Source organism: Solanum dulcamara, chromosome 3 (assembly GCF_947179165.1).
Source record: "Solanum dulcamara chromosome 3, daSolDulc1.2, whole genome shotgun sequence".
NCBI classification, from domain to species: Eukaryota; Viridiplantae; Streptophyta; class Magnoliopsida; order Solanales; family Solanaceae; genus Solanum; species Solanum dulcamara.
Window position 1 is genome coordinate 77,458,009 of NC_077239.1, and position 60,948 is coordinate 77,518,956.

Genomic DNA, 60,948 nt, shown 5'->3' on the forward strand with positions numbered 1-60,948 from the left:
TGGTCTTCCTCTCACCATCATCAAAGCTTCAGCTTGCTGCGAACTTATTTGTCTATCTTTCTTATTTTTACGTCGATTTTCTTCTTCTAAGACAACGGCTGCAACTTAATCGAAAACTAGACTGTCTGTATTAACTTTTAGAGTACTACTACAATCTAAATTATATATATATCAGTCGAACCTAGGGGTGACAGTTGAGTGAATTGGGTCAAATTTGAATTTCATAATGAGTCAAGACAACAAACGGGTCAAGTCACAATCCAATACAAATTTGTTTAGCTTAGGTCAAAACGGGTCAGGTAATGGATCATACAACGGGTCAAGATCCAACTCAATATAATTTTTACTAAATTTAATTATATTATTTGTCTTTTAAAATATTGTACTTCCTAATTGCATTTTATTTCTTTATTATGACTATATATATATATCAAAATTTAAAAATATTTTGACAAGATTTCTCATTAGTCAATTTGAATTATATATCAATTCAATTATTAATGAATTGAATTCGATTAATTTAATAAATAGACAATTTAATAACCCGTCCAAACTTTAACGAATTAGAAGGGTTAATTTTGATTTTCACCAGTCTTTTCGAAACACGCGCATGAGGTTGCCACCCCTAGTCGAACCCTTTAAATATAGTTGCAACTTAGAATCATGTTATAACTTAATTTTTTTTTTAGTCTGTTATAACTTAATTGGCTCCTAAGTAGTTAGACCTTTGGATGAGCCAATGGTTGTAATATGGTTGCAATAATTTAATTAATTCGACTAGTAATTGTGTATTGGAGCTAGTGTCTGCAGTAGTGTCAATCTTGACCGTCCAAAAAGCTAAAACGTGCAAATCTTCATAATATACGGTCAAATTTCTCTGTAAAAATATAATTTATTTTAATATTTTTTAATTATTATAATAAAATATTATTATAAAAAAATATTAAAAAATATAATATAATATAATATAACATAATATAAGAGATCGATTCAACAAGAAACACAATTATTATAATGAAATATTATTTGTTACGAGAATGCACTGGTATAAAGAGGCCAGGTCTGATTGTATAGGTCAAAACTTTTTTGTCTATTTAATTCCATATATTTATATAATAGTTGCAGTTTTATAAGTTATATGCTTTCATCAGATATTTTTAATTCCTGCCAGCTTCAAAGATTAGTGCATGAGGCGGCTACAAGATTTACTTGCTCCTTTAATGCAGATCATTCTTCGAACAAAAAATACATGTTATGTTTAAAATTTATTTTTAGTACATTTTCTAGTGGTATGGTTAGGATTAACAATATGTGCCATAAGAATTCCATGATGATTAGTGTTAAAATGATTAATTCCTGAAAATTAGGAGGAGTTAACAACAAAAGTATGTTGAAATAATTATATCATTTCTATCTAGTCCGAACTAGTAGGCTTGATGTTAAGAATGAGTGTATCTTATAGAAAATTGGCTACAGATTTCTTGATAAAGCGCTAGTCGAGTTCATAATGAGAATACTTTTAGGTTTGAATCTATTTTGATTCTAATGTATTATTCTCATTATACACATGAGACTTAAGTAGTGGTGTAGCCACATATAGTGAAGGGTGGTCAGTTGAATATCGTTCATGATAAAATTATATTATATAATATATATAATATATTTATATAGAGAGAAAATTATACAAAGAATATAGATCACAAATTATTTTTTATATATATATATATATATATATATATATATATATATATATTTATATTAATTCTTGAATATTCTTAGTGAAATTTCTGATTTCACTACTGACATAAGGAAGGATCAATTGTATGATTTGATTTATTTACGGTTCTATAATTGAGATTCTTTCAATAATTGAGTGGTGACCGTAAGTCGTAATAAATGTTGGAGAAAATTACGCAATAATTTTACAAAATTATTGTAAAGCTAAGTGACTAGAAATTGATCCACTTATGAATTAGTTAATATATATGGAAAAAAAATCCATGATAAAAATATCTAATAATATCATGCAAAGGTGTTGCTTTGCAATTGCACATATTCTTATTAGTCATCAACTTTCCATCAATGCTTTCCATGGTGTGCGACAATTGAGTAGAAAAACAACAAATCACAATAATATAATAACACGTGAAAGTGATATGTTTTTTTTTAAAAAAAAATATTCTTGAAATAATACGTACAGTTGAACTCTCCATAATTAGTTTATAGACTAAAGTTAGTTGAAGTAGAAGAATATTTATACAACTAAAAACTATAGTTCTTGTTTGTCAATTTTCGAGAAGAAAAAAGAAGTACGTTATTGCTAAGAATCATAGCAAATATGAAACAAAAAGTTGTGAAGAAATTCAATATGATTGAAAATTTAGTCATGTGTCCTTTTATTAATTACTTAAAAAATAGGTGACTGCTTTTTTCTCAAAAGATAAAATGAATTTGACATAAGAAAAGACTAGAAACATTGAAGATAATTACGTAATTCAATAAGCTTCGGATGGGTCAATTTCCTCTCCTGGGATGGAGTCGGGATTTTCATTTTATGGATTCTGAATTTTAAAATGTCTATTTCAAATATTAATAACTGAATTTTAAACTTAATAATTATATATATGTAATATATTTCTTAAAACAAATACATCTATTAGGTTCGGCCGAATTCGTATTTGAGTTTCTGGCTCGGTTCGTGTATACTTGATATAAGGTTTATTTTTCAGTTACTTAACTAATAGTTATTTTTCTCAAAAGGTTAATTTTTTGTTGAAAAGATCGAAATCAAGAAAAAAAAATGTCACCTAAGATTATAATAACTATTAATTGAATAACCACGTGAAAAATCAACCCCTTCATATACTCACATAATAGATATATTTTCAAAAAAATCCTACTAAGTAATAATGTAGCTTATATGATCATAATTTTATTATTGACGTGTTCGACAGCCAAATTGATAGAGCAAATGTGGAACTTGTTTTTTTGTTAGTAAATTATACATTTAATTCTTAAATGAATTTCTTAAGTTAGAATATATAATGTTAGACTAAAGTAAATTCGATGCGTGAAGCAAGAAAATATTTGGTGTAAGAAAAAATTGAAGTTGTGAGACACATGGTGGTGCAATTGCATGTTATTCTCATTAAATTTTGGTGCGCTTTTTTCGTCATGTGTGCATGAATATATTATTTTTTTGCAACAAATAAGAAAAAAATAATTTTTTTTAGTTACAATGTTAGGTTTAAAAAGCTAGCTCTATGCGTTATGAATTATAATCCCCCTATTATTTGACCATAACAATTTAGTGCTCATTAATGTAATCAACCCTATTGTAATGATGCATAATGCTTAAATAAATTACCTCTCTTATAGCCGGTATCATTTTTATTCTTTTTAAATAAATCTTATATTTGGTATTTGATTTAGAGTTACGATAATTCAGATTCACATTATATAATTAAAAAATTTTAAAAAGTAAAATATTTTTTATTAGACTTTTTAAATGTCAGGATGATCGATATCACTAGTTAAATAGCGTAGATCCTAAAATCTTCAACTAAGTCTCTCTCAATATCTTAATTGAAACCAATAGTTTAACGTTATGACCTAAATATTCTAATTTTCTTTCTCTTGGAACATTAATGACATGGACTATATAGGTAAACTATAACAAATAAATTAATTCATTCTTGTAAGTATACAATAAATTTATGTATCTTTAGCTACTCCATATATGTCTACAAAGTAAACTAACAAGTCCAACAACTATTAGGTTGAATCGACGTAAATCCCAATTGTCTTTTATTGATAATAGCATTAAAGCATTCGATACATTAGAGGTCATTGAGATATTGAAATGGTATTTGTCCTTTAATCCCTTGGTTCCTAGTGCCTTTCCTTTTCAATTTTCTTGAATAATTTAGTACTTGTTGGTTAACGCCAATACCATTCTGCATTATTCGGGTCAGAGTCATGATCGAACATGAGTGTTTGTTTAGTGGGTTTAGTTAAGGAATAATTTTTGGCATGATGATAAATGCTTGATCCGAACAAGTGATAACAGAGCCACCAAGACCATGAGCTTGATTCCCAAAAATTATATGTTGCATGAGGCGGATGTTTAGAGAGGGGTTGTTGGGTAACGCCAGCATCCTGCATATGACAATGTTCATGAGGGGGCTGGGGGTGGACGGGGTCAAAGTCATGATCAAACATGATGCTTGCTTAGCGAGTTTAATTAAGAAATAAAGTTTCATTCTTACTATCGTGGTATCAAAGCTAAGGTCATGAGTTCGAACTCGGTTCCCAAGAGAAACATCTTGCATGGGATCAGTTTCAGGAGGGGTATTGGGTAATGCCAACATCTTGTCCACGAAGGGTCAAAGTCATGAGCTATTAGCTACAAATCATTTCATTATAGCAATCACTTCAAACTTTGTTGTTAAGTGGAGTGTCCACATATAAGTGGAATGCCCACCACATTTTTATATTAAAGTGGGGCCCACTAAAAGTGGGCATCCCACTAAATTAACACCTATATATACATTACCATGAATTGGTAATTGATAGTCGGAAAAGAAAAAAAAACAAAATATTCTGTGCTTTGCTTCTTCTTCAGTTCTCCTATTTACTCTCTCTTTCAGTATTAAATTGTTAATTTAGTCTCATTTTACAACACGTTATCAGCACGAGGCTCCGACTAATTTTTCAAGGTAACAAAAAGTGGTAAGAAGTTTATTTAAATTTATTTTCATAAAATGGCAAATATTTCAAAAATTGAATTTGTTGCTTTGGATATCTCTGGAAAAGATTACTCTTCATGGGCACTAGATGCCGAAATTCATCTTGAATCGATGGGTCTGGCAGACACCATCAAAGATGATAACACGGCATCTAGTCAAGACCGTGCAAAAGCTATGATTTTCCTCCGCCACCATCTTGACGAGGGTCTTAAATTACAATATCTTACATTAAAAGATCCCTTGAAATTGTGGAAAAATTTAAAAGAAAGGTATGACCACCTGAAGTTGGTCATGCTTCCACAAGCACGTTATGACTGGTTAAATCTGAGACTGATGGACTTTAAAAATATAACTGAATATAATTCTGCTTTATTTAGAATTATAGCTCAGTTAACTTTATGCGGAGATGAAATCACGGAACAAGATAAACTTGAAAAAACGTACTCCACATTTCCACCTGCGAATATGCTCCTGCAGCAGCAATATCGCGAAAAAGGCTTTAAAAAATATTCTGAATTACTTTCTCACCTTCTTATTGCTGAAAGACATAATGAACTATTAATGAAAAATCATGATAGTCGGCCAGTTGGTTCTTTGCCACTCCCTGAAGTGAATCAGGCAAATTCTAACCAACGAGAAAGAGGCCATGGCCCCAGTCGTGGTCGTGGTCGTGGTCGTAATCAAAGAAGAAATTTTAATCATGATGCTCGGCTGGCACCGAGAAATAACCAGCAATATAAAAGGCAGGGTAAAAAGCCAGAAGCTTTACCGAAGAATAATTCAGAAACAATATGTCATAGATGTGGAGGTGTGGGGCACTGGTCGCGGATTTGCCGGTCATCAAAACGCTTGGTTCAGCTATATCAGGCATCGTTAAAGAGGGCAGAAAATAATCCAGAGACAAATTTTATCTCTGAGGACAATATTGAGCCCATGCATCTGGATGTAGCTGATTTCTTTAATTTTCCAGAAGTAAATATGAATGTTGATAAGCCAGATAATATTTAAACAATTATCTTTGTTGTTGTATTTATTAAATATTATGTTTGTATTTTTCTAGATCCATGTAATAAAATAAAATTTTGTATAATAAATTATGTATTAATTATAATATTTACTTTCTTTCTTTGTGAAGAAAATATGGAAATGCGTCAAATCTTGTTTGGATCAATGATAAATCACGAGGATATTTGTGTAATTAATAGTGGAACAACCCATGCTATATTTAAAGACGAAAAATATTTTTCCAATTTACTTAGAAGAAAAGCTAATGTTACTACAATTTCTGGTAATTCAAAAATGATAGAAGGCTCCGGAAGAGCTACTATAATTCTGCCTAAGGGAACAAAAATTGTTATAGAAGATGCACTATTTTCTTCTAAATCCTCACGAAACTTGTTAAGTTTTAAAGATATCCGCAGAAATGGATATCATGTTGAGACACTAAATGAAATGAATATTGAATATCTTGGTATAACCAAGAGTGTCTCAGGCCAGAAATATATTTTGGAAAAATTACCAACTCTGTCATCTGGCCTATATTATGCAAAAATTAGTGCAATTGAAGCAAATATGATCGTAAACCAGAAGTTTACTGATCCAAATATATTTGTGCTATGGCATGATCGAATAGGTCATCCTGGATCAATAATGATGAGACGAATTCTTGAAAATTCAACTGGACATCCGTTAAAGAACCAGAAGATTCTTACAAATGATGAATTTTCATGTGCTGCTTGTTATCAAGGCAAATTAATTGCCAGACCATCGACCCTGAAGGTTGGCATCGAATCTCCTGGCTTTTTAGAGCGTATACATGGAGATATATGTGGACCTATTCATCCACCTAGTGGATTGTTTAGATATTTTATGGTCCTAATAGATGCATCATCTAGATGGTCTCATGTGTGCTTATTATCATCTCGCAACCTGGCGTTTGCGAAATTGTTAGCACAAATAATAAGATTGAGAGCGCAATTCCCAGATTATTCAATTAAGGCCATTCGCCTTGATAATGCTGGAGAATTTACATCCCAAGCATTTAATGATTATTGTTTATCAATTGGGATAAAAATTGAACATCCTGTTGCTCATGTTCATACTCAAAATGGCCTTGCAGAGTCATTTATTAAGCGCCTACAATTAATAGCAAGACCTCTACTAATGAAAACAAAATTGCCAATTACTGTTTGGGGTCATGCTATCTTACATGCAGCAGCACTTGTACGTCTCAGACCGACTCATTATAATAAATACTCCCCGTCACAATTAGTATTTGGTAATGAACCAAATATAGCTCATTTAAGAATTTTTGGTTGTGCGGTATACGTGCCTGTAGCACCACCACAACGTACAAAAATGGGCCCTCAACGAAGGTTGGGCATATATGTTGGGTTTGACTCACCCTCCATAATTCGATACCTTGAACCGTTGACTGGAGATTTATTCACTGCTCGATTTGCAGATTGTCGGTTTGATGAAACAATTTTCCCGCCATTAGGGGGAGAGAAAAAGGAACCCGAAAAAGAAAAAGAAATTGCGTGGAAAGTTTCATCACTATCACATTTTGATCCACGCACCCGCACATGTGAGCAGGAGGTCCAGAAGATCATCCACTTACAGAAAATAGCAAATCAAATGCCAGATGCATTTACTGATTTGAAACGGATAACTAAGTCACATATCCCTGCAGTGAATGTACCTATCCGAATTGATGTCCCAAAAGGATCATCTACAAGTATCATAGCTTCTGAATCTCAAACACGCCAGAAGCGTGGTAGACCGTTGGGCTCAAAGGATAAAAATCCTAGAAAAAGAAGCGTAAGAAATAATAAAGATGATACTACACAGGAACTTCCTGAAGAAGGTCAAGGTTTGAGTAATCCTGATATTCCTGAAGAAATCAGTGAACCCGATACTCAAGTGAATGAAGAACTTTCAATAAGTTCTACCGGTGATGAGATAAATTTAGATCGATCAAAAATTACGGTGGATAATGTTTTTGCGTATAATGTTGCAATTAACCTCATGCAAGATAGTGAAAGTCTTGAACCTAAATCCGTCGAAGATTGTCGACGTAGATGTGATTGGCCAGAATGGCAAAAGGCAATTCAATCAGAATTAGACTCACTTGCTAAACGTGAGGTTTTTGGACCTGTAGTCCAAACCCCTGAAGGTGTAAAACCAGTTGGTTATAAATGGGTTTTTGTTAAAAAACGAAATGAGAGAAATGAAATTGTAAGATATAAGGCACGCCTTGTTGCACAAGGATTCTCTCAAAGACCCGGAGTCAACTATGAAGAAACATATTCACCGGTTATGGATGGGATAACATTTCGATATCTCATCAGTTTAGCTGTACATAAAAATCTTGAAATACACCTAATGGATGTGGTTACAGCTTACCTTTATGGTTCACTTGATAATGAAATTTACATGAAAATCCCAGAAGGATTAAAATTGCCTGAAGCATGTAAAAAGTCTCGGGAAGTATACTCAATAAAACTCGAAAGATCATTATATGGTCTGAAACAATCAGGGCGTATGTGGTATAATCGCCTAAGTGAGTACTTAATAAATGAAGGTTATATTAATGATGTTATTTGTCCATGTGTTTTTATTAAGAAAACGGAATCAGAGTTTGTTATACTCGCCGTTTATGTTGATGACATAAATCTCATTGGAACCCCTGAAGAGGTCCAAAAGGCAATTGAATATCTAAAGAAAGAATTTGAAATGAAAGACCTTGGAAAGACAAAACTTTGTCTAGGTCTACAAATTGAACATTTAGCAGACGGAGTTTTTGTCCATCAATCTGCCTACACTGAGAAAATCTTAAAAAGATTTTACATGGACAAAGCACATCCATTAAGTACTCCAATGGTTGTTCGATCACTTGAAGTAGAAAAAGATCAATTTCGACCTCCAGAAGAGGATGAAGAAATTCTTGGTCCTGAAGTACCATATCTCAGTGCTATTGGTGCACTTATGTATCTTGCTAACGCAACTAGGCCTGATATAACATTTTCTGTTAATTTGCTAGCAAGGTATAGTTCTTCCCCAACGCGAAGGCATTGGAACGGTATCAAACACATTTTGCGATACCTGAAGGGTACGATTGATATGGGTTTGTTTTATACTAACAAAGGTTACGCAGACCTTATTGGTTATGCAGATGCAGGTTATTTATCAGACCCACATAAAGCTCGATCTCAGACAGGTTATCTGTTTACACACGGAGGGACTGCTATATCATGGCGATCTACAAAACAGTCCATTGTTGCTACTTCTTCAAATCATGCTGAAATAATAGCAATTCATGAAGCAAGTAGAGAATGTGTGTGGTTGAGGTCGATGATACAGTTCATCAAAGAAAGATGTGGTCTGGAAAATAATGTTAAAGTACCCACAATTATATTCGAAGACAATGCCGCGTGTATAGCTCAATTGAAAGGTGGCTTCATAAAAGGAGACAGAACGAAACACATTTCACCAAAATTATTCTTCACACATGATCTTCAGAAGAATGGTGAAATTGATGTACAACAAGTTCGTTCAAGTGATAATCTTGCAGATTTATTCACAAAGGCATTACCAACATCAACTTTTGAGAAGCTAAGGCATAAGGTTGGAATGCGCCGTCTCCAAAATATCAAATGAAGCTTTCATCAGGGGGAGTAAATACGCGCTGCACTCTTTTTTCCTTCACCAAGGTTTTGTCCCATTGGGTTTTCCTGGTAAGGTTTTTAATGAGGCAGCAATCAAGGCGTATTATCAGATATGTAGACACAACATCAGAATAACTTAGTATATTATTTCTTGTAAAGTGTTTTTATGTAAACACATTACACGTGGACATCCAAGGGGGAGTGTTAAGTGGAGTGTCCACATATAAGTGGAATGCCCACCACATTTTTATATTAAAGTGGGGCCCACTAAAAGTGGGCATCCCACTAAATTAACACCTATATATACATTACCATGAATTGGTAATTGATAGTCGGAAAAGAAAAAAAAACAAAATATTCTGTGCTTTGCTTCTTCTTCAGTTCTCCTATTTACTCTCTCTTTCAGTATTAAATTGTTAATTTAGTCTCATTTTACAACAGTTATGTACTTATTAATTCGTTAGTTATTAATTAACTCATGACATGCAAGTTTAAAGTCCACAGTGTGGAGAGCTTTTTTAAATGATTAATATCTTAAGAATCGTTTAATAAATAAACTATGGTGTATTTAAGGAGTAATTATCATGTCATTGTCAACACTTGGTTGTTATATTCACCAATAGCACCTAACATGATTATATCTTATTTTAGGAATGAAGAACCTTGACATTAAAAATCTAATACTGTCTCTTTATTGGCCTAATTATTCACCCCTCCACTTTGATGATTTTTTTTTTCTTTTTCACGGACGATTTATAGTGTACCCCGTTTAATTTTAGTGTGACTTAAATTTTCAACTCATAGATGTTCAACTTTTGAACGAGCCTCACTTGTCCTCCATTTTCATGAATTGTTCTCTTTTTCCTTCTTTTTCTGTGTTTAAGAAAGAAATCTTCAAAGTCTTTTCTGATTATTCCTCAACTTTTCTCTCTTGTTTAAAATCGTACATGAAATTTTCATCACACGAAACTCATAAACAATAAAAGAAAGGAGAATCCCATTTCTTTCTCGCATGTGTATAAGATCAAATCCATTTGATTTTAATTAACCCTTGACTTGTCGATGAATGATATTAGTGATCGTGAATAACCATTTTTTCAATGTTTTAATTTAGTTGTCCTCCTCTAAGGCCACTACTAAAGTTGAAGGTCCATCGGTCATTATTTATTAGGAAAAATTATGCGAATAATCAAATATATACTAGTTAATTAGTTAATATAGCTATAGTTTAACTAATTTATAAGTCGCCACTAACATTTAGCGTTAACTACGATTTGAGTTTGTATAATCACACGTTTGTATAATTCGAAATTTATATAATATAATTTGTATAACTTTTGTATAATGTAATTTTGTATAATATAATTTGTATAACTGTTTAAAGTTCAGAATTTTGTGTTTGTATAAATTCGTTATTTCGAGTTTATACAAAAATAGCTCAATTATCCGCTAATTATACAAACCTACAAATTATACAAACGAAACAACTTAAACTATAGCTACAATCCGTAAATATACAAACTATAGCTAAGGAGCTTAATTAAATTTATTATAATGGTTATTTGCGAAATTTTCCTAAAATACTCCCGCATAGTCGTTTTGACTTTTTTTTACGTTCATTAAAAAAATATTTGTACTAATAAATATGAGCTATCTATTTAATAATGGTAAATTAATTATTTTTCTTTTAAATATTATGCATACTTTTTAGATATTGAAAATATAATTAAAAATAATTATCAATTTTAATTTTAATTTTTTTAAATGACTATTATTTTAAAATAATATTTTAAAGTAAAGTGATTACTAATTTGGGACGGGGGAGTATATAATGGAACCATTAATACATTACCTTTGATGCTTTTTAATTCTTTCTGCCTCCGTGAGACCAACCTATTATTTAATTATTATTATGCAGGAAACTTGTCCTCTATGAACGACTTTAGTCAAAATGAATACTCGCTCTATTTCTCCTTTATTTATCAAATTTTGATTTGACACATTTATTAAAAAAATAATTATTAGTATAGTAAATTTATTATTTTATTTTTATTAATTGATAAAATTTTAAATATATTTACTAACTATATTTTTTAAAGATATTGATTCAATATTAATAAATTAAGAATATAATTAAAAAAATTATATTTTCTTAATTTGTCAAAATTAACAAGTAAAAAAATTAAATTAAAAAATATTTAATAAATAAATAAAAACGAAAGAAGTATTATATTAGTCTTTCTGTCACGACCTAAAATGGGTCGTGAGTGGCACCCACACTTAACCTTCTGGGTGGGAGAACCAACGATACAAACCCCAACTAATAACAATAACGCGGAAACTCAAATAAATATATTTTTCCCCAAAATCTGAAAGTCATCACATTAAGGACATCTAACTTCTAAAATACTAAGTCTAGAATGTCAAACACTAAAATAAAATAAGTGACATAGTTCATGTCCGAACACTAAGGACATCATGTCGTGACTAAGAGAATTCATCGTCAGCTAGAAGGATAGCTCACCCTGATATCTTATGAACTGAAGATTGACTAGAGCTGAAGTCAAGTCGAAGCCGATGGAAGACTCGCTGCACTCCACAAATAAAACAAAGAAAGATACAAGTAGGGGTCAGTACAGGACAACATGTACTGAGTAGGTATCATCGGCTGACTCAAAATAGGAATTAATATGCAATAAGTAATAGCGGAAAATCAACCGTAGCACTTAATATGTGGCAACCAACAAGATCAAGATCAAGTGACAACACAATGAATAATTTCATAACCAATCAACAATATCAAGATCACACAGGAGGACTCATGCCTCCACATCACACTCTTTTGAAAAATGAGTTATTGGAGATTGGGTAGCATTAAGTCATTTTAAATTGTTCTCCTTTTATATTACCGTGCCGGAACGTGACACCCGATCCAATAATACCGTGTCGGAACGTGACACCCGATCCAAATATATCGTGTCGGAACGTGACACCCGATCCAAATATACCATGCCGGAACGTGACACCCGATCCAAATATACCATGCCGGAACGTGACACCCGATCCAAATATACCGTGTCGGAACGTGACACCCGATCCAAATTAATTTATCATTTTTCATGATTACATTCCCCTTCATTAACAATATTTTATCAAGCCTTCTTTATTCAAGGCACCATTTTTGATAGGGCAAGTTCAAGATTATGGATTTCATGGCCTCGGGATTTTAGACCAATCACAACAACATATCAACCATCCAAACCACGACAATTAAATGCATAGTAAACTTCACACATTACTCAATGAATATCAATCACTATTAAGAGTCTATCTATGATATAGAATAAAAACCATAACCTACCTCAACCGAAGAACCGAATCCAAGCAAGCTAATTCACGAATGTCTTTCCTTCCTTCAATTCCAATCTATCAATTATACAATATTTATAAGAAACTAGTCTGTAGACACCAATATTATTTACATGTTTAACCTAGACCCAACAACTTACCTAATATTATAAACACGTTCCTAATCTTGATGTCACTTAACATGTCAACTCCCATATTTTCTGAATTTCAAAACTAGGGTTAAATCTCAATTAAATTAAATAATCACTTTAAAACTTGAGTTTTTCGTAATTCTTCCGAACGATCAAAATCTGTTCAAATACATAATCTTCATAAAAATACGAATCCAATGACACCCATATAGCTATATTTATTTTCGGATAAAAAAATTGGGTCAAAAATTCATCCCGAGTCATTGAAGTCAAATCTGAAATTTTCTTTCCGATTATGTTCACTCATGATAAAATAAACTCACATGTCAAATTTTAGCTTAAACGGATCGTTATTCGACCCCCAAATCAAGATTTTATGTGAAGAACCCTAGGTCATATTTTCTTATTTCAACATTATTTCTCCACCAATATACCCTAAAAATATGTTCATAATCACATAAAAAATTAATGGAAAGGATGAAAATAATTACCTTGACGCTTTGGAATGAAAATCCTTATTTTTCTCTTCTCCTTTATTTTTCTTTTCCCTTTTCTTTTCTTTCTTCCTCCGTATATTTTTTTTTCCCAGTTTCTGATTCGTTTTCTTGTTCGGTTTGTCGCTGCTTCTTATACTTATATCTGATGGCTTAATGCCATCAGATTTTATATATATATATATATTTTTTTTTTCCTTTTATTATTAATAGGTATTAAAATTAATAAATCCTATCCTTTTCTTTTAATAATTGGTATAGAGTATTAATTAAATTAACACTTTAACGCATTAATTTAATTAGTTATTTAAATTCACCCCTCAACTAAATAATTATAGTTATTGAATAGTCCAAAATACCCATTAAAAATTTACGGAATGAGTCGTTTATAAAATAAAAAGCTCTAGTTCTCAAAACGACCTAATGGGTCGTTACACTTTCAGACCCATTTTATTTTACAATTGTTTTTAGCAAAATTCATATTTTAGTTTTGTCTATAATTGAACTTGTCTATCTCTCATCAATTATAAGTGTAATGTACAACTAGTCAACTACAACCGCTTATAAACTTGAGGACCAAAACAACTCTGATAAATTAAATATCTGCTTGACAAAATAATTAAAAAAAAATACTTCCTAGGATATACTTGTGAAATTCCAACCACACAATATTAATAATTTAATTTGATAGCGACGATACATATACTATTCCACTTTAATTGCATTCATCTATTCGAGGAGAGTGAGAAGAGAGAAGTTCAAGTAGGACGAATATAATGAAGTATAACATTAATAACTTTTTTTTTTCGTAAACCCTATTCCTGAGCCCCTTAATCACATACTCTCTTATTTTAAATTATTTGTCCTATTTTAATTTGATATAAAATTTAAAAAAGTAAAAAAGATTTTTAAAATAAATGTCGTTGTCTTAAATTAAAGATATGTAAAATATATCAAAATAGTATTTAATTTTGTGGTCTTAAATATATCGCATGAAAAAGTTAAAATAAAATATCAAGTAGTCAAAAAAGGAAAGAGATATTTTTTTGAGATGGACTTATTAGAAAAGTAAGACAAACAAATTGAAATAGAAAGATTACTTATTACTTAGGCACTATTTGTTTACATTACTATTAAGACATTTGAATCTAAGTGATTAAGATGTCATATGTAGATTTGAATATTAATGATTAAGATCGTTTGTTTGAACATCCGAATGAACATAATTTATTCATTTTTAAGCATAAGAAATATATAATTCAAACAAAAAGCAATTAAATATTAGTAAATATATTAATTAAATCTAATAATAAAAAAATATTATTTAATTAAAAAAAATATTTATGCTTGATAGCGATGGTAGATATGATTTGTAATGGCGATAGTTTATGCTTCTGAAGTAGTTAATGTTGTTGCGATTAGCTGTTGATAGCAATGGCTATGGTGGTGCTAATAGTGATTGTTATGATAAAGTTGGTTGATGTTAGTCAATCGATGGTGCATGGTGGATGAAAAATGTGTGATGGATGGTGATAGTGTTGGTGGAATTTGACGATGGTATTAGTTGTGACGATCGGTAGTAGGGATTGACCACAATTGATGAAGTGTTGAGTGAATATACTTATAATGATGAATGTGGTAGGTGTGGTAACGAATGACATCATACAGTGGTCAACAACTAGCGATGATGGTTTTCAATAATGATTGTGATGGCAAAACTGGTTAGTGATGGTAACTGATGCTTGGTGATGATAATGGTAATAGTTGTAATGACGGAGGTGACTAGTGATGGTGGTTGGTGATTGTAAATAAAGTGACAGTGAAAATTATCCATACGATAATATCTCTTAATGATGTTAAAAATTTATTTAAGATATATTAGAACCTATTTAGACCAAATAAATGCTAAAAATTCTAATGTAAACAAATATACTTAGTAAATTAAGATCTGAACTATTTAAATTTGAGTCTTCATTAAATGCAACCAAAGAAGACCTTAATCGAGCTCTTTACTACTTCTTTATCGTAGAGCTCTTTATCCATTGAATTTGATTAAGAAAACTTGAGATAATATTTATTATGTACTTACCAAATATCAAAAAATATAAATAAAAAAATCACTTATTTTCTTTGGTCAACTTTCTAATATTTTGCCTAATTGCAAACAACTTAACATAATATTCCAGGAGTTAATCTCGTGGGTAGTTTCGTAGAAACATCAAATGACCTACCAAAAGAAAGCCAAAACACCAATGAGTTCCTCTAGTACATAAGCAAACAATTAATATCTAGCTACAAAAAGTAGAAAACTAAACCAAGTAGCAATTTAATTAATGTTTACTATTCAACATCATTCCTACTTCCTAACAAAAATACATTATTCAATTCCAACAATTATGATCTTTCCTCCTTCTTTCTTTCCCTTTACTTTAACTATGTAGTCAAACAATACTTCTAATTAATTTTTTTTAAAATTGTGTTAAATCTTATCATAATAACTAAAAAAGGACGAAGGAAGTATTATTTGTTACCAATAAAAGGAGAAAGAAAGAAATATAAATAAATTTACTTTTACAATAAATTCCATCAAGTAATAATACAAAGTTCAGACTCTTAATTAATTATTGCAACTAAATTCCATCAGGTTTAATGACTTAAAAAAGAAACAAACAAATCTTAAGAAAGGAAAAGTAATTACTCCACTTCTATATGATTTGACTTGGCTCCCACATAATTGGACCTGTAAAGAATAGACAATTGTTTTCTTACTTTTATTTATTTTTTAAAAAAACTATCTTCTTTTTTTCTTTTTATAATTTCTTAATTTAATTTTTCATATAAAATATTGCAGATCATAAATTTAAAAGATATTTTAATATATTCTATATGTATTTTTAATTTAAAAATCATATTAAATTAAAATTAGATAAATAAATTAAAATGTTATAGTTAAATTCAACGTATTTTCAGCAATTAAGGCACATGGGTGTGCTACAAGTTGCTGGCTGCGGTAGAACCATGTGTCCATAGTCTCCAATAAAAAACCAAAAATTTGCAAAAGTGCGACAGAAATTAAATACTCCAGAAGAATAGTTATATGGCCACCTGAATAGACCTTCATCACTTGCCTCACTTTTTTTTCATTCCTTATAAAATGATCCAATAGTGTAGTTCAAAAGTGGAGTCGGGAGAAAATAAGATATATATAAATTTTATTTTTATTTAGGGTATTGATAAGATGCTTGGCTCAAAAGAGAGAAGATATTTAATGTAGGGTTATAAGAAAAATATGATAGCAAAATATTAAGATGCAAAATAAATGAAACAATAAATAGTAAAGCATTTTATTTGAAAAAGAAGAAACTACATGATTATTAAATAATACTACTATAATAAGGTTGCGAGTTGATGGGGCTAGGCCGCCCTCGTCTCTCGATCCCATCTAAGGAGCGACAACATCAACTATCTACTAATCTTAATCTGTCCTAATCTTCAACCTACACATATTTATATTTAGGGTCATGTCCTTAATAAGTTGAGGTTGTGTCATATCTTGTCTAATCATCTCCCTTAATTCTTTTTCTGCCTATCTCTACCTCTTCTAACTTCTGTTATAGTCAGCCTCTCACACCTTCTTACTAGCGCATTTATGCACTTTCTCTTTACGTGTTCAAAACATCTCAATCTCGCTTTCCTCATCTTGTCCATCACGAAGGCCACTCCCATCTTATCCCCTATAACTTCATTCCTAATTATAACGCTCTCAATATGCTGACTCATCCATCTGAATATTCTCATTAGCTAGGGCTTAAATAGGTCTGGGCGTCTAAATCCAAACTTCACAAAGAGACCTTATTTTTTTTAGTTGACATATATAAATTGAATAATCATAACATGTTCAGTGTAATCCTGCAAATGAGCTTTGAAGAGGTAGGATATACGTGTACATTATAAAGTAACAATATAAAAAATATAAATTTTCAATGAACAAAAAATATATAAAGTTAGAATAAATAAAACCTATCTCGAAAATTTGAAAAGTTTATATTACGATATTGAAATAATGTTGCGGTGAATTTGATAAGTTGATATAATAATATTAAAATAGTGTTGACTAGTTTTAGTGTTTGAAACTTGAAAAAGATACCAAAAAACAAATTTGATCTCTTTATAAATTCATAGTGATAGATTTTGCATAATGTAGAAAGTTTGACTATTTGAAAGACTTTAGAATATACAATAATGAGAGAACAAAAATAGTGAAAGAGAAATAAAAAAGTTAAATATAAGAATAGTAATGTTGGTTCCTGATAATCGTCAGAATATAAACGAGGCGACAAAATAGATAGTCACATAAGAAACGATGCTACAATTAACTAACATTATTTCATTTTGAATTATTATAAAAGTCCTTCTATTGAATGAGGTAAATGATTATTATATTTTCTACCCAAAATATTCTTTTAAAATTTATCAATCTATGAGATTTTTTTAACAATATATACACACACACAATTATTTTTGGGAGAAAGTGAAGGCTCAAAAAAATTGAGTTCCATTAGCAATTGTTTTAATGGCCTTATGATCGAGACGGTCTATCTAGTACACATGCGGTTTTAATTTTTTCCAATTGTGATGATAATTGATGAACGACTAAACAAGATATATTCCTTTTTTGAATAAGAAATCCAAGAAAGAGACCCCCACTAAACCCGTGATAATTAACTAGGTACACTTAATAGCTTACGTTAGTTTTCGTAAGACAAAACTATTCTTTTGGCTTCTTTTCCCACATTAATCTAGAGATCAATATCACAAATAGATTCACTCTATATATTTATAATTTATCTGTTTCATTTTTTTTGGCTTTATTAGAAATAAATTTATTTATCTGTTTATTTTGGTAAATTAAGAAGGATTATTTATGTAGTTTTCAAATATGTAAATTTTATTTTAAAAAAAGTTAAAATTTCTATGCTAAAATTTATGATTAAAATTTAACTTTTTGACTCTCCAAAATTCAAATAGTGCCACATAAATTGAGACAGAATGAATAGTAATCAAACTTAGATTCTTAAACATAATTAATAAGAATAATTTAATAAATACATTCCTAATAAATAGCTTCTTAGGAAGATTGATAAGTTAACAAGAGTCGAGTAAAATGAATAGAGAATGATATATATATATATATATATATATATATATATATATATATATATATATATATATATATATATATATATTACGTTAAAGTGAAAGCAATCATATGAGTAACCAAAAATATATACAGTGAAAAATATAAGGATATAAATTATTATCTATTAGAAATGATTGAAAATTTCTATCACAAACCTTTCTTAATTATTCTTTTCTATTTCAATTTCTAAATCAGTATACGATGTCTTTTAAACTTTATGTACAAATGAAATAGAAAAGGAAAGCTAGATATGATATTTGTTATGTCACAGACACCAACAATTTTATTAAATGAATCAAATTGAAAGAATGATGAAATAGAGCTACTTGAGGTCCCTCTAAATGGGGCTGTAATGTAAAGGAACTAGCTATGTAGCGGTCTTGTCCGTTAGTGATTCTATTCATTCTTAATCTAGAAACGCACGGTTTTAAAATGTATCATTAGAGTATATAAAATTGCTTACTTATATGCTTAACATCTCTTCTAGCATGACAGAATATAGAAGAGATGTTAAGCATATAAGTAAGCAATTTTAATATATACTACTAATTGCTTAACATCATGTTTTGTATATCTTGGTGGGAGTGTACTCAACTAAAATGAAAACCCTAATTGATAAGACGTTCTAGGGGAAAATATTTTTGTAATATATATGCCATGCAAAGTTGGCTCATCACTTTCGTCACTTTGCAAAACTGTTCCTTTGCAATTTGCATAATTTCTCTTATCTGTCATCAATTTTCAACTAAATTCCTTGTGGGACAATGAGAAAATAAAATAAGTATTAAAACCAAAAGATATGTTGTAAGTACTTAATTAATTACTGATTTTACATCAAATGAAAAGGGGAATTGACAGCTTTAAATAATCAGAAAAAAGGCATACCGTTGAAGTTTAATATAATTAATTTATGGTGGAGATGAGAATAATTTAGTTCGATCAGAGTTTTTTCACATATTAAAAAATAAAAAAATAGTGATAAATAAAATTTCGTATTGAAACAATAAAAAAATTCATGCTAATTCCCTTTAACTAAATGAGGTGCATGGAAGACATTTTTTAAGTGCAAGGAAGCACACGGGGAAGACAAAGTTATGTGATCATAGCCGTGAATTGGAATTGAGTGACCATTACCAACGATTATTCCACGATTAATGCTCTTATTAAAATAGGACGTGAGGTTATCTTGATTGGATGTCATGTGAGAAGTACCACCGGAGTCCATGTACCAATTTGCATCCGGAAGAGTGATCCCAAGAGTATGCATCGCGGCCTCAATGTCCGTAGACATAGGGGCTGTCGTGTATGCCTGCTGGGGTTGGGGGCCAAGAACACCCGCTCGTGGTGGCTGCTACTGTCCATAATTGGATCGGGACCAAGCGGTTGACGGATATGGACATGGTAGGACAGCCCAAGGACCCCAAGAGGCCATCCATGGCCACTGCTGCCCGCCAGACCAAGGAGAAAAAGGTGGAGGGTGCGGCCCCGCTGAATGCTGCACAGTGTTGCCGCGACTGCTGCCGCCACCCAGCTGACCACCACGGCTAGTAGGACTACCGCTGCTGGCAGCTCCTTTACCGCCTCTACGAATGCCATGGCTGCCACGAGATTTGCCGTCATTATTGTTGCAGTTGTGGTTCCTCTTTCCACCATTATTATTGCGGTTGGAAGAGTTACATAATCAGTCAATAATATCCAAAATATACATGAGGACTCAGGCCTCCACACCATGCTCTTTTGGGAAATAAGTTATTTGATATTGGGTAGTATTAAGTTATTTTAATATATTTTCCTTTAATATTATCGTGTCGACTCGTGACATTCGATCCAAATATATCGTGTCGGAATGTGACACCCAATCCAAATATATCGTGTCAGAACGTGACACCCAATCCAAATATATTGATATAGAAGTATACTCCTTTCAATCATTAGCCTATAATTTCCTATTCATTAGTCCTCAATCTCACCACTATAATATTAATAAAAATAACGGTTGTAGTACGGTAATCAATTTGCCAATTTAAGTTGAAATTCATTTACTTCTACCCACTTATAATACTAAAATATTCCTACTATATTCTGTAACTATCACTATTGCGTGTAAATTCACAATCCTATATTCACTACTCCCAAGAACACACACTACCCCACTTATCCCAATTTTCACAATAATCATACATCATATGTCAATTTTCAATAGTCCTTCACTATATAACTTATATTAAAATACTACTATTTTTATCTTATATACATGCTAATAATTTAATGGTCGAATTGGAGTGAATTCTCACACGAAGCCACACAAATTCTTAACAATTCCTCTTCTGTGTTTGTCTGCAGGTGAATTTTCTTTTTGTTGCTTTTCTTTCTCTTTTCAGTTCGTAGAAGTGGACCAAAGGGTATATTAAACCCTATTTTACTTTATTTTAATATTTAAGAAATAAGTGGTATAGGATAAATAATAAATTATTAATTTGACTCACTAACTAAATTAATTATCTAAGGTTATCCCTCAACTAAATAACATAGTTATCGAATAATCTAAAATACCCATTAATATTTTACGAGATGAGTTTTTTATGAAATGAAAAGTTCTAATACTCAAAACGACCTAATGAATTGTTACATATCATCTCCTATAATGTTTATTTAGATTATATATAAATATTTTTAAAATTATACTCCGCTTTACCTTTAGTTAATACTAATAACAAAAAGTAAGTTTAATTAATTCGAAAGTTTGAAAAGACATATATTATCCCTGTTAGTTGATCAGACAAAATTAAACAAAAAACATTTGTAACAAGTATTATAGAAAATATATAGAATTTTAGTCATGCTTGTATACAATTTTGGGGTCGTAGATCCGTGAGATGGGAGAATAAATATATTTCAGGACATTATTTTATTTCATTTTAAAAATAGTGTAATTTCATTATTTTAATATAGATAATGAGATAAAATAATTTTAAAATTAACTAATATATATTAAATATAAAATAAAATTATTTTTAAATTTTATTTTACGATTATTATATTTACCTCACGAACTAAACGACTCCAATTTGGTAAAAACAAATAAATAGATAGTCCAAATTACAATAAGTATTGCGTGTCCCTTGCCGTCTTCCTAGAAGCGTGATTCATCGCTTATATATTCGCATAATTAGCTTAAAAACAAGTTTGGCAGGTTCATAATGAAGACAAATTATCTTAAAACTCTTTACACGTGAGCCACCTTTTAATATCTGAATGATAAAATTTATCTTTATTTGAAAATTAATAAATATACAATTTGTGTAAACTTTAAAACACTAATTAAAGTAATATGTATCGATAAAAATATTTAAATGACTATCGCTAATAATGGTGGTTGATTAATAGTAAATGATGGTTGTGAATACGTAGTAGTAACTAGTAGAGATCTGGTGGTTGATAGGAGTATTAACCATGATGGTTGATGATGATAATTGATGATATTGACTAATAATGGAGTTAATAGATTGTCGTAGTTATTCGTATATATAATGTTGATTGATGGTGATAATTGATAGTGGCAATAAAAATTTATTGTAGTAATATTAGTAACTGACGTGATGATACATGGTAAAATGTGGTGATTGGACGATTATAAGATTGTGACTGAGGATGATAGCCGTAGATAGTAAAACATGATAATGATGGGAGTAGCGGTTGGTAGTAAAATTGGGAAGAGTAATTAAAATGTCATACTTATATAATGTTTTTAATCGATTGCATCTTACCAAAATTTAAATTTTATCATAAATTTTAATTATTTTTTTAAAAATAATATATTTAACGATTAAGATTCAAACCTAAATAAATAAATATATTAAACGATTATGATCATACTAATGAAGATTCATATTTTCATTGAGTGCCAATAAATATGGCCTAACTTTCTCTCTTGATTAAATAATTTCATCCATTTTTGTTTCCACTATTAGGGTTTTTATTAATACATCTCCTCTCTCCCTACTATACTACGAGTGATAATTTTTTCCCTATTCAACATAATGATGTGATATGAAATTTAAAGGTCAAACCGTTTGATTTTTATTGTAAATTTTTGGACATATGAGTTACAATAATAAATGTCGCAGAATTTGAAATTACACAAAGTGGGGTTATTAATTATTCCACTCGTCTCAATTTATATAATGATATTTGATTAAATATGAAATTTTAAGAAATGATACTCCCCCGTCTAATATTAGTTGATCACTTTTATTTTGCACAATATTTAAAAAATTATAAATAAGAAAATAATTTTACTAATTCACCTCTTAAGAAAGAAGGAGTTTTACAAACAAATGTGAAGACTTTTAAAAAGAAAATTAATTGCAAGAGTAATATAGAAAAAAATAATTAATGCTTTCTTGATTTAGTAAGGTAGACTAATATGAGATAATTATTTTTAGTATAATAATCAATTAATATGAGACGGAGGGAGTATATCTAAAATTTAGTCTAAAACAAATCAAAAACAGTTGTGTAATTATAAAACCATCTCATCACTAAAAATAAAATAAAAAGTATGTGATTAAACTAATTATAAATATTTTAAATTTCTGTAACAAATTAAAAGAGAAAAATATCATATAAAATAGAATAAGGGGAGTATGTTTTTCATATATAAAAATATTTAAGACACCTTTAGTGGTTAATTTAAATACTTGATTTTGAAATAATATGAAAATATTTTATTTTATTTTCAGTTGAAAATATTAGTCATTTTAGTTGTACTTTTAAGAAACATTTTAATGACAAATTTAGATACTTGATTTTTAAAACAATAATACACGTATCAACTTTTTAATTTAACCACGAAAAACGTTCATTAATGTATATATTTTCATTCTAGAAGTTCAAATCTAAACCCTCCTATTGTGGCGAAAGAATTTATCAACCCGTTTTATAATAAATAATAAACTATACAACAAATAAAATACATGTATTATTCATATGTATTTTTTTCTTACATATTGATTCTTCTAAAAGGAAGTCATATAAATGCCCCCTTTTTTTTTTTAAGGTTTTCAATTTGACGTTCAATATTATATTAGAGTTTGATTATTCAGATTCATTTTATGTGGATGTAGTTGAGTAAAGTAGTCCTTATCAATTTTTTTGATTTTCTATTTAAGATTCAAAATAAAAAAATTTAATTAAAAAATAATTTTATTCATTATATCATATTCTTTAATAATAATTCAAATGTATATTTTGCATGTATTTAAAAGAAGATTTAAAATCACGCAAAGGGCGAGCAAATTTACTAGTAATACGAAATAAAAGGAGGCGGTCGACCTGATTTGCAAAATATATTAAAAACGTGTTTCTTCAAATATAAATGATCATTTTTCTCTTTAGTCATACTTGTACAGTGTACACTCTTAAATTAGTTGTGAAAAAAATTTAAAATTTATGTAAACATCAAAATTAAGAAGAGTCCAAAATCAGATACAAATGACAGATTAGATACAGCCAACAAATCTTCCCTATAAAACCGAACCCTCACCCCCCTTTTTCTGCTTGCCCTGTCCCTTCCCTCCGCCGCCGTTTCCTCCACCTTCTGCTACTTCCCCCCCTACGTTCGCAGTCGCATTCGACGGAATGGCTGCAAAACACCCACAACCACCTCCTTCCACCGTCAAAATCAGAAGAACCACCAGCTCCGACGGTAGTGGATCTGGATCTATCATTCTTGGAAAATACCAATTGGGTCGTCTTTTGGGTCGTGGTAGCTTTGCGAAAGTGTACCTTGGCCGTTGCTTAGATGACAATACTGAAGTCGCTGTGAAAGTTATTAATAAATCTAGCACTACCATTGATGCTTCCATGGAGCCTCGTATAATCCGTGAAGTGTCCGCCATGCGCCGCCTTAATCACCACCCAAATATCCTCAAACTCTATGAAGTTATGGCTACAAAAACCAAGATCTACTTCGTTATGGAACTAGCTCACGGCGGTGAGCTTTTTGAAAAGATCAATCGCCGTGGCCGGTTTTCTGAATCTACCGCCCGGTTTTATTTTCATCAGCTTGTCTCCGCCTTACACTTCTGCCACCAAAACGGCGTCGCTCATCGTGATATCAAGCCACAAAATCTCCTCCTGGATAAAGATGGTCACCTCAAGATCTCCGATTTCGGACTCTCCGCCTTACCGGAGCAGTTACGGAACGGTCTCCTTCACACCGCGTGTGGTACGCCGGCGTATACTGCTCCGGAGGTGGTTTACAGGAAAGGTTACGACGGAGCTAAGGCGGATGCTTGGTCATGTGGGGTTATTCTGTTTGTGTTCCTCGCCGGAAGCTTACCATTCGATGATAGCAATTTGCCGAATTTGTACAAAGCTATACACCGGCGTGAATTTCAGTTTCCCGATTGGGTTTCAAAGCCAGCTCGGAGGATAATTAACCGGCTGCTTGATCCTAATCCGGAAACGAGATATGGAATTGAAGAGCTCATGAACACTCAATGGTTTAAGAAATCATCATCAATGAAACAAGAACAGAGTACGAAGCAATTTGGTGAGGGGATTTTGGAGAAGGAAAGTAAACACATGGAAAGATTGAACGCATTTGATATAATTTCAATGTCTTCCGGGTTGGATTTATCTGGATTATTTGAAGCAGGAATGAATAAGAAGGAGATGAGATTTACGACGAATGTAGATCTAGCATCAGTAGAAGAAAGGGTGATGAATATCGGAAAATCTGAAGGGTACAGAGTAGAAAAAAGGAAGAATGGTGGAATAGGGTTGGTGAAAGGTAGAGTTGTTTTGTTAGTTGAAATCTTGGAGGTGGCAAAAGAATTATGGTTGGTGGAGTTTAAAGTGGTGAATGGTGTATCAGAATTCGAGGATCGTCAATGGGAAGAACTGAAATCTGGATTGAAAGAAATAGTTGTTTCATGGTACAATGATAATGATGTTGAGGCTGTGGTGGAGCCAGAATTTCTGTGAACCGGGGTCAAACTGGTGGTGATGGTGGATGGCGATTTTGGCTGGGATAATGACAATGGCCGGAGGGCGTTGTATAGTTGGTAGACATCATGGATACTTGTTCCAGTATGTTTAGACAGTAAATTAGGCTTGCCTTGTTAGTCTTTTATTGATTTTTCAGTGGATATCAGTTTCTTGGTTTACTTGCACAATTTTTTTAATCATTTTTTTTTTTTGCATGTATATTTGAGTTTGATTTACAAGTTTTGATATAGATCACAAAATAGTATAAACAATAACAAATGCGGACCGTGAAGGTAAAAAAAAATCTATTTCCAAAAGATTAAAAACTTTCAACTTGTTGAGTTTGTCTAGGGTGTTTTCCTTGTGTCAGGTTCTTTCAACTAAAGTCTAAAACATAGCAGCGTGACGCACATAAGACAGCACAAAATGACAACAATATACAGAAAACTTATGGTTGCTATCAGAGCAGTAAAAACTATCTGGGTCCCCAACAGCCAACAGTATAGTTCCCAACTTTCAATAAAGTAAATGTAAAAACCAAGAACAGTGTAAGAATTTTTAATTTTTTTTTTCAACTCAAAAAGAATCAATCAAGTAAAGTAAGTATATGCTGTAAAAGTGTAAAGAAAGATAAATAAGTAATTGACGTCCACTCAATACTCATATCACCTACTTGTTGGATACAGCAGCGCAACTCATCCCCTCATATCACCTACTTGTTGGATACAGCAGCACAACTCATCCCCTCGGACCGCCATAGGCGGTGATAAATCGATTGAATTCATTGATTATATGCTTTATTATTCAATATTGTTAGTTTTAATATACACATCTAATTTGATAGTTTTGAAGAAGCATGAATTCACGTGATTTTAAAAAAATAATCCTAAATACTCCCCTACTGTAGATCGTCTTCGAATAATACCGCGAATTGCTATACTCATAAATAGGGTTCAGATTTAGTATGTAAAAAAAAAATGGGCTAACCCCTCTTTATAGTCTATTACATGACCTAAAAAGAGACTTTTTGTAGAGATCCATATAAGTACTTCACTTGGTTTTTTTTTTTATAGCTTTTCTTCTCCTCTTCCCAAATTATTCTGCTTATTTACGAACTTCGTACTCAATTGTAGTAAATCAATCTTTTATTAGTAGCATCATTTAAACTTAATGCAATCAAAGTTCTAGCTATTCTAAAAATAGTTTCCTTTTTTACTTTAGGAATAATTTACTTCACACTTTCCATTTGAGATATTAGTTCCAAACTTTCCACACTAAACTATCTTTATACCTAAATATCCCCCCTCTGTATATTCCAATTGAACCCTGAATCTGCCCATCGTGTGATGATTTGTTTATAATGCTCTTGCTCTATTGGTTGGCGCATCTACCTACTAGTTGGATCCAGCAGCATAACTCGTAATGGTGGTGGTGACAACAATGAATATAATTATAATGATGGAGGTAGTACGTGATATGTTATTTAATCTCTATTAGTAAAATACTTAGAATATTAACTTTGCAGAACTTCATCAGAAACAATAAATTTTAAAGTATATTTTGAAAATCAGAAAGTTAAAATCTATAAAGAAACTATAATCTAAAACAAAAAATAATATTAAAAAAAAGAAAATCGAATTCACTGAATACACATTAAGAGGCTAATACTTGACCATGGCTAATTATTTATTGTATATAATGGAACCATACATGCAATAAGAAGATTTATTTCCTTTTAGTAAATAGTTTTAATGTTGGCTCCATACGATCAAATTCCCTTCATAAATAAAATATTGCTAAATTTTGGAGAAAAAGCTCAACCAGATTTATTTATTTAAAATGACAAACTTTTGTTTTGAAAATATCAGCACGCTTCAAAAGCTACAAGTATAAGGCTAGTCAACTTTTTATATTCCTATTCTTTTTCTATGTTGAGTTGTCAACAGTTAATTTAGCATATATTCCAGAGTTTAACATCAGGTAGCTTCACAGAAATCTCAAAAATATATGTCCAATCACAGAAATCTCAAATGTTTATTCTACTTTTTTTTATAAAAAAATCTATTTTGAAAAATAGTTCTTTTCTAGTTTGGTAAACTCATTAATTTTAATATTCCACGTGAATTACTTAAGACCATAATATTTAAAGACATTTTAGTATATTATACACATTTTTAGTTTAAACTCACTAGATTCTAGTGTCAAATTTAATTTGTTAAACTCCATATCAAATTAAATTAAAAGAAACAAATTAAAATGGAGGAAATACTAAGTACTAACATAGATGGTATGAGTTTTGTTTCATTCAAACAAATCTAGTCTAGATTTTCTTGGTTACAAAAATAGGTGATAATGTATTTGTTTGATTCTGACATAAAACTAGAACTCAAACAAGTTGTACATTTATATTTGGAGGTAAAAGTTCTATCATCGAGTTACACAGAGATGATTCAAGATTTAAATTTTATAAGCTTGAGTTAAAAGTCTTTTCCAATCAATTTGATTTATTGGTGTAACAACTCAATTTTCATTTTTATTCTAAAACTTTAATTTATGTTTTGAGACATTGTGTAAATTATTAATTCTTTATCTACTATAATGTTTGAGAAGATGGTGGTAGAACTAGCAATGCAATAGGGTCAAAGATTCTAAAGTAGAGCAAAATTTCAAGTCATAAAGATTATTATGATTTTTCCATTAGATTTTTTCTAAAGTTTTGATGGCTATCCTGTTAGTATTTCTATCTCTATACTCATCTTTTTATTATTCCATGGACCTTTATAGATATTTTCACGTATCCAATAATTGCTCAATTGAGTAATTTTGATGGGATTTGTGCCTTATTAATAGAGTGTATATATCAAATACAATTATGCATGTCCTCCTTGCTTCACCAAGACAAGGTGATAAAATATAAGGTGTATAATAACAGTGTTGCAAAATTAAAAACAGTATAATAATTTATTTGTTTTTCAATCCAAAAAGATTCAACCAAGTAAAGTAAGTATATGCTGTAAACAAAGATAAATTAAACAAGTAATTGCCTTCCAGCTCATCACACCTACTTGTTGGATCCAGCAGCACAACTCATTCCGGACCATAAGATGGTGTAGGTTAGAGGCGTATTCAGAATTTTGAGAGACTGAGTATATTCTTGTAAAAAGATGAATTTAAGAGATAAATTTGATCAGGTTTATCCTTAAAGTTTTTGCCACTAAACGTTAAACTTTTAAAATTGTAAGCTAAAAATTATTTCTTATCTATTTTGCCAAGTAAAGAACACTTATGTTCTTGCTTTTATTAAGATTATGACGTCTAAATTGCAATGTACATATATATGATTAAAATATTATCTCTAGGTTTGAATTGTGAATGGTTAAGATTATCTGCTTTCATCATTTAAATGTGCATAATTTATTTATTCTTTTAATTGAGCTAAAACAAGGGAGCAACAAAAATGAGGCAAGTCAGCGCAGAGACAGCACAAAAAATGGCATTAATACACAGAAAACTCATGGTTGCCATCACAACAGTAAAAATCTCTTTGATCCAAATAGTAATTCCACTAATAAGGTAGATATGCAATCAATGAAATGTCAAGAATAATTGAATATGTAATTGGCTGCAAATATTGATATAGTAAAACAATAAAAGGACTTTTTCAACCAGTTGGGGATCAATACTGTTAACAACACAGAAAAACATGCGTCACCACACACAACAATTACTAACTAGTTGATGGTGTTATTTCAATGACATTATGAAAATAGAGAACACTACAAGAAGTTGCACAACACAATAAATTAAAATGCATGGTAGTGTCTCTTTTTCATATTTAATAAATTTTCCAATGTCAATATTCTATCTGACAAATTAGATCACAAGATTTAAAAACTATTTTTTTACTTCGTACCTTGTCAGCCTAAGACACATAGTTTGGTAGAACGTATAAGAAAAATGCCGAATAGAGTATATTAATAGTGCTTGCATTAGTTATGCTGAGATTATTTTTTATGGAGTATTTGGTTTGATGTATTAAAAATAAAATGTATTACATAACTTTTATTAAAAAAATATTTTGTTTAAAGAAATACTCTCCACACTTTTTAGCTTTGAGAAAGGGAAAATATCTTAAAAGGGATTTGAAGGGTAGTCGTGTCATTAATCAATCTAATGCATGTATTGAAATCCTTTGTATATTACTAATACATGAAAATTCATGATATAAGAAATACACACCTCAATGAGATACTACTAATACACAAAGTTAAATTATGCATTATTTCCAAATGACCCGTTAAGTTGAAATAGAGGGAGTAATAATTACCCAACATAGCAAGACCATGAGTACTAGTATTACATTTCAGAATTGTAATGTTTTCGATAAAAGTAATTTTGTACTTTTAACAAACACAAGATAAAGTACCGCACAAACATTATTATAGAAATAACTTTCTTCAAACTCTTTCTTTTTTCAAGCAGATTCGTATTGAAGAATGAGAAAAGTCTCACCTTGGTGATTAATAAAATAGGTGGACTCCTTATATAAGGCTTGGACAATGTTCCTCCTTTTAAACTAGCTTTCGAGGTTTGAATTAGGCCTAAGACCTAATTTAACAATTCGCTAGATAATTCTGCTCTATATAGCAATGACCTAACAAATGGTGGAAAGACAGCAAAGTAAAGAAAATGAAAATGGTTGAGAAGGTGATGAGTTTGGATCATTGTTTTAGTAAATGTAAGACATTTTAAGCATGAAGCCGTCTTAGCTCAGTGGTAGAGCGCGTGGCTTTTAACCACGTGGTCGTGGGTTCGATCCCCACAGACGGCGTTTGATTATTTAATTTTTCTTTTATATCACTCAATTCGTTGTTTTAAAAAAATCAATTGCAATGAATAAAATATTCAAAGCACATTAAATTTTGATACAGTTATAGAAAAAAGTACCGAAAATCATTTTTATAATTAAAATAAAAAGTTATTTTAAGAATTTTTATTTTATTTAATTCCACTTATATATCACTCAATTCATTATTAAAAAAAATCAATTGAAATGAATGAAATATTCAAACAACACAAAATAATCATCATGTGTAATATCACATTTATCCTTCTCAAACCCTACTTGTGAGATTACTGTAAATATGTTGTTCGGTACGACTTATGAGTCTACATCAAAATTAAGTCTTTACCAGCAACAACATTATTGGCATCTAGTGCAAGCAAGCTCTAAGAAAATTAGAGATGGTACTTAATAAATGATGCCTAGATCTGGCAAAGGTTCAATACATTTGTATTTACAACAACCAAATTGTGAAAAATACATAAGAGGTTTGAGGCACTTCACTAGAATCTACCTGAGTCAGTAAAGTATGAAGCAGCTTCTCTTTGAGAGAGTGCTCGTATAAAGTTCAATCTCTGTAGACCCAACCCCATAAATGTAATCATCTCCTATCGTAAAACCATAAATATTTTTAGAAGAGCTAGGCATCTTTACTATCAGGACAGTCAGTATCAAGCATACCGATAATGGAAGATAGGGCTGAAGTCCACTCTTGCACGCCACTCTGAGGATCCTTTTTCCTCATAGATTCCAGCTTACCAATAGCCTCCTTTGGAACACCGCATTTAAGAAGAACAATTCCAAGTGATTTGAATGTTGAATCATCAGGTTGGATGGCAGAAGAGAGCATTTCCTTGTAAGTCGCCAAAGCTTCTTTATACCTCCCATCAGTTGCACACAATCCAAGCACATTGTTGTAACTCAACAAGTCAGTCAGAAGTCCCAGTTCTTTCATTTTTCGGGCATTTTGAATGGCTTCCTTAAACATTCCATTTCTCCTGTACATGCACAGCATCATTGCATAAGAAAATTCATTTGCATTTCCCTTTTGCTTCAGGTGCTCAAAAATCTCTTCTGCTTGTCTAACCATAGAGCGCTCACTGTACAAGTCAATCATGCAATTTGAAGAATATACATCAGCCCCTGCCTCGAAAGACTGAAGCATTTCAAACGTTTCTTGTGCTTCTCTCAAATATCCAACCTTGGTGTATAGCTTGATTAAGGAAGTGTATATAACAACATTTGCCTCTAAACCAGAGTCTCTCATTTCAACCAAGTATTTTGTAGCGTCTTTAACACTTCCCATGTCAGCAAAGGCATTTATCAGTACACCATAAACAACAACATCAGGCTCGACGTCAAATGCAATCATTTCATCGAATAAGCTTACTGCCATTTCCAGCTGACCTACTTTAACAAAACTAGATATCACAGCACAATAAGGGATACAATCATCAACCAATCCCGCCTCCTGCATTTTCCTCACATAAGATGCTGCTTTCAGTGGCAGATCTGCACCAGCTAACATTTGGATGAGTGAACTATAACTGCATCTATCAGGAGATAAGCCATGTTTCTCCATGCTATCAAACAAGTAGCATGCCTCGTTATATTTCTTGCTAATCCCATATGCTTTGATCATTACATTGAACTCAAGAACAGTAAGTCTTTTTCCCTCTCTACAGCAATTAAAAGCTCTCTCAGCTTCCAAAATATGGCCACGTTCGCCGAAGGCATCAATGTTGGCAGAATAGCATTCAGAATACATTTTTCCTGCAAGATGGAACCTCTGGAACCAGGACCATGACTTTTCTACCATCCCTGCTTCTAGATACATCCTAGTCAAAGCTGACTGAGTAAATTCATCAATCTGTAGATCTTTCTTATCCATCTCCAAAATGAGCTTCTCTGCTTCACTAACCATATTCCTTATAGAAAATGCATACAAAAGAGTGCGATAGGTCACTGCATCTGGCTCTAGAGAAGCATCTTTCATAATTTTAAAGTAGGTGGCAGCCATTTCTATATTGTCATGCTTGGCGTGAAGGGAAATAAGAATATTGTATGTTCTTGTATCAGGATGACACTGAAGCCCCTTCATCTTCCTCATCAAGGAAGCAACTTCTTCCATTCTGCCATTATTACCACACATGTGAATCATTGTATTGAAAGTAACTGTTGTCGGCAGGATCCCTTCCCTCAGCATCTGGTGAAAAGTCTCATATGCTTCTTTCACTTGTCCTGCCTTCCCATAAGTGTCAATTAAATTGTTATAGGTATGTGAGCTCAAACAAACACTTGAACCAGAAGAACCATTGACCCTAATACCACTTCTTGGTCCACCATTTATACGTTCCTCCCCTTGACATTTGCATAAAGACCACTTTTTCAAAAACTCTTCTGCTTTCTTAAACTCCCCTGCCATTTTATACATCTGAACAACAATTCCCATTGTCACCTCATCCGGTACCATACCTCTTTCATTCATCAAATTCAACCATTCCATTGCCTGCTCCCTACGCCCACCCTTGCTGTAGACATCAATCAGAGTCCCATAAGTTGAATTTATAGGCTCAACTCTCCTTTCCCTCATTTCACCCAACAACCTCTCAATCTCACCCCACCTCTGTGATTTCCCGAGAATCCTAAGTATAATATTATAATGTATAACATTCAATTCATGGCATCCTCTTCTCTTAAACCACTCAAAAATCTCCATTGCTCGGTGCCACTCCACCTGCTCCTTCAATATAATAGTCCTTTCTTTTTTAGTCAAACTCTTTTCCCATGGCTTTAATGCCTCATCCAAATTACTAACCTTCTCCAAAGCTTCCAGCATAACTGGAATGCATCCTCCATATCTTGCCCATTTTTTCGAACCCTTGGTCTGGACTTTCTCCATCGCATTCCCCGAGCCCAATTGACCACCATTTTTTTTGTTATTCTCAGTTCTATCAACTGGTTTCCTAAAAACACCATTCTGGGTCTTCAAAACACCATTTTGGGTCTCCTTCACGTCCTTGCACCATTTTTTCGAACAGTTGGTCTGCACCACATTTAACGAGCTCCATTTACCATCAACTTTCTCCTCGCTCTCAGTTTTATCAACTGGTTTTCTCAAGAAGCCATTTTGGGCCTCCTTCACGTCATTGCGCCATTTTGTCGAACACTTGGTCTGCACCCCATTACCCGAGTTCGACTGGCCATCAATTTTCTCCTCACTGTCAGTTTCATCAACTGGTTTTCTCAAGAAACCATTTTGGGTCTTTAGAACACCATTTTTCCAAACATGGGTATGCGAGTTTTTACCAATTTGATAATCCAACTTCTCTTTTACATCATTACCATACCCAACACCAGTCCTGAATTTGACCCCAAGATTCTTGCTTTTCTCAATTCTTCCATTTGGGTCATTCAATTTGTTCTGGTCCTTGTATTTCTTAGTGGGAGGGATTGAAATTCCAATACTGGGAGTGGGTTTAGTTGAGTTTAATATGTGGAAACAATTGCTGGTGTCAACATACTGAAACTTCACATACATTTTTCTCAATCTCTCAGTTGAATTTAATGTAAATTTTGAGTAAAAGTTAAGATATGAAGGAAGGAAAGCATTAGGAACTGCAGAAGAAAATGTAAAGAAGACGAATGGCTAAGGAGGGAAAAATCAAGTGGGCAATGTTATCACAGGTAATAAGCGGTAGGTCGTGAGTTCTATCCTAACAGACGGCGGTTTTCTTAATTTGTTTCTGTTATTGGCGGCCAAACTTCGATACGAGTGTGTTTGCCTAAGCTTATAAGCTGGTTAGAAACACTTTTCGATTTATTTATGTGTTTAATAAAATTTTGTAAAAAGTGTTTATAAGTCAAATGAATAGTTATTATGTTACCTATATCAACAATAAACATCTTACTTTGTAAAAATTATCAGTCTATAGCAATTATTTTTATAAAAATATAACCAAGGTTAAAGAGTTTGAAAAATATTTTAGAACTTTAATTTGCTACTTAGAGATTGGAATCTATATGAAACAAGCTACAATACAAATTCCTTCCATCAATCTATTTCTTTTTATACTTTTACAACTTTTTGAGATATTTAATGGCCAATAAGCAAAAAGGAATATAAAAATGGGGGAATTTTTTCAGGAGGAAGTTAATATCATTAAGATGTTTTTGCAAGTTAATATCATAAAAAAAAGGGGGGGAATTGCTATTTTGATGTTACACTAGGAAGTAGGAAAGGTCCTCTGCCTTTATGTAAAGTCTTTCAATACATTCAATTACTTCATGGTTTGTGATGAAAAAAATATACTCATGAAGAAGTGCACTATGCATTTGATCAAACACAAATATTCAAGCTATGTTGCTCGGACTCTTCAAAAAATAATGTTGTAAACTCGTAGCCGTGTCGAATCCTCAAAAAAATACATTATTTTTGGAGGATCTGACACGCACTCGGCGATATTTTTGAAGAAGAGCAACAGTTTCCAAGTGCTATATAGATTATTACAAGTATTTCAGTTTGGTAGTATGATCATGAACAATTTGAGTCAATTATGACCCTTCATTTCCTTGGACGACCAGTTTTTCAACATAACCATGAATCTCTTAACATTCTTGTTGCAGAAACACTGATTTATCTGGCAATTTATGAGCAATACTTCTTAAACCACACTCCAATGTTAAGAAAGCTTTCAAAGTCCGTTCGCGGTCTGCCAAAAGAGTACACACATGATCACGTTTCAGGGCAAGTGGAGAAGTGTTAATGATCCCCTCGGGTTGGGGGGAAAACTTAGTTCTTGAATTAGGCAAAGGAACACAATTACCTGTCGAGTTCGTGTATGTCATCAGGAAACATCATCACCTTAACTTCTACGCCTTTCTCCTTCAATGCTCTTGCATACTACAGAGATACAGAAGAACGAAGAAATGTTTATGAGATGAAATGTTTATATCAAACATCAAACCAGGAATGAAATGATATTGTATGAATACTTTACTTCATCGTTACAAAATGATCAAATGATCTTTAGGATAGTTCCATGAGAGTCCCAATTAATAGGAGAATGCATATATCATTCATTTTAGACTCAAATTTGGAAAACTCAAGCGATAGAGAATAATTGCTTGGATTAATAAGCAGTGACATGGTTAAGTAAAGCTACAGAAGCAATTGAATTTGTGGTATGTACTTAGTTTTCCCTTGTTAGTCTAATTTGATGCCTCACAAAAGGAAAGGAAAGTGTACCTGTAATCCATCAGTAATGGGTACACGAAGGTCCTTAGCACCTAAAAGCATGAGTGTGGGAGTTTTAACCTGCAGGATTACCTCCATGTGAGTATAGGAGCATCAATAAAACAATGCAGTGCCATGTAAATACCAATAGGCACCGGACACCAGCAAATTGTATGCCTAGAATTAAATATAATTTCTTTTTTTCCTCCCATTTCCAGTTTCTTTTTGTTTGAATGTCAATGGGAAATAGAAGGAACCATATGAAAAATGATTACTATAATCTATGCATTTTTCAGTTTGTCAAGTTCTAAGCTCCTGTTCAATAAAACTTACTAGCCTTATTCAACGATAACAGTAACACAGCAGATGAAGCAAACCTTGGATATATGTGAAATTGGTGACTTGTTGTACAATAGAGCAAGGTGCTCAGCTGAAGTTGCTGCTGTAAAGTTTGATTTTGCTTCACTTCCAAATGCCTCAAAATAGCACCAATCAGGTATATCAGTTGTACCAACCATTAGAGCAAGGTTGCAGACTGGGTTCCTAGCAGCTGCAGCAGCAAACTTGTCTGGTGCCTGCACGGGTACATTAGTAAGAACAGAATAAGTTAACTTTTCCCATCACATTATAGATGAACTAGCAGAACGGATGGTCTAATCAACATGCACAAACATTTACTAGATGTGGATTTTGGTGTAGAAGAAACAGGTTGCTTGTGGAACTATCCGACCTGGCCTATCAAGTGTGTCGTCAAAAATCCACCATGGGAAATGCCAACAGCAGCAATTTTGTCCGGATCAGCAAATCCCATACCAATGACATGGTCTATGGAAGCAAGTACATCGTTAACGTCCTGTGGATGTGAAATAGTGGAAAGGTTAAAAGAAATGTCCTCATTACGGATAAAATATGAATAGAAATCAACTGTCATAAAGAAGGTTGGACAAAATAGCACCTGTGAACCCACCCTCCCTGGAAGAGATTGAACTGCTTCCTCACCAAATCCCAAGGAACCTCTGGAAAGACGTCAATAAGATATTCATGTTGTAATACATTCAAGATATGCTTTATTAACGAGTTTATCTTAATGAGAGATTCAGACTGGTTGATTATATGCTACACCGTCTGCTAGTTCAGCACACATTGTAGTACACTCAATTGTTGACTACTCAAAGATGCCACTTGCAAGCAAGATAAAGTGATGCCAAAAGGTGATTATGGTACTCTTTAACTTACCTATAACTTACAATAAGTAAGCTAAATCCAAGTGAGCAAAGAAAAGCTGAAGACTTTGAGAAGCTTGACAATGACACACACTGAGGACCCCCATGAAGGACTACAATCAGTGGGTCACATGCATCGTGCTTCTTAGATTTGGAGGATGCAAAAATAGCTTCATAAGGTTTGCTTGCACCTACCATGAATCAGATTTATGCACTAAATTAAAAGCAGAGAAAAACATAAGGGTGAACAATTAAGAAGAAAAGGCAAGGCCAAGATGCAACTTTTATTCTGATAAATATTATGCATTTATGCATCAACTACATATTTGCTGTACCTTTTGTGAGATTCTCAGAGGCGTCTCTGACAGGAATCGGCATTGTACAAAACTCCTTGGATGACAACAAAGACCTCACCTTTGAAGAAACACAGAATAATATTAAGAATGGCTAGTCTTTATTCGTTGTAGCCCAGCCCAAAAGGATTTAAACAATATGGACATCATATTCACCTTTTCCGAGCATTTGGTTATGGGGCTTGAGATATCTAGCCAATTCCATTTGGTGTTGTCGTAGGCATTCTCGACAAGATAACCATACTTGATTTCAGGAACATTAATTGGACTGCTACAAACTTCAAAGAATTAAACAGCATCAAAATACTCTTATTGGATTTTTCATTCCGTAATTCATATTCAAGCATATCATACGAAAGATTTCAGATGAATATTGACTCTCTTTTTTTGACAAGTTAAAATGCAGGCTTAAATGGAGCAACATGGTCAGTAAAGAGACATATAGCCGACCTGAACTTGCTTGGGACTGAGTCATAGTTGTTCTTGTAAGTTAAAAAGGCAACATTGACTCTTACCTGCAATTATATTGTCACCATCCAGCGTAAGGACATCCCATGAAAACTCTGATGTGCTCGGGCTGATTCGTGATACGTTTCCACTGAAAGTAAATGAGCATGTGGTTGAATACAGAGGAAGATACATAACGTTTGATTATGATGGAGATAGGATGTTTTCCTTGCTTTACCTCAAGATATCCACAGTTAGTACAAATAGGGTGCTGCCCCAGGCAGATGATAAAATCATAGTGCGCCCATCAGAAAGCCACGGGTTACTAAGAATATTTGAACAGTATAACCCAGGGAAGCTTCCATCTTCAGCACACATCACAACGGGAACCTACAGCGGTCATTGAACCTACTAATATAATCAGCAGGCTCAAGTGAAACGACAAATTTAAGGATAACTCAGAAAAAGGAAAAAGGTGAAATCATTATGCCATCAATGTATTCAATTTAACAAGGAGGACATGCATTGACCTCATGAACGAAGAAGTTACAACCTCTATCCAACTAAGACTAAGTTGAAAATAGCATCAACCTTCATAACCCCTAGTCACCTACCCCCCACTCCCACCCACCCCTAAAAAAGTGTAGAAAACATTATACATCTTAATCAAGGTAATGCAATTTTAAAACAAAAGAACAGTATAGCCAGGTGTCTTGCTTATCCTTCCATACTGGTAGTCGTAGTATTTCCCATATAGTTTCTTGTATTTCGATTATAGCATTATTTTGTTGCAGCTACTGTTCCTTTTTTTTCCAGAATGCTTTGTCATGCTTTCTATAATAATTTTCTATGATTTCTTTGCTTCCTTTATTTTTTCCGATCTCTTTGATATGCTTTTCTCCAGACCCTACTTGTGGAATTACACGGGGTTTGTTGTTGTTGTTGTAGTAATCACCACAACAAGATGATTTTCACATTGTCCATCCTTGCGAAACTTCATTACATTACTCAAGAGTACTAATTATAACAGAAGAGTTGTAAGTGACTATGTCTTTTACATGGTTGAACCACTGATATAAGTTTGTAAGCAAAGCAGAAAAACAATACCACATCAACAATTTTGTTATGCGAGCGTGACTCTGTATCAATGGACCAATCAATTCTATGAAGTGAATCTGTTGCATTATGTGCTCCAGAATCTACAGCACTTTTTGAAGATAAAAACACCAGGAATTTTCCATCTGGGCTGAGAATTGAGAAAAATAAGAACTGTTATAGTCTGAAAAAAGTTGTTTACAACACCGAATGTTGAAGTGTGAGAGAAATTTGACCAGACTTTACAAGATATCTGCCACCAAATTGAGAGAACAAGGTAAACGTTAAAACGGTTGTTGAGAACCAATAATTTTAACAAGCAGATGTACCTAAAACGAGGGAAGAATGTACTACTTATGCTTTCTGTCAGCACAACTGCTGATAGTTTTGTATCCGTTCTGATAAGAAAAGTAACAAATGGCAAGACAATCACAAAATTATATATCAATAAATACTTAGTCACTTCAGCGGAAATAGAAATGAATGGTATAATGTAAGCATGCTGTCAAAATCTTTGAAAAAGGAAAGGCTTCTTCAGCACAAGCAACTTACCCAGATTGACGTGGTTCGTATCTAAAACAAGGAGCTCTAACAACATATAAAGAACAAGGCCTATTAGTGCAGTATTTGATACCAAACTTCCTCATCTCCGATGGCCACCCAACAAAAACTAGATTTTGTATTGAGTTCTTTGATGATGGAGCCCAAATAACTTGCCCTACACTTAGTGACTTTTCTATGCCATCTACAGCGCGTACCTCTCCACTGCACAAAGTTGCATTTAACGGTTACCACATTAAATTTACATGATAAAGTTTTCCAGAACTACTTAAGCAGACATCAGTGAAATTATTAACCTGCTAATGTTGATGACAAAAAGCTTAGGTAGCCTTTTCCCATCATATGCTTCGCCCCAGCCCTCTTCCCAATCTCCTTGACCTTTCCAGCTATTGCAGTCTTTATCTGGACAATCCCCTTTCTCGTAACCAAAATATGTAAATGTTGGTTTTGCAGAAACAGGCTCTTCAGCAATATAAGCAATCAAAGTTTCATCAGAATTCCAGGAAATCCCCTCGAACCTGAGACCAGACAACCGGTAGAGATAGCAACTAACAACTTGTAATATTGTTACTAAATTGTACTCCCTCCATTTCAATTTGTTTGTCTTACTTTCTTTATTAGTCCGTTTCAAAAAAGAATATCTCTTTCCTTTTTTGGCAATTCCAACTTTCCACATTACATGTTTAAGACCACACAAGATTAAAGGACATTTTGGTACATTCTATGTATCTTTAGTTTAAGACCAAAAGATTCAAAAGTCTTATTTACTTTCTTAAACTTCGTGCCAAGTCAACACCAAACAAACAAATTGAAACGGAGGGAGTAACATTAAACTGGTTACAGGATATAGCAGGTTGTAGCAAGTATCCACAATGAATAGAGAACACGATAAGAAAATGAAAGTAGTTCATTGTTTGTAGTAAATTAAGTTACCATCCATCGGAATATACAGATCCATGGATAGATGAAGGAACATGAAACTCCCTTTCCACCTGAGATGAACTCCAAATCTCGAAGCAAGTAGGGGAATCATTTTCAGCATTTCGAACAACAAGAAGCTTTGAACCTGATGGAGATGGAACCATCAAAGATGCTGTCCCCATCTCAATAGGGAAAGCATCCCAATGAAATTGTACAAAATCATCTCTTTCTTTGGAAATGTGACTAAATGATGCATATCTCCTCTTCTTATTCTCCAGGAGATTAGGTTGACTAATTGAGAACATAACCTGTGAACCTCCTGAAGCAGCAAAAACAACCAAAAGAACACCACAAGTCATCTTTTGGCTCTCACAGATCATCATATACCTAAGAAATAAAAGCTTGACAGGAAAGAAGCGATATGACAAAATATCTAGAGAGAGTTGAAGTAGCAATACCACAGTTAGTTTTCAAAGTCCATGCCTTTTCAATTGTTGGGATTTCAGTGAACTCTTTGAGTAATGTAGATTGAGAAAAGTATTCTTCCTCTGAAATTTCATTTAAACCAACAGGAGTATCTTTGAAAAGGCTTGCTCCAGAATTTTCCATTTGCAGAGTTGCGATTAAGACAACAAGATTCAAAACTTTTCTTCGCTTTCTTAAACTCCTGTCAAGTAAAAAACCAGACAAACAAATTGAAAACGGAGGGAGTAACAATTGAACAGATAAAAAACTCAATCTTGGAAAAACAATCTGATAACTTCTCTCTTCAATCTTGATTCCTTCTGTAAACAAATAACTAGAATCAAATTCTTTCAACCTTCTTGGCTTGCTTAATATTTTAGGATAACTCAATTCATTCTGAACATAAAAATTAAATCTTGGCGAACAGAAACTATAGAAAGAGCATTCAAACATGGTGTAGAAAAAGATAAACCAAGAAAGCTTACATAGAGAGAGGGGAATGGAGAATTTTTAAGTTTTCCACCCAATGTTTAGTTGGTCATGTATTTTGGGTGTTCTTTAATTTTTTGTGATCAAATCGGTGATATTTATATTCATATCATCATTAAAAAAATAATTAATTCATGTAAGTTTATATTTTCATATCATAATATAACATAAGTTAGTGGTAAGATTTGTGCACGCTTTATTTTTTTTAGAACTATTTTATGAAATTTCACTCGGTATGTTATTATTGTTGTAATATAATACAAGTTATGCTGTTTAATTTCTACAAAACTTACATAGATAGAAGCACAAGTTAAGTTCAGAATCCACAATTTATGTATTAAAAGATATAACTTAATTTCTATCGACATAAGTTCAGTTTCATAACCCACAAGTTAATCGTAAGAGACATAATTTAATGTCGAGTGAAATTTGGTCATCGGTAAGAATATTCATTGATTGAACAACAAAAACAAATTTAAATATCATAAGTTTGAAAGACAAAAATTAAAAATCATTTTGAAATAGGGATAATCCATACAAAAACTTAATGTTTAGTAGCCGTGATTGGGCGTTACATTTAATTTGAATTCGTGCAAGAAATTTCTTGAAAATTTTCCTAACAAAAGTAGTAATTTTATATAGAGGGCTCAAATTGAAGACTTTTTATTGGAATGAATAGTACTAATCATCACATCACAGTCCTTATTACTGCTTCATAATTCTCATTGTGTCAGCAATTAGGGCAACTTTTTAGCTAAATTTTGGAAATATTCCTTACATCTAGATAAGTTCTCTGTAATTTAAGCTGTATTTAAGATAAGTTCTCAATTCAATGAATTATTAATAAACATATTATCTTGACAGACATTATTAGTATAAAGTATCACTTCACTCATTTGCATCATAATATGCTTTCAATTAAACTACTTCCTCTTATCCTAATCTCTTTGGTGCCCAATCTCATCATTTTTTAAAAGCTAAAATCAGGTTAGATTAATTGTTTCTTGAAAAATAAATATTCACATGTTTAGAAACTATACAAAATGTAGTTTCAGTTAAAATTTTCTCTAATGAAAATAGAAAAAAAAAATTCTAAAATTTTAGTTAAGACTACTTAGCTTGTATATAGGAAAGCCAAAAAAAAAAAGGAACAATTATTTTAGGATAGATGGAGGAGTATCTGTCAAATTAAGTAATTTGTCATTCTTAATTAACAAGGACAAAGTTTCACCTCTTTGAAGTGTAAAAAGAAGAAAATTCAATAAACTTTAATAGGTATTCATTTTACAAGAAAGTTATCAAGAAAAAAGGCACTAATAATTTGTCTTTTAGACAGGAATATTATGTATTTTCTAACAAATCAAATTTACATACATTATGTTACCATTAGTTGTTGAATATCTAACTCCAAATCATATTAATTATTCAAATTAACATTACCTTGTATTGTGTCGCTAAAATAAAGGATAAATGAAACATATTACTTCCTTCGTTTCAATTTGCTTGTCTTACTTTCTTTTTAAGTTTGTTTCAGAAAGAATATTATATTCTACGTATCTTTAGTTTAAGATCACAAGATATAAAAATCTTCTTTATTATTTTAAACTCCGTGTCAAGTCAAAATCAGAAAAAACATATTGATACGGACAGAGTAGTATTCTGCAGTGCATTGCACAGTTGGGAATTTATACAATTTGTTCTTGCATATGATCAATGCTTTTGAAAGAAGCTGCTACACAAAAATTCAAAGATGAACTCCTTTTGATGATTTTATTGAACTGTACAACACATGAACTGTTTTTTTTACATAACATTTGAGTTTACCATTAGCCAGTCATTGCAAAGGACAAATATATATGACCAATTTCCTAAGGTGACATATTTAAAATGTTCATATCTTCAACTCAGAAGAGAGCTTGAACATGAACATGGAAGGAGTATAATCGTCGTCCTTCTTGAGGGGAAGGTCTAAAATTGACCTGTAGGAAAACTTGTTCAAGAATTGAATCATATATGTCTATTTGCAGTGCTTCTTGAACCACACTCCAATATTAAGAAAGCTTTCGAAATCAGACTGTGGCCTGAAAAGACGGAAAACAGGTCCAGTTTCCAGTAGGAAGTGAAAACAAACAAACATGAAACTCAAGTAAATTGATCCAGGACCATCCTACCTATCAATTGCGTGATTGTCCTCTGGAAACACCAGCACCTTGACCTCAGTTCCTTTCTCCTTCAATGCACGAGCATACTTCGTGCAACAAAAAGGAAAAACATTTACTTTCTGAAATTATACATCTTATGAAAACCGACTAACCATTATTTAGAAAGTAATCAGTCATGTTCAGAGCTAATTGTACTGTTAATGTTTTATAAACAACTTAAATGGACAGCTTCTAACTCATGTATTTTACACAATTCAGTTAATCATGTTTCTAAATTGATATTCGGTACCAAAGTTGTTGCATAGTAGATTCAGATTGACTCATTCAAGAAAGGTCCTTTTACAAAGAATTATTGATAAATAAAAAAAGAATATTGACCTGCCCATTCAACGCAAATATGTTAAGGCAAATGAATGGTTTATATAACACATATACTTAAGAATATAGACCTGCCAAAATCATGTTGATAATGAAACATAAACATGTGATTAATAAAAGAAACAAGAAGAAGAATATATTAAATCTTACTTGCAAGCCAGTACATATTGGTACACGGAGGTCCTTCTCACCTAGCAAGAAGAGTATAGGAGTTTTGACCTGCAATATTAGATAACATGGATGTGGCAAATGCATTCAGAAATATAAGATCAGGAAAATACATCCATAGAGACATGATCCTTGAAATCTAGAAATAACTGGAAACACAGTTAACGTAAAATGGAAAGATTTCTCAAATCCAGATTTTGTTGATTAGAGCAGACCTTGGAAATGTGTGATATTGGTGATTTGCCATGAAAGACAGCAAGGTGTTCAGATGAAGGAGCTTCAGTAAACATTGATTTTCCGAGATGTCCAAAAGTCTCTGCATAGCACCAATCAGGGATATCAGCTGTTCCAACCATCAAGGGAAGGCTGCAGACAGGATTCCTAGTAGCTGCTGCAGCAAACTTATCGGGTGCCTGCAGTAATAATAGCAGAACTGTCAAATCTATAGTCTTTCAGATACACAAGCTTGTCCAGCTTCCCTATATAAAGCAACAAATGTACACAGAACAAAGCTGGCAAGGACCAGAAGTTTCACAAGTGTAAGTGAATACGTTGTAGAACGAGCAGACCTGGCCAATCAAGTGTGTTGTCAGGAATCCACCATGGGAACCACCAAGCACAGTTATTTTAGATGGATCTGCAAGTCCCATATCTATGACATGATCTATAGCTGCTAGCACATCATTAACATCCTGCACATGCAGATATCTAATAAGGTACAAACAAGTCAAAACACTTTAGATTTCAAATCCTTGATGAGCAACTTTAGATTTCAAATCCTTGATAAGCAATCTTTTAAGCGAACAAAAGAAGAGGACTATGGAGCAGTACCTGTGATCCAATTTTTCCTGGAAGAGATTGCAGTGCTTCCTCACCAAAACCCAAGGAGCCTCTAAGATAAGGTAAGAAAATGAAGGCACTTAATCAAGTCATTAACGGTTGCTTAGCCAAAAACAAAAGATAGCAAATGAAATATCTCGAGAACAGTAGCAAATCCATATACAGATTTGTTTGGCTTGGATTGCCAACAATGAAGACGACATGTTCTACAGTTCTAAAGCTTTAGCCTTTGTCTGCGCTTAATTTCAGAGAATCTCCGGTTCACAGAAGGTCAATGTAGGTTTACAAGTTTCTGGTTATCCAAGAACTTCTGAAATAATATGCGTCTTATTGTCTGGGAATTTTTTTTGAGGGTTGTTCCTAAGCATTTGATTTTTAATTAGTATAACATTTTTCCTTTTACTTGTTTTCAGACATGTAACTAAAATAATTATCAGTACGTATATAAAATTGAACATACTTTACAAGTATAGGGGCATGAAAAGTTCCTCACCTATAATTAACAATCAACAAGCTATAACCAATTGAGGAAAGGAAAGCCAAGGAATTCGAGAAGCTTGACAATGAAATGAAGTGAGGACCCCCATGAAGGACTACAATTAGCGGATCACACAGATTATGGCTCTTACACTTGGAGGATACGAAGATAGCCTCATATGGTTTGTTGGCACCTGAAAGAAATTAAACGGAGGGAGTAGAGGCTTAAAATTTCAATAAAACGAATAAATTGGTTGGATGAACAAGTATCCTATTACCATTACTCAATATTTCTTCATTTTGTTTCATTGCGTTTCCTACCTCCTCAACAGTTAAAACACTATTCACAGGTAAAGAAAGTCTTTAGTCAGACTGATAAATTAATACCTGCGGTAAGGTTCTCAGAGATATCCCTGACTGGAATTTTGATAATAGTAGATTGGCAAGATGACAATAGAGAAGTGACCTGTGAGCATCACAGATGTCTATGAATAATATAAATGTCATTCCCGTAAGCAAGCATTGAGCAGAACATTTTGATGGAAACATTTTGTAAATGATTGAACAACCAGATGAACCTTTTCAGAGCTTCTATATATGGGGCTTGAAATATCTTGCCAACTTGCTAAGGCCTCTGCAGATGAATTTCCAACAATGCTTCTGTACTTGATTTCAGGAACATCTGAGGGACTGCTACAGACTATACAAGAGATAAATACCAGAATAAACAAGTCAATGAAGAACGCAAACATAGGCATTTTGTGCAGCATAGGCACCCGTCTACAGAAAACATAAATTCTTACCAGCAATGATGTTATCACCGTCTAGTGCAAGCAAGCTCCAAGAGAAGCTAGAGTTTCCAGGACTAATGCGTGACACCTTTCCACTATCAATTAACAAGCAATCATTAGTCCATAGGAGATTTAAACAATGTAACGACACCATAATGTCAGTCAAAAACTGAGTCACCTTACACATAGTTACCTCAACACATTCACCGAAAGTATTACTTCAGTGCTTTCCCAGACAGAAGATAAAATCATGGTATATCCATCAGAAAGCCAAGGTTTACTTAGAAACTTAACACTATAAAGGCCAGGGAAGCATCCATCTTCAGGACACATCACAACAGGAACCTGTCACATAAGTGTGGCACCAACAGTTAGATAATACACAAATGAAAAATAGTTACAACAAATGATCATTCACTACCCTCAAAGTGCTGACAAAAGTTGGAAGAACAGAGAAATAGTGCGAACCACGTCAACAATGTCAGCATCTGTGTTTGGCTTTCCATCTATGGACCAATCAATTCTATGAAGTGATTGAGTTGCAGAATGCGCCCAAGAGTCTACAGAACTTTTTGCAGACAGAAACATAAGGGACTTTCCATCCGGGCTGGAAAATTCAGTAGAAGTAACAATTAGTTTTAACTTTTCCCAACAAACTAACTTTAGAAATTATATAAGATAATAACAGATTCTTTATGATGCTATAGTTGATTCCCAATAATTGTCAAATAAGAACGATACGAAACTAAGTAGCGACATGCTTCCACAAACTTATGAATTTCTTATTCATCTACATATCTCATCTTTCTAGCATCAACATAAGCGGACATACCTGAAACGAGGAAAGAACGCGCTACTTATTCTTTGTGTCAGCTTAACTGGAGATGCTTCTTCAATTGCATTTATTCTGAAATTGAAAAATTCCATCAAAATGATGTAGATGAATATAAATAAAAAAACAATGAAATTCTACCCAAGCTCATTGTATATTCACACAGATCATACAGTTGCAGCCGATCCACAACATTTCATCTCGAGAAGCTATCAAATTACACACCCAGATTCACGATCTTCTGTTTTTGAAAACGGAGCTCTAACAGCATACAAGGCACATGGCCTGTTATAGCAATACTTAATCCCCAGCTTTCTAGTTTTCGATGGCCACCCAACGAAAACCAGATATTGCTGCAAGCCTCTAGAAGCTGGAGCCCATACAACTTGTCCAACACTAAGCTTCCTTGTTCCTTCAACAGGATGTACTTCTCCACTGCACAAGAAATCAACTATTTACCCTTTAGACTGATATAAGCAAACAATATAAGTTGCCATACCTGTTAACATTGATAACGAAAATCGCAGGTTCTCTTTTTCCAGGGTAGGTTTCACCCCAGTCCTCTTCCCAATCCCCTTGACCTTTCCAGCTACCACATTCCATATCTGAAGAACTCCCTTTCTCGTAGCCTGAATTCGTAAACACGGGTTTAGGGGGAGCCGGCTCCTCAGCGACGTATGCAACAAAGGTTTCATCATCATTCCACGAAATTCCCTCAAACCTGCATTGTCAAATGCTAACAAACAGCATATGATGGTGAAGTGAAAAATCAGAGACCTAAAAGGATGTTCCCCTTCCGTTCCAATTTATATGACACTACAAAAAGAACCGACACATTTTTATATATAGTAACAATTTAACTTTAAACTTCACATTTTAAGCCACGCACATACTTATGACTTATTTTAGACCACATATTCCAAAAGTATTTATTCTTTCTTTCTTAAGCTCAGTCAAATAGCATCACATAAATCGGAACGGAGGGATTAAGATATTTTACCATCCATCCGAATATACAGAGCCATGGACAGAGGACGATACATGGAACTCCTTTTCGACTTGAGATGGACCCCAAATCTCGAATTTGGTCGGAGAATCTTTTTCAAGATTTCTAACAACAAGAAGCTTTGAACCTGAAGGTGATGGAACCATGAGAGATCCACTACGCATCTCAATAGGGAAGGCAGCCCACTCAAAGATTACACCATTTGCACTTCCCTTCGAAATGTGACTAGATAATATGTATCTCCTGTTTTCATTGGCAAGTAGATTTGGCTGGCTGATTGAGAACATACACTGGGTACCTTTTTGTGCAGCAAAAAAAGCAAAAAGAGTTCATTCATCAACTTTTAAAGAACCAAGATTCTTCTTAATTGAAAGTGGAAAAACCTTGCATTTTTTTCAATCATCAAAGTGAAATGTTTTGAATATACAAAAGGGAGATTGGATCATAGCAATCATACCACTGGTAGATTTGAAAGTCCACGCCTTGTCAACGGTAGGGATGCTAGCAAAATGTTGGAGTAGAGTAGAAAGAGAGGAGTATTCTTCCTCAGAGGTTTCATTCAAAACCCGAGCGGATCTTTTGAGAGGACTAGCTTCAACATTTTCCATTGCACTGAAAATTTTGTCTAGAAATTGGAACACAACAAAGGACCAATTAATATAGAAATACTGATAGTTGCCAAGACATTTTTTATCTTACAATCATGAAAAACAACTTAGGATACATTAGGACACCCTAAAACAACAACAACAACAACCCAGTATGATCCCACAAGTGGAGTTTGGGATAGTAGAATGTACTCAAGCCTTACCTCCGAGAGAGGTTGTTTCCGATAGCTGAAATGATACCTGCCAAACAGTTTGAACAAAACAGAAGAAGGGGGATTCAGATATTGGAGCAATCACAACAACAAATTAATCGGAATGGAATGCGTTACACAACAACAAACAGTAGAAAGAACAATTACGAAAATGAAACAAATGAAGATTTTCTCTTTTTTCTTCTATAGTACTGCTTGTTAAAAATGGCCAAGCAACAGTATTACCAACTTCACTGATGAATCTTGGTGTTGTAAAGCAAGGATTGTTAGAACATGATGGTGCACAACTAAAAAAGCTAAGTATTGAGTGGGAATTGATTCATATTCCTTTAGCTAAATAATTTAGTATTCAACCAAATGCAGCGCCAAATATTATCAAATCAATTCTAGAAAATATATTAAAATATCGAATTTGGTAGAAAAATCATGAGTTCATGTGCATCATAATTTATGCTTCTATTTCAATTTGAATAAGACGTTTGTCAAATATTTTATTTTGTTTGTTAAAGATAAAGCGGAAGATAAGATAATATTCCTCATGGCCTATTGTCTAGAAAATATATAAAAATATCGAGTTTCGCAAAAAGATCATCAGTTCATATGCATCATAATTTATGCTTCAATTTCAATACATTTGACAAATATTTTGTTTTGTTTGTTAAAGATAAAGAGCAACATAAGATAAGATTTCTCATGGCCTATTGTCAAGTGATTTTTACAAATTGGATCTTTCAGTGTCATGTTTAAATTTTAAACTAAGGATTTTTAATTTTTTTAGAGAAATCATAAAGTCTAATGGATTCATCATGATTTTTGTTTTGACTAAAATTATGAAGGATTTTAAATTGATAAATAAAATGTATCTTGCCCTAACTTTTAACGTAGTCCAAAGATTTGTGGCTAAATCGAAATTTGCAGTAAATTGTTTTTCGCATATGATTGAATTTTTACATCAAACTCTTGTTTAACGTTAATGGATTTGAAATTGTCTAAAGGTTTACTTGTACATATTCAAAATTAAAAAATATAAATATCTAAAATCAAATTAAAGACCACGTTTATATATTATGTCATAAGAAAACCGATACACAAAAGTTCTCTTTTTTTTGTCCTTGCTTATAATTATGTCTGGGTTCCAATAACACCATATCCTTTTGCTTGTGGCTATCTATTATTATCATTTAAAAAAGTACAAAGAAAATACAAAAATAAAAAGTTGAAAGATCAAAATGCTCATATAAAATTGAACGACTTATTTACCCTTCAATCAAAACTTAAACGTATAAGAATAATAAAAATATAATATCTAAAGAATTTATTCTTGTAAGTTATCAAAATCACATACGTACGTTTTTCCAAATTAATTTCTTCAAGTTTCACAAAAATGCTTAGAGAATTTATTTTGTTTTTTCCTCTCATCTCCTCTAATTTTCAGCTATTTCACTAATTATCTTGAACATTTCACTTCATGGACAAAAAAGTAAACAATTTTATGAAAGCAAAACAAAAAACAAGTGTCGTCCATTACTTTAACAAAATTTGAGACAATGAAACATAGGAGGAGAAAACCAAGTGTCTGTCTGCACATAAAATCAGCAAAGTTTCTCTGTTTTCTCCCAAGTTATCTCTGTTTTGTGCACCAGACAGCGATAAAACACTTCATTAATCTGCGATTCATACTCAATCCGTCTTCTAAGTTCTCTTTTCTGGCTCCAGTTGAATAACTTTATAGTCATACTCATAGTAATAACGGTTGAACTTGCGCTCCTGAACTTGTTGTTGAGCCTCTCCACAAAGAGTCAGGTTCCTTCAGACAAACCAACTCAAGTATCCTGAGACTCAAAATACAAATTATAGACACATTTGAGGGTCTGTTCAGAACATAAATGAATTAACTATAATGGAAACGATTCTTGTTCAAGTAACAAAGATGAAACACTTTATTCTACTTGAACAAAGCTCATCCCCCAAATCAGTTTCTCCTATATTCCGAAGTTCTTTTGTACGCCCAACCCAACTCTCATGATCATAGCAGCAAAATTAGCACCCTGAACTGATTACACCTTGCAATGCATACTTCCTTTTTATCAATATTACAGCTAAAGTGAAAGAATAAGAAGGTCGTTCTGCAGTAAAAAAATACAAAGTTACTCCCTCTGTCCCAATTTATATGGTGTTGTTTGACTGGGCACCAAGTCTAAGAAAGAAAGACTTTTGAAACTTGTGGTGTAAAACTAAAACAAGGCATAATTATTTGTGTGGCTATAAATCATATCATTAAGCGTAAAATGCTAAGTTTAAAGTTAAATTGTTTCAAAATAAAGAAGTAGTACATTCTTTTTGGAAAGGACAAAAGAAAAGGTATGTCACATAAATTGGGATGAAGTAGCTATTAGCAGCAAGAAAACATCATATAATCCAGAAGAAAATACGTTGCCAGCTATTAGCAGCAAGGAGAAAACACCCAAGCTAGATACTATCTCAGAGCTTAAGCTTCAATAAATGATTCCTTTGTTTCCTATTATTGTCCCCTTTTTTTTTCTTTTTTTTTTGGGTGGGGTGGGGTGGGGGAGGGGGGTGATAATGGCAGTGTCCCCATCAACTTTGCACCTCGACTATTTCATTGCGTACTTGCTACCTCTCTCTAACACAACAGATAACAGATGAGTCATCTGGCCAAATCTTTGCCCTATAAACTTTTACCTAAAGAAGAATAGTTAGAGAATGGATCCAAAAAACAAAACCTAGGGGCTACGCCTAGGCATCACTGGTGCATTCGACTACCTACAATTTCCACATCACTGGTGCTCTATTCTTACTCTATCTATACGCACAACGTCCCTCTTAAAACACTGCTCAAGAAGAGAACTATGTCCAGTACCATTGAGTTTGAAGTTCATGAGACCAAGTAATACAACAAAAATAACTGCTCTAGCAAAAGATTATTGTTTCTTGAAAATAGATCAGAAAGGATAATGACTCACAAGATCCAGAAACAATAGAGAAACAAATTTAACAACGCTTAAGAAAATGCATAGAATTAACTCTTACATGTTATTAGTCACACGGTTGATTTCATCTGAGTTATAGGAACTTCCGTTGTTTTTGCATGCATTGTCCCGTATGGAAAAAGGGACAAATAGACTCTTAACGTAGATTTCTGCCTCCATATATGGAGCAAAGTTAGTAACATCTAGGTATCTGAATGAGTAATCCTTTGGATTATATTTCCCCAAAAGTGATCCAATTTCAAGCAGAATATCACCTTCATTCGTCACTAAAATGGGTGGTTTACGTATACATGGCATACCGTCATTTGCAGACTCGATTGTAAACATCTTTGTTGAAGATTCTTTTACTCCATACTCCTTCATAATCCAAACATCTGCATGACACCACATGTAATTACACAACACAGAAAGATCACTTACAAGCACTCCTAGTATGAAATGACCATATTCCTTAAAAATGAAAGACTTTTCTGTCTCTGTCCATTTCTCACTACACAAATCAATAGAACTGATATTCCTGCCGTTTTCAAGCCAATAAAGTTTTCCGTTCACAAGCTTGCCTGAAACATGCAAAAAAAACCTACCTTGGAAGTCGTTAATACGTCTCCAAGAATTACTCCTTAGACTGTATATCTGGACCTCAACACGACACAGATGTATACCTTTGTAAATAGGGAAAATGCCCACTACCTTGTAATCATCTTGGAGCTCATCATATGCAAAACCAAATTTGCACTTCCCACGTTTCTCCAAATAGTAACCACGGCTTTGATTAAGTCGATAATTATGCAGTTTATTATACTTTCTAGTTGATGGATTCCATAGAAACAAGTCATGTACTCCGTTAAATAGACTAATCGCAAGACAAATCAATCCGTTGACAGAACCCACAAGCCAAAGATAGTCTTTGAGATTTTTACCTGGATAATCCAAGTCAATTGCCTCAGTTACGGGATGGTGAAGTAAGAGAACAGTCCGTGACACCATGGCTAGCACTACTAGCAGCCTTAAACATAACTGCATGGTAGGTGTAATCCTTGTTACTAGCGAATAATAAGAGATGGGTATTCACTAGGGATTAAGGAAAGCCAAGATTTTGACACAGACCTAAATGTAAGAGGGATTTCACAAGAAACTTTAACAAGATTTTAGTGACGAGTTCTGCAGGAAGATTAGGCATTGGCAAGACTGAATCTTTGCTTGAAACGGATGGAAATTGAGCAGGGTTTCCGGGATTGCTCCGTTTTGGGTGTAGAGAGACGACTTCATCTCCTTGGGATTCCATTTTGGGTTGCAAAAAGGGGAAATCTTTGGGAGTTTTTGGTATGGAGATTACTATGTGAAGCCCTAAATTTTCTATCTCTTTTTCCTCTTCCAAGAGCTTTTTGGGTCCTTTACACTTTTTGAGCTGGTTTTTATTTTTATCTTTCAATCTAAATCATATTTTTGCAGTGTATAATTTTATATTTTTGCATTATAATATCTTATTAGTTATGCCCCGTGTTTGTGTAAGCCCTCGGAAGTTGGAAAGTCGAAAAATGAGGTTTAGAGAGGGGTTCCCAGGAAATTGCAGTCTTTTGGCACGAGGTGGTCTTCAAGGAGCCCTTCACGGGCCGTGAAAAGCCACCGTGGTCCAGCCTGGTGCAAGATGGGAATTGGGTGAAGACCACGAGAGGCACCATGGGCCGTGGTGGCCTCCATGGAGGTCACCCCTTCAAACCCAAAACAAAGCCCATCACCACAACCACCACCACAAGCCGTGGTGGGCCCTCTGTGCAAGTGTCGTTTCAACTAAGTTTAAGGGTGTTTTGGTCTTTCCCTATGATCTCATTAATGAATGTGGACAATTTTTAGGGGTTTATTCTATTCTATTAACTACCCTACGCCCTCCTAACCCTCTCATTCTCACCCAAACACTCAAAACCCAAAATCTTTTCTCTAAAGTCTTCTCTGAAGAGTCTTCCTCTTCTTCAAGCTAGTTCCAAGGAAAATTCAAAGTCAAGACATCAATTCATTGCAATTTAGGGCTCCTAAGATCTAAGGTATGTGGGAATTCATCCATGGGACCCATGGAATCCTAAGGTTCTTCTCAAAATTCTCTTATAAATTCTTCTCCTAAAAGCCCTAATTTCATGAATTTACATGGGGTCTTCTTAATTATAATATATCTTATGATTATTGATTAAATTGTGCATAATTCACATCATATTGCATGCTTTCAAGTTGAAGTTCAATGACCCATGTTATATGCCATTTCAAGTATGTTTTCAAGGAACTATGATCACGATTTTTAAATGATTTTCAATGAAAGCTTTATGAATGACTACCAAGGTTTATGAATGACTCGTGAAAGATTATGAATAAAAATGGCAGCTCGGTGCACTAAGTTTCCGCTATGCGCAGGGTCCGGGGAAGGGCCCGACCACAATCATGTTAAGAGGTGAAAGAATATTCTCACCAACTCATGAATTTGTTATGAATCAATCATGTTAATGAGCTATTCTTATGATTTTCTTATGATGAGGACTGATATGTTTTGTTGTTCCTAATGATGTTAAGGACTATATTTTCATGAAATACAGTTGGAATAATGACTAAGCACCAAGAGGACTTTTAGTTGGGGTTCAGTAGCCATAGTAGCTATCCAACGGAATCCTAGTAGCAACATTTAGTCCCTAACTACGTTGCCAGCGTAGGTTTATAATGTCAATATGACCTAACTAGTGGATCCACAAATAGCACCATGATAGAGGAAGTACCATCACGGAGTATACCTTGGCAAAGTAGCCTCTCCCCCTTCTCGATGTGGGAGTACATCGAATTCCATGTTATAGCTCGCATGGTCTTATATGTCGGTTAAAGGTCCTATCCTACACCAAGGTATATGAAAAGGTATAAAGTTCTCATGATAATATTTTAATGCATTGACGATATGATTACGATGTTTTATGGTTTTCAAGGTTTTACTCATGCTTTAAGATATTGGTCATGCATCTCATGATTCATATTGATTATGTCTTATATTCATTGTTCAAGCATACTTCTCACATACTTAGTGCACTCCATGTACAAACGCATACTTTTTGCCTACATTGTATCATAATGTAGGGTCGGACAATCATTGCGCACCTCCCACTCATGGGTAGAGTTGAGCTTTACTGTTCTATAGTTTGTGAGTCCTCATGCTTCGAGGACAATACTTTTATCTTTTCATCATTTCTTATGACTTTTCATATGTTGTCATAGGTAAGCTAGGAGCTTGTCTTATGCCCCCATCTAATTTGGTATAGGCATGTTGGATGTCATGGAGTCTATGTTGTCTTTTCATTTCGAGTTTGAGACTTATTCTCTTTTATTGAGACTTTTCATGTTGAGAATTTACTTCCACATCTATGTCTTGGTCTTATTGCTTTACTTTCCTTATGTATGCTCATGTATGATATGCTAAGAGGCTTGGTTGGGGTCCTCCGGACTTTCGATTATCGTGTCGCACCTAGGGTCTACCTTGGGTCGTGATAGTTTTTTAATAATTTATGTCTTACTAGGTATAAATTTGATTTCAAAGTCTGAAAAGTAAAGACCAATTATTTTGAAGAACAAATCATGCAATTAAATGTTGTGTTTTCCGTAAGGAGGAAACATTCAGTGTTTTTACTAAATTAGGTTTTAGTTTGGCTAATTTTTTTTAAAAAAAGAACTCTCACCTGGATGGTTATACCGTTATAATCTTTCTTGAAATTCCAATAACATTGTTTTTGTTTTTAGGTTACATAATTTTTCATTAACTAGTCTTTATGCCCTTGCAAATTTAAATTTAAACTATGGTACATAAAGACTACTTGCAACCTAAACTTCTCAAACCTTGTCAATACTGCTAAAGTGACAGAAAAAAGATTCAGCCTTAGTAGATCATACAAGTAAGAATACGAAGATTGATCTACAGTGAAAAATGCAAAGTTACTCCCTCTGTCACATTTCATGTGGCGGTGCTTGACTAGGCACAGAGAGAATAGTGACTTTTGAAACTTGTGGTCTAAAACAATACATGGATATTTGTGTGACTATAAATCATCTCATTAAGCGTAAAATAAGAAGTCAACCGAGAACCTTGGGTGTTCTATTCTTACTCTATCTATAGGCACAACATCCCTCTTACAACACTGCTCAAGAGTAAGTTCATGAGACCAAGTAATACAACAAAAATAACTGCTCTAGCAAAAGATTATCGTTCTTGATAGTGGACATAAAAGGAAAATGACTCACAAGATCCAAAAGCAAAACGGAAACAAAATTTAACAACACTTAAAAAAAATACATAGAATGTAACTCTTACAGGTTATTAGTCACACGGTTGTCTTCATCTGAGTTATTTGAACCTCTGTTGTTATTGTAGGCCTGGTCACTTCTGTAAAAACAGACAAACTAGGCTCTTAACGTAGACTTCTGCCTCAACATATGGAGCAAAGTTAGTAACATCTATATATTTGATTTGAGTCATCCTCTGGATTATATTTCCCCAAACGTGATCGAATTTCGAGCAAAATGTCACCATTTGACAAAAGAATGGGTGAACCAGATATACGTGGCATCAAGTCATTAGGAGACTTGATAGTAAACATCTTTGTCCAAGATTCTTTTACTCCATACTCCATAACCCAGATATCAGCACCCCACGTGTAATTACAAAACACAGAAAGATCACTTCCAAGCACTCCTAGTACAAAATGACCATAATCATTAAAATTAAAATTGCAGGGCTTTTCTATCTCTGCCCATTTCTCATTACACAAATCAATAGAAATGATGTTCTGGCCCGTTTCAATCCAGTGAAGTTTCCCGTTCACAAGCTTACCTGAAAGATGCAAGAAAATTCTATCTTGAAAGTTGCTAATACGTCTCCAAGAATTACTCCTTAGACTATATATCTTGACCTCAACACGACATAGATGCATACGTTTGTAAATGGGGAAAATGCCCACTACCTTGTAATCATCTTGGAGCTCATCATATGCAAAACCAAATCTGCTATGACCAGGTTCCTCCAAATTGTAACCAGAGGTTTGATTACCTATATAACTAAGCAGTTTATTATACTTTCTAATTGATGGATTCCATATAAACAGGTCATGTAATCTGTTACATAGACTAATGGCAAGACAAATTAATCCATTAACAGAACCCACAAGCCAAGGATAGTTTTCGGGAATTTTACCTGGATAATCCAAGTCAATTGCCTCCGTTACAGGATGGTTAAGTAAAGAGCTAAGAGAATAGTCTGTGAGACTGTGACACCGTGGTTAGCACAACTAGCAACCTTAAACATAACTCCATGATGGGTGTAGTCCTTGTTACTAGCGGATAATAAGAGATGGGTCTTCACAAATTGAGGGCTAGAGATTAAAGAAAGCCAAGATTTTGAAACAGACCTGAATTGTAAGAGGGATTTCACTGGAAGCTTTAACAAGAATTCAGTGATGAGTTCTGCAGGAAGATTAGGCATTGACAAGACTGAATCTTTGCTTGAAATGGACGGAATTTCTGTGGGTTTGCTCTGTTTTGGGAGGGTTTCATCTTCTGTGGATTCCATTTGAGTTTGCAGAAATGGGAAATCTTGGAGTTTTTGCTATGGAGATTACTATGTGAAAGCCCTAAAGTTTTCAATCCTTGTTTCCCCTTGCAATAGCTTTTTCAGCTAGTTTTAATTTTTATCTTTCAATATAAATGATATAAATTATAATAAACAAATGTATATTAGTTAATTAAATATGGCTATAATTTAATTAATTTATAATTCGCCATAAATATTTAGCATTAATTATGATTTAAATTTGTATAATATGTACGTTTATATAATTTAAAATTTATATAATATAATTTTATACAACTGTTTAAAATTTAAATTTATTTAAAAATAAATTAGTTATACAACCATACTAACGAATTATACAAATAAAATAATGTGCTCATAAATATACAAACCATAACGGAAGAATCTAATTAAATTTATTATAATAATTATTTATGAAATTTAGCTCATTTTATCAACTCAACTTCTTTGTTGTAAACTTTATCGGCCCATTTATTGAGTGGCAAGGAGCAAAGTAGGCACCTCTGTCCAAGTTTGCCATTTATTGAGTGGCTTTTGCTATAGCTGCTACTGCCACCACTCACACAGTGCCACCAAAATACCCACATGGCAACCACTCTCTCCTACACCTTCCCTAGCAACACCACCAGGTTCTTGATTACCAGCACCAGGCCTTCTTGCCGGCGGCTCCCAACAGCCACCAATATCTCCACTGAAGACCAACCATGCTCCTCTTCAGGTCAATCCCCAAACACACACACCCCCACCCACCCACTCCTCGCGGGTCTGTGAAAGATATATGCTTAGTTGCTATTATATGTTTTGTTACAAAATCTTGAAATTAGGGTGATGGTTAAAGAACTGAAAAGATCAAGACTTGATAACTTAATGGTCGATTCAAGCTTGTTAAATGTGAATATTAAGTTGGGTAGGGAGTGAAAGTGTACACTACACTTAATTATGTTTTAAAGTTATGTTTTTGGGTGTGTAGAGATTTAGCCCCAACTCACATTTGTTATCAATTTTTATGCTTCACGTGGTATGAGAGCAGGCTGAAAATGTTAGTGCTATAACTGTTTTGCTCTGCCATGTTAAACAGTGCATTGACAAAGTTGCTAGCTCTTGTTGACAATGGTAAAATGACTTCTGGTTCTTGAGTTTCATGGGTTGATAGGCATTTTTCAGTTCTCCCTGTAACATAATCTTATCAATTCTCTTTGGAAAATGACTTATTTGTCAATTTTTATACCTTTTACATGTGAAGTGCACATTTGCAGGAATAAAATGATAGTGTTATCCACTTGGCACGTTAAATAAATTTAAAAAGTTGATGCAGTAACTTCAAACCCCCATCTTTTTTTAGATTCAATGTTTTCATTAGGACGCCCTTGTTCTTTCCATTTTGTACCATGAAATTTGAATTTAAGTGGCAAATGCAGCCTGTTATCAAGGGGCAGTGCAGTCTTATGGTCTGCAGAAGCAACGAGTACAATTAAATAACATATCGAAGGCTATGAGAACGAGAAGACTTGGATCAGCTGGTAGACAAAAGAAAGGAGCAATTAGATGTAACATTGAACTTCAGGACTTCATTGGTGGAGATCTCATTAAACTTGATTTGGGTCAATGGTTATCAGATGTGGAAGAACACAAAGCCATAGCAATTTACTCTCCTCATGAAGGGGGTTACGAAGGACGCTACCTTACACGTCTTAAGTACCAGGGATATCATTTCTTAGACCTTTCTGCTCGTGGCCTCGGTGACCTTGAAACCACTCTTACCAAATTCCACCCTGTCTGCCCTGTAAGTAATAACAATTCGCACACAATATGCATATTCTCAAACACAAACTTGCAGTGTCCAGTTGACTCTCACTTGCAATTATATTGTTGCAGGCTCATGTTGGAAAGCAACCAATAGCTAGATGGTATTTTCCTCCGGAAGTTGATTATAGGCTTTCTTTACTTCCTCCAGATGCTAAAGGATTAGTGGTTTGGATAATAGAAGCCAAGGTTAAATCTACCCCTTCAAGTGTTCATGATCTTATTAGTTTGTCAGCAGTATTTTGACTAGATCTTTGTTAATTGTTTTGACATAAAATGTTCAGGTATTATCAAAGGCAGAGCTGCAGTTTCTTGCTTTACTTCCGACACTTCGTCCTAACGTGAGGGTCATTGCAGAGTGTGGTAACTGGTAAGATTTCCCTTTTAATGTAGAAAGCATCTTTTGGGGTTCTTTTTTTCATCTTTTTGAGAATTGCGAAGGGTCTATCGAAAGTAGCCTCTCTACCTCTAAGGTTGGGGTGAGGGTGAAGTCTGCGTACACTCTACCCTTCGCAGCAGACCCCACTTTGTGAGGCTACACTAGGTATGCTATTGTTGTTGTTCATCTTTTTGAGAATTGAACCCCCTTTTTTTGGACTAAGAGGTGCAGCTTCATGTTTGTTTTTGAATATGTAGGAGCCTTTTATGTTTTGATTCCTTACATGACTATTCTATTCATTATTCATTACATTCCCTTGGGCTACGACCCTTCCCTGCACCTTGCACGCTTCGTGCACTATGCTGCCCTATCTTTTCCTTTTACATGACTATTCTATTCATGGCATGTACAGGAGAAAGTTCATGTGGAAGCCACTCAAGGAAATTGCAGGTCTATCTCAGTCATAATGAAGAATATGAGTCCACAATATTGGAACTTGACACTGTGAATTAGGCATTTACTTAAGGTGTTGCACTACTATTGATAGCTTTTTATGATTTTTCCCATAAGCAGTGCAACTTTTGTTCATTTCCAAATCCCATCACCTTGTAGCAAGTAAGAATAGCTACTAGGTTCTTGTGTATAATTGTATGCTTCAAATGTTGTACAATGTACATCAATGTATATGAAGTTAGCAAAATTTTCACAAAAATGAATAATCAAAATAGAAATGATTTTCGAATTTGGAGTTGTCTTTGTCCCACCTTTCCTTACTGAATTTTCATAAATAGCTAACTGATGAAATATAATAGGACCTCCTTAGCTACAGTTTAATAATTACGTTCCATACCTATAATTCTATTTGCTATGTCAATTTTCGTTTGTATATCTCTCTGGAATTTAAAAAGTTATACAAATTGGTCTTCAATTTAACTAATGTAAATAGGAGATAATTTCGATTTTTAAAATGGAAAGAAATCCCACAAATTACGCTTATTGTCTCTAATAATAATTTCTTACCATATATGACTTGTATTTGTATAGATTGATTATTTGAATTTTTGATTACTGTAGTTATTGGATATTTATCGATTGATTACATAATTTGTATATGTATCAAGAAACTCTTTTGATTTGTATTTTTATTAATTGACTATTGGAGTTACTGGATATGTATAACTTGATTATATAATTTGTATATGTATCGAAAACTTATTTGCTTTGTATTTGTATAAATTGACTACTGGAGTTATGATGATATGTATAATTGATATATCATTTGTGGATGGGTATCAATTGAATACATAATTTGTGTATGTATTTCAATATTTGTATAGATGAAGACTAATTATCATTTTTTGGTTCTTATTGAATTGTATAAAGCAATGTTTGTCATGGTTGTTTGACGATAAATTCAACTTCTTAAATAAACATCATT

General features: G+C 33.2%; 6 protein-coding genes and 1 non-coding gene across 15 annotated transcripts; 3 read left to right on the forward strand and 4 right to left on the reverse strand.

Moving 5' to 3' along the window:
- The first annotated feature begins 24,088 nt into the window (after nt 1–24,088).
- Nucleotides 24,089–25,781, forward strand: LOC129883075 (CBL-interacting serine/threonine-protein kinase 7-like). Its single transcript, XM_055957636.1, has one exon. The coding sequence runs from the start codon at nt 24,250–24,252 to the stop codon at nt 25,597–25,599; it is 1,350 nt and encodes a 449-aa protein (XP_055813611.1). The 5' UTR covers nt 24,089–24,249; the 3' UTR covers nt 25,600–25,781.
- Nucleotides 25,782–30,361: 4,580 nt separating this feature from the next.
- On the forward strand, nt 30,362–30,433 carry TRNAK-UUU (transfer RNA lysine (anticodon UUU)). Its single transcript has one exon. It is a non-coding gene; the product is annotated as a tRNA-Lys (tRNA).
- Nucleotides 30,434–30,835: 402 nt separating this feature from the next.
- On the reverse strand, nt 30,836–34,238 carry LOC129883076 (pentatricopeptide repeat-containing protein At3g23020). Its single transcript, XM_055957637.1, has one exon. It carries the CDS (start codon nt 33,984–33,986, stop codon nt 31,086–31,088), a length of 2,901 nt encoding a protein of 966 aa, XP_055813612.1. The 5' UTR covers nt 33,987–34,238; the 3' UTR covers nt 30,836–31,085.
- Nucleotides 34,239–34,679: 441 nt separating this feature from the next.
- Nucleotides 34,680–41,297, reverse strand: LOC129883077 (acylamino-acid-releasing enzyme-like). 4 transcript variants are annotated; one of them, XM_055957640.1, is made up of 18 exons: nt 41,232–41,297; nt 40,740–40,948; nt 40,294–40,600; nt 39,657–39,878; nt 39,352–39,564; nt 39,129–39,197; nt 38,812–38,950; nt 37,943–38,094; nt 37,773–37,855; nt 37,414–37,535; nt 37,240–37,318; nt 36,918–37,095; nt 36,637–36,697; nt 36,412–36,534; nt 36,059–36,256; nt 35,694–35,762; nt 35,272–35,348; nt 34,680–35,157 (listed from the first exon to the last, which is right to left on the reverse strand). In XM_055957640.1, coding segments are annotated over exons 1-18 (2,367 nt in total). In that variant the 5' UTR covers nt 41,234–41,297; the 3' UTR covers nt 34,680–35,093. The 4 variants fall into 4 exon arrangements, with proteins under 4 accessions (XP_055813615.1, XP_055813613.1, XP_055813614.1 ...); XM_055957638.1 differs by lacking the exon at nt 41,232–41,297 and adding an exon at nt 41,102–41,206; XM_055957639.1 differs by lacking the exons at nt 39,129–39,197; nt 41,232–41,297 and adding an exon at nt 41,102–41,206.
- Nucleotides 41,298–42,978: 1,681 nt separating this feature from the next.
- On the reverse strand, nt 42,979–49,139 carry LOC129883079 (acylamino-acid-releasing enzyme-like). 3 transcript variants are annotated; one of them, XM_055957642.1, is made up of 19 exons: nt 48,935–49,139; nt 48,701–48,737; nt 48,347–48,514; nt 47,884–48,187; nt 47,383–47,604; nt 47,109–47,318; nt 46,884–46,958; nt 46,520–46,658; nt 46,245–46,396; nt 46,064–46,146; nt 45,839–45,960; nt 45,648–45,726; nt 45,277–45,454; nt 44,775–44,835; nt 44,513–44,635; nt 44,159–44,356; nt 43,926–43,994; nt 43,407–43,483; nt 42,979–43,316 (listed from the first exon to the last, which is right to left on the reverse strand). In XM_055957642.1, the coding sequence occupies exons 3-19, from the start codon at nt 48,495–48,497 to the stop codon at nt 43,253–43,255; spliced, it is 2,307 nt and encodes a 768-aa protein (XP_055813617.1). In that variant the 5' UTR covers nt 48,498–48,514; nt 48,701–48,737; nt 48,935–49,139; the 3' UTR covers nt 42,979–43,252. The 3 variants fall into 3 exon arrangements, with proteins under 3 accessions (XP_055813617.1, XP_055813618.1, XP_055813619.1); XM_055957643.1 differs by having other exon boundaries at nt 48,857–49,139; XM_055957644.1 differs by lacking the exons at nt 48,347–48,514; nt 48,701–48,737; nt 48,935–49,139 and having other exon boundaries at nt 47,383–47,619; nt 47,884–47,971.
- A 1,076-nt stretch (nt 49,140–50,215) lies between these two features.
- LOC129883080 (uncharacterized) lies at nt 50,216–57,428 on the reverse strand. 4 transcript variants are annotated; one of them, XR_008765871.1, is made up of 4 exons: nt 56,933–56,946; nt 56,703–56,788; nt 56,054–56,572; nt 50,216–50,541 (listed from the first exon to the last, which is right to left on the reverse strand). XR_008765871.1 is itself a non-coding variant. In XM_055957647.1 (3 exons), the coding sequence occupies exons 1-3, from the start codon at nt 57,305–57,307 to the stop codon at nt 50,448–50,450; spliced, it is 327 nt and encodes a 108-aa protein (XP_055813622.1). In that variant the 5' UTR covers nt 57,308–57,428; the 3' UTR covers nt 50,216–50,447. The 4 variants fall into 4 exon arrangements, 2 of the variants coding, with proteins under 2 accessions (XP_055813622.1, XP_055813623.1); XR_008765872.1 differs by lacking the exons at nt 56,703–56,788; nt 56,933–56,946 and adding an exon at nt 57,147–57,233; XM_055957647.1 differs by lacking the exons at nt 56,703–56,788; nt 56,933–56,946 and adding an exon at nt 57,147–57,428 and having other exon boundaries at nt 56,054–56,125.
- A 345-nt stretch (nt 57,429–57,773) lies between these two features.
- On the forward strand, nt 57,774–60,252 carry LOC129883081 (NAD(P)H-quinone oxidoreductase subunit N, chloroplastic). Its single transcript, XM_055957649.1, has 5 exons — nt 57,774–58,046; nt 58,747–59,111; nt 59,204–59,320; nt 59,416–59,501; nt 59,923–60,252. Exons 1-5 carry the CDS (start codon nt 57,914–57,916, stop codon nt 59,975–59,977), a joined length of 756 nt encoding a protein of 251 aa, XP_055813624.1. The 5' UTR covers nt 57,774–57,913; the 3' UTR covers nt 59,978–60,252.
- The last annotated feature ends 696 nt before the right edge of the window (nt 60,253–60,948 follow it).

What these genes read in the sequence shown, in the direction of transcription:
- LOC129883080 (XM_055957647.1), bottom strand. Translation starts at nt 57,307, where the DNA reads ATGGAATCCACAGAAGATGAAACCCTCCCAAAACAGAGCAAACCCACA. An exon ending in AAATCCCTCTTACAATTCAG is followed by an intron (nt 56,126 to 57,146) that starts GTCTGTTTCAAA and finishes CTGTTTTTACAG; the next exon opens with AAGTGACCAGGCCTACAATA. An exon ending in AACCGTGTGACTAATAACCT is followed by an intron (nt 50,542 to 56,053) that starts GTAAGAGTTACA and finishes TTTGAGTCTCAG; the next exon opens with GATACTTGAGTTGGTTTGTC.
- LOC129883081 (XM_055957649.1), top strand. Translation starts at nt 57,914, where the DNA reads ATGGCAACCACTCTCTCCTACACCTTCCCTAGCAACACCACCAGGTTC. An exon ending in TTTGGATAATAGAAGCCAAG is followed by an intron (nt 59,321 to 59,415) that starts GTTAAATCTACC and finishes TAAAATGTTCAG; the next exon opens with GTATTATCAAAGGCAGAGCT. An exon ending in ATTGCAGAGTGTGGTAACTG is followed by an intron (nt 59,502 to 59,922) that starts GTAAGATTTCCC and finishes TGGCATGTACAG; the next exon opens with GAGAAAGTTCATGTGGAAGC.
- LOC129883076 (XM_055957637.1), bottom strand. Translation starts at nt 33,986, where the DNA reads ATGTATGTGAAGTTTCAGTATGTTGACACCAGCAATTGTTTCCACATA.
- LOC129883075 (XM_055957636.1), top strand. Translation starts at nt 24,250, where the DNA reads ATGGCTGCAAAACACCCACAACCACCTCCTTCCACCGTCAAAATCAGA.
- LOC129883079 (XM_055957642.1), bottom strand. Translation starts at nt 48,497, where the DNA reads ATGGAAAATGTTGAAGCTAGTCCTCTCAAAAGATCCGCTCGGGTTTTG. An exon ending in TCTGTATATTCGGATGGATG is followed by an intron (nt 47,605 to 47,883) that starts GTAAAATATCTT and finishes TTGACAATGCAG; the next exon opens with GTTTGAGGGAATTTCGTGGA. An exon ending in CAATATCACACATTTCCAAG is followed by an intron (nt 43,995 to 44,158) that starts GTCTGCTCTAAT and finishes CTAATATTGCAG; the next exon opens with GTCAAAACTCCTATACTCTT.
- LOC129883077 (XM_055957638.1), bottom strand. Translation starts at nt 41,199, where the DNA reads ATGTTTGAATGCTCTTTCTATAGTTTCTGTTCGCCAAGATTTAATTTT. An exon ending in ATAACAAAATTGTTGATGTG is followed by an intron (nt 38,095 to 38,811) that starts GTATTGTTTTTC and finishes TGACCGCTGTAG; the next exon opens with GTTCCCGTTGTGATGTGTGC. An exon ending in CCATTACTGATGGATTACAG is followed by an intron (nt 35,349 to 35,693) that starts GTACACTTTCCT and finishes GTATCTCTGTAG; the next exon opens with TATGCAAGAGCATTGAAGGA.